This window comes from Prionailurus bengalensis, chromosome B2 (genome assembly GCF_016509475.1).
Source record: "Prionailurus bengalensis isolate Pbe53 chromosome B2, Fcat_Pben_1.1_paternal_pri, whole genome shotgun sequence".
Lineage (NCBI taxonomy): Eukaryota > Metazoa > Chordata > Mammalia > Carnivora > Felidae > Prionailurus > Prionailurus bengalensis.
In genome coordinates, this window is record NC_057349.1 from 56,953,832 (window position 1) to 57,023,422 (window position 69,591).

The window sequence follows — 69,591 nt, forward strand, 5'->3', positions numbered from 1 at the left end:
CAGATAAATATCTAACTTGCTCATCTCTCTAACTTTAGTACTGAGAACAGCGGCTGACATGTAGTAAGTGGTCAAAGAATAGTTAATGAAAGAATAAAGAATGAATGGATTTTAGATCAGGTACCAAGCACCATACCTAAACTTGTGGGTGGTAAAGATATTGTACTTATTTTATATTGAATTTCTATCTTGAGTATAATTTCTCTAAAAATAAAATGTGCAATGCAAATTTTGTTTGCCTTACACTGCTTTATCCTTGCTAACAAAAGCTCAAATTTTTTTATCCTTCAGCACATTATTCAAGGGAGGACAGACCCTTCTTTGGTCCCAGGAAAATCAGTCTTGTTTGATTCAAGCCAATTGTGCTAGTCTCATATCCTTTGCCTATGCCTGGGCATCGGAGACACCTGGAGCCAATGGGGCTGTTGAGTTTGTGCTGAAAAATCAGCTGATAGCCTTATGGGGTTTCCCTTGTGCATAACAGTTGATTTTCTCTTGCTGCTCTTAAGATTCTGTCTTTATCTGGAATCTTTGACATTTTAATTATATGTATCTTGGTGTGGACCTCCTTGGGTTTGGGGTTTTTGGGGGGGTTTCCTTGTTTTTTCTTTTTATAGTATTTCTGCACTACCTGGACCTGGATTTGGTTTACTTCCCCAGGTTAGGGAAGTTTTTAGCTATTATTTCTTCAAATGATTTCTGCTACTTTCTCTCTCTCTTCTCTCTCTCTTCCTTCTGGAACCCCTATAAGGACAATGTTAGTAGACTTGATTTTGTCCCAGAGATCTTTTAATCTATCCTCATTTTCTTAATTCTTTTCTCTTCTTGCTGTTTAGCTTGGTTGCTTTCCAATACCCTGTCTTTCAGATCACTGGTCCATTCTTCTGTATCTTCTAATCTGCTGTTATTTCCCTCTCGTGTATTTTCCATTTGAGTTGTTGTATTCTTCAACCCTGAGTATCTTTATGATCATTATTTTGAAGCTTTTCTCAGGTAGATTGTTTATCTTCATTTTGTTGAGTTCTTTTTCTGGACTTTTGTTTTGTTCTTTCATTTGGAGCACAGTCTTCTTATTTTGATTGACTTTCTATGTTTGTTTCTATGAATTAAATGGAAAAGCACTTTTTCCTGTCTCAAAGGAATGTCTTTGTGTAGGAATTTCCTTGGGTAGACTGCATATTCCTGGCTTTGGCTGGCTAGCTCGAGCTATAGCAGGCACAGGCTAAGGACCACAGGGCACTCTACACAGAGATGCCCTGGCAAGACAGATGAAGCTGAAGCAGGTACAGGCTAGAGCAAGGGGAGATATCAGGGTATTCCATGCAGAGGGCTCCCTGGCAGGATGACTGAAACTGAAATAGGTGCAGACTGGATGGTCCTGGGGTGCTCCAAAGAGGGTTATCCTAGCAGGACACCTGGAGCTGAGATATAGGGTCATGGGGGTATGAGATACAGAGGGTATAGGGAGACTGGTAGGATAGCTAGAGCTGCAGTGTGTGGGTGATAGGAGGTTGCAGGGCACTCCATACAGAGGGTGCCCTGGTGGAGCTGAAGCAGACGTGGGCTAGATATGTCTCAGGGTGCTTTGCACCTGTTGCCTTGGCCAGACAACTGGAGCTCCAGGGGTACTGTCCAGGGGTGTTCTGGTATGCACCATGCTAGGACCACCTTAGTGTTATGGATGGAGCTTGGGCAGGTGTGTGGCCTTGGGGGGCCAGCTGGGGTGATATGGGCTAGGGGCCCAGGACTCACTGAAGTGGCAGGCGGGCTAGGATGCCCAGGCCCAGGTTCTGTCTATGCCATCAAGGTGGAGAAGTAGCATAAACAATGGTGCTCACCAGTCCCTCTGACTCTCAAGAGCAGTCCCCTGCCATTTTAGACACTCAAGGGCTGGTGAGACCTTTGAATCATGGCTCTTTTTCTGTGCCCCAAGGAAGATGAATCTGCAAAGAGTTTCCTCCACTACCATCTTGAACCCAAATTTTGTTTCTTCATACTGAAATGTCTTTTCTGCAAATTGTCACAGCAGTGGAAATGTCACTTTACTTCTAGGTAAACCACTGAATCATTAATCTTGTCCTAAGTCACTCAGTATCCCTAGTATTGTTGTAACTAATTAAGTGAAGAACTTCGGTTGAATAATACATATAATATAATATAATATAATATAATATAATATAATATAATATAATATATATAATTTATTTTAATAGTATTCTTGAGAAGATTGATCTTAGACACTTGATCTTAGACAAAAGGCCGAGGAGCGATGAGAGAAGTATTGATAAATGTGTAGAGATTCTGTAAAATGTTGAAAAGTTTAAGCAACAAAGTAACGTTAAGTTGTGACATTTATAAAACATGGTATTTACTTGTTTGTTGATGTATTCATTCACATGCAGATGCTCTCCCTAGAAAAGCAGAGGGATAGGCAGACATAAGAAAGATTAAAAACCCTCACAAACTAGGCAGAGACAAGAAGCTGAATAAAACTGGAGCCAAAAAACAAAACAAAACAAAACAAAAAACTATGAAATTGAAAGAAGGAAGAGAGCCTTAGTTCATAATATGTTGTATGATTTAGATTTTTACTCAAGTGAGATATTAGAGAATCACAGGTTAACCACCTAAATGTGATAATTTTCAAATAACTTAGAAAAAGTATGGTTTGATTTATTCTAAGAATTGCTATCATTAACTTAAAATTTTATCTTTGAAGAATAAATCATAATAATACTGTTTTTTCCATACAGTAAATATTCCTTCTATTTATTCTTATTGATCCTATTGGAAACCTTGTTTTTTATTGCCTTGTTTAAAATCTAAACCATCAATAAGATAGCAAAGCATATTTTAATGACACTTAAACCTTTTGCAACCTTGAACAAGTAGAAGACTGGCAATAAGACTTTAATCTGTCAGCTCGGCAATTTTCTAAACCTGTCACTAAATTCTGTGAATCCACTTACCCAAAAGGTCAGCAGAAGTAAAGTCTTCATTGCACAAGTTGATACCAGTACTATGTCGTTTGCCAAGAACACTTAGTAAAATAAAGAATTCCATTGTTTCAATAGGTTGACCTAGCAACTTAGTCAGAAAGGTGGGTTTTTTTGGTTTTTGGTTTTAAGTCTATTTATTTATTTAGAGAGAGAGAGAGAGAGAGAGAGAGAGAATCCCAAGCAGGCTCCACGCTACCAGCACAGAGCCTCACATGGGACTCAAAACCATGAACTGTGAGATCATGACCTGAGCCAAAATCAAGAGATGAATGCTTAACCGACAGAGCCACAGGTGTCCCAGAAAGGTTTTCTTTATACTAATTTAGATGAAGAGACAGAATAAAGTCAAATAACTGTTTTAAGGTAGAGGTACTCCAAAGTAGTGCTTAAGGGCTCTGAAGTTTGATAGATCTGGGTTTGAATCTTGGCTGTACCAGCTGTGAGATCTTAGTTTACTTTATGATTCAGTGTCTCCATTTGTGAGATGGGGATAATAATAGTTCAAATACAACAGATACTGCTGTCTCTCAATACCCATTCTCCCCTTCTTCCTCAGCAATAGAATCTTAATTTTTTAGCTAGACACATACATGATTGAAAAAAAAAAATCTTTTACAACTAGGTGTGGTCTAAGTTCTGGGATATATGTGGAAATGGTATGTGCTACTTCTGGGAAGTGTCTTTAAAGAAAGAGGGTGTGACCTCTTGCACCCTTCCTTTTTCCAACAGCTGGAAAATGACGTGGTGGCAGGGCTATAACAGCCTGCTTTGTCCTTGAGGTAGCCTTGTGAATGAAAGCTACGTATGCCAGAAGTATAAAACAAAGATTGAATCCCTGCCACTACGTCATATCATCCCTGGACTGTTTCTGGAATACTGGAACAGGAAAGAGAAATAAACCATCTACTTAAGCCATTGTTTAGTGGTATATAATTCTTCTCTCTCTGTCAACCTTAATCCTAATTGATAATACTACCACAAAGAAAGGTTTTGAGAATTAAATGAGATCATGTGTGAGCTATATAGTAGGTGCACAATAAATGATGCCTATTATCATTATCATTACTAGTAATATTCAAAGATAATATTATGGACTAAAAACACATAAGAACAAAATATATCTATAAAAACATACCTTTCAGACCAGTGGCATTAAGGAATTATAAAGACACTTATCAAAGAGTAAACTCTATCCTGGGAAGCAACTTTTGATGTGATAAAATAAATTACCTGCAGTAAAGAAAAGAGGTCAAATATCTAGAATAGCTCCAAATCTCCATGGTAACCATATGATTTCTTATACCGAGTGTCATCCAATGTTCCCAGTCTGAAAGACCTTGAATATTAATGAGTAATTGAAAATGGAGTATGTACATGTGGTTTGCTGTAAAGCAAAACCTTCTGACTGGTGATGGATCTCCTAATGGTAGCCTCAACTGTCAACAAAAGCACTATGTAAGAAAAGAAACAATTTTCAAAAGATAAACATTAAAAACTCAAAACAAGGACCATTAGTAGGAAATATATATATATAATAAATAAATAATTTAAATACATATTTGATTTCTGCACCATAATTTGTCATGAATCCTTTGAAGCTACATACTATGCATCAGAGATATTGATGGAAAATTTGAAGATTCCAGAGCAGCCTCCCTCCACCCCTAATCAGAAATTATGTCCAAAATAATGTCATAAAAGATTTTTTATTAATGCAACCCAATAATTTTTCAAAGTATCTGTTGTCATGATTTTTACCTCTTTCCCATAATTCTGCTGCCAGAGCACACCTTAGATGACTAGTTTGTTTTCCCTAATAATTCCAATGTCAATTCTGTTTATTTACTTTTCTAGTTTTTATACCTAAACTAGGTTTCTTGAAGCCCCAGCAGAAAAGACAGGAGTAAATTTTACAGCTGCTATGCATGCATACAATTAGCATTTTTAGGCATCCTCATTGCCAAGAACTAGCAATGGAATCTAACTGTGGTAAAGGCTAAGGACCGTACTCCACCTCACCAGGATTCATATTTTGAGACTGAGACCAAAAAAAAAGAGGGTGGGAGGGGATGTAGGTATCCGCATCAAAATTTTGCAAGTAAACAAAGGTAATGCTCAGAGGTATTAGATAACTTGACCAAGATCCCACACCTTGTTTGTGTATAGCCCAAACAAGATCTGATTTTAAATCTCTTTAACGCTATAGCTTGGGCTTTTTTCAGCAAGCCATTTGGCCTCCACCACAGAGAGGATAAAAGCAAGATTTTGCCTTTAACACTTGGAATAGTAATGCAATAATCATGAACGTACTTGGGAAGTTGCAGAAAAGATTTTTTGCAAAAGGGTGACTCAACATTGAGAAATAGTCATTAAGAGATTTCAGATCAAAGAAAAGATATTCTTGAGGCCCCATATGTTTTGGAATTCAGATTTTAGAAAGAAAAAAAGGGTACATATGTCATATATTATGACACATTCCAGCAGGATCTAGATAGCACTCCTTTATCAAACACATTAATATTTCTGTAGTAAACCATATGAGAAGCTATACAAGTCACATGTCAGTTCAGTAGTTTTTACTGCTAAATGAGTTCAGGTCAGATCAGGTTTTGCATTTCTAAAATACTTCCTCTTTTCAGAGCCTTTTGGTTCTCATAATTACAGGTAAAGGACATGGACCTATACTATGTCCTGTCTCACCAGGTGAGGGAAATGTTTATGATAAACTGACTGATTATCAGAACTGACTTTCCACTAACAGAGTGAAGACATCACATATGCCAAGTCTGTCCCATATAGTTGGCACAAGCTTGTTTCCTGTTTTGTGACTCAATTACAGTCCATTATGTGACTCAATTGAATTTAAAAGTAGGCCATGAAAATGAAATACAGGTCAGTATACTAAAATCCAGGTAAGCTATTAAGTAATTCATGTGTGACTGTTCTAATTCAATGTTAAAGCTATACTTAACTTCCAAGTTTTACATTTAACTTGCAAATAAACAATTGAGAAAATTAGGAACTACTGTAAATAGATTATTAGTCCCTGAAATTCAATCATTAATGTCTCATTAAGATCCATCCTGTTCAGATTAAAGGCATTTGTTACCATTCTTTACTTTGACAAATAGATTTGAAATAAACATTCAGCACATTAAAATCCAACAAACGGGTGCCTGACTGGCTCAGTTGGTAGAGCATGCAACACTTGATCTGGGGGTTGTAAATTTAAGCCCCATGTTAGGGTGTAGAGATTACTTAAAAATAAAATCTCAAAAAAGTAAAAATAAAGTAGCTGATATAATAAAATAAAATAACATTTAGCAAATAATCTTGTCTACCCTGTAACTGTATAAACCTGTGGAGTGATTTAATGTGTTATCATTTGTCATTTGTTGAGGAGCCTCTATATCTGGATCCAACAAATTCTAAAACTACAGATAAATTTGCAAGTAAGCATATACTCATCAAAAAAATTAACCGCTAAATCTCTCTCATCATTTTACTCTAGTATTGCATTGATATTTTTCTCTCTTCTTCTGTGTCTCCTTCTGTGTTCAGTCTTCCTAGATTCTACAACTGAAACTATTTTCCCATTATTTTCAAATGTTGAAATATGTTGGCCTTGATCTTCAGGAGATTTATCAATCAATATTGATAAGAACTAGGAAAAATAGTAAAACAATGAAAATGTACATAGACATCTGAACAGCGATTTTGGCATAATTATTTTTCTTAATAAACTTGTGACCTGTGCTAATGGCAGCATTGTCAATGTGACAATGGCTACTGCTGTTTTTGATTTTTTGCCTTGTAAATAGATAGTAAAGAGACCACTTAATTAGACCATGTGCTGTAGAGAACATGCTGCATGAACAACCCATTTTGAAACAAAATAAGAAAATAAAATAATAAAATAAAAAATAACTGAGCAAGAAAAGAAAAAACCAAAGTAATTTTTAATTATTGCTTAGAAAATAATTTCTGGCTTTGTCATATCCTAGCATAAAATCATTTTTTTTAATCAGCTCTCAATTCAATTTTTTCCCCTAATCTTATTCTACCAGAAGCTCATGTAGTATGACAAAGAGACAGCCACCCTCCTGTGTAGAAATGCACAAAAGTAGCTAATTACATCAAAACCAGAAAAGATACAAACACCACCCATAAAAAGGCTAAATGACAGATGGCTAAATGCCATAACTAAGTTTTATAAATATTATCATTAATCACATTAATCACCAAAATTATTTCTTTCCTAAGGGAACAAAGTTCGGAAACAAGTAGCATATATTTTAGAAAGTGCCCCTTGACCTGTACAAATTGAAAGATAAGCAGTGAAATAAGTGCCTACTATTTCACTGCCTCCCCTGAAGTAACTCATTAACAGTTTCAATCATGTCCTCCCACTTTCTAGCTCCACCAAGCACTTTGTTGCTTTTTCCAGTATCCATATGCAGAACAAATTCCAAATAATCTTCACCAAATAAGTAACTCTAAAATTTTCCTACATGGGTCTTACGTGGAGTACTTAGAGACCAATAGAAATCTTATAATAAAATATATTGACCCAGGGGCCCTGAATGACTCAGTTAAGCATCCGACTCTTGATTTCAGCTCAGGTTATGATCTCAAGGGTCATGAGATCGAGGCTCACCTCAGACTCTGCACTGACAGCATGGAGCCTGCTTGGGATTCTCTCTCTCCCTCTCTCTCTCTGCCCCTCTTCTGCTCGTGCTCTCTCTCTCTCTCTCTCTCTCTCTCTTTTTCAAATTAAAGCAAAATGTGCTAATCTAATTCTCTGATTATTTAGATAAAATAAGTGGTGGCTGAAGAGTATTAATTTGTTCAAGGGCACATACTCATTGACCAGCAGAGCCCAGACTAGAACTCAAGTCATCCAACTCCCTCTCCAGCGGTCTTTCCCACAGTCTCCCTCAGATCATGTTTCACATACTGGATCACAACATTTGGGTAGAACCTTTTGTTAAAGAAGTAGTGAAGTCTGTCTTCCACACTGGGCTCTTCAATTTCTTCATCTCAATGCAACATTTTTGCTTTTTTGATGTTATGGGGTTTTATATCATATTTTCTCCAAAGCATTTCAAGAGCTGTACTGCAAATTTAAACTATTGTTTCTGTTATTTATTTGAACTTAGCTGAATAATTTGCATAATTATGAGGAGGATAAGAAGTCCAGAAACCATATTCATGATATAAGTGGAATCATCACAGGATTCCAGTTATTTCCCTGATTGTAAAGGGATATGTGCTCTTTGAAAAAAAAAAAAGTCATACCCTACAAGCTATACAAAGTAAAATGTGAGCTCCCATAAAAAAAAAAAATTTTTTTTAATGGAATCATCACCACCTATCTGCTAAAAAAAATTTTTCATTGAAGAACAGTTGACACGTATAGTAGTTTCAGGTGTATAGATTACTGAGTCAACATTTATATGCATTATTAAATGACCACTACAATAAGTCTAGTTATCATCTGTAACCATACAAACTTGTTACAATATTATTGGCTATATTCCCTATGCTGTATTTTACATCTCCATGACTTATTTATTTTAAAACTGGAAGTTGTACCTCTTAATCCCATTCACCTATTTTGCCCATTCCCCCCTCCTCTCTTCCCTCTGGAAACCACCAGTTTGTTCTCTGTATTTATAAGTCTGTTTCTGTTTTGTTTGTTCATTTATTTTGTTGTCTTTTGTTTGTTTTGTTTTGTTTTTTACAATCCACATGTAAGCAAAATCATACAGTATTTGTCTTTCTCTGTCTGACTTATTTCACCCAGCATAATACCTTCTAGGTCTATGCATACTGTTGTAAGTGGCAAGATTTCCTTCCTTTTTATGACTGAGTAATAATATGTCATTGTGTTTATACATCACATCTTCCTTACCCATTCATCTTTTGATGGGTACTTAGGTTGCTACCATATCTTAGCAATCATAAATAGTCCTGCCAGTGAGAGGAAAAAATGATAAACAACAAATAAATAATCCTTAGAGTGGATCATTCTCACTAGAGATCCTAGTTACAACTCATATGAAATAGGCTGAGGTGTTGTCAAATGCCAGAGTTCTTTGTCACTCTCACCAAGACTGTTTCCATGACAAGCTTTTGATAAGCAAAGAGAACAGTGGGAAGTGCTTTCTCTTTGAGATAGAAAAAGACTCTGTAAGTTGAATATACCCCCAAATTATATCATTTGTATTAGTTAAAAGAACACAATAGTACTATAAAGTAAAATAGTGTAATAGCCAAAAACAAGCATTTGTTCATACATATATTCAGAGTTGCTATTCCTTGGACAGTGGGGGCGATATCGTAATACCGTTTGCTATAGTAGAAAATGCAGTGCAATGGGTCTGCTTGAGTTGCCACAGAAGGGGGTTTAGACATAACGGTAGTTACATGATCTCCTTTAGGAGAGAATCAACTTTGAGAACCATCAAGAAACAACCATAATATAAGTGTCCAGGGTATTTACTTTATCTCACTGTTGATTATATGCTTTCTCAGATATTAGACACAACATGTTTATAAATGAAATCCCATATCAATCAGCAGTAAGCCCCCTGAAAACAAGGCCAAGATATCTTATTTACCTGGAGTATTCTTTGTCTGAATTTTTAGGGATCGTCTATATCTAGCATAAAAGTATTTTGTTGTCATTCCCAAGTTGCCAAGTTAGATTATAAAAATAGTAAAAATAAATTAAATGTAGAAAAGGTAGAATTTTGCTAAATATGTTTTAAATTTGGTTTATAGAGTGCACAGAGGCCTGGGGGACATATTTACATTCATGTGAAAAATTATTTCTTATTCAAGCCTGGTACCTTCTCAAAACTGCCACAGATGTTGCATTTCCTCTAAAAGGACATCAATTTTGGCTTTTGTTTCACCTTGAATTAATCAAGGGGGAACTTTAAATTTTCACTTTTAATAAGTAAAAGTATTTGGAAGAAAACATAACAGGTATAATTTTTATTACACTTATTTATTTGTGTCCAACCCATCTCAAGAAAAAAAATAGGTGAGGTAACTCATAACTTTAAAAAGTATAAAAACAAGGTGATCAAGCAGAAGCCTTGGAAACAATTACACTAAATGACTCTGAGATTCCTGGCAGCCAAAGCAAAAGAGAAATTCAAAGTGTTATTTTCTTTCTTTCTTTCCTTTTGCCTGATAAGAGAATGTATACAAATTCATATGAAAAGATATATTTATCTTTTCCTGGTATTAAATCAAGGGAAGAATTATATATAAATGCCAAAATAATAGATGTCAAATATTATAATGCACAAAACTCTCAAATGCAGTTGTTACTTACAGATGCTACAGAGGCACTTTCCATATTAACATTTCTTCAAGTGGAAACAGATAAGAAAGCAAAACTCATTTATGAGTGTAATCGTCTCAGAGAACTAAATTAGTGGAATTTAACATTTCACAATCTCTTGTCCTAACTTGATTCAAGGATTTAGCTCAGAAAAAGTAGAGCAGCACTTCTAAAAGTGTGACTTGAAGATTCCCTGAGCCAGATTATCCCAGGTTCTTCTTCAAACGTGGAGATTTCTGGCCCACACTCTCAAGCTACAGAATCAAAATTTCAGGTGTGGACCTTAGGAATCTCAACTGTAAGTAAGTATTCCTTTTGAATTGTGTGCTTGTAGTGTTTGGTTATTAAACACCATCAGGATCAAACCCACTCGTCTATATTTGGCTTTGTGATGCTGAAGCGGAGTCTCCATAACCAAATCTCTTCTTTGCCACCTGGCTCATTGTTCACTTCTGCCAATAGGGGGCACTTAGAGGGAGCATGGAAACTAGGTGCAAGGAGGTGGACCATGCTCCTGGTTTGCTTGCTGTTCCTGTCAGTGTCACCCAGTATAGCCTTCACCTTGGTAGGTCTCACTGTTTCCAGTAGCACTTGGTTCCACTTTCCATTTCATTTCCATCTTACAAAAGCAAGGCCCATGGTGCTCATTTGGAGCACCAGCATCTTCTGAAGTCTGGGTTCCAGCTCTACCAGGCTCTCCTCTGAGTTCCTGAGACACCAGCACCATCCAGGCAGCTTCCTCACCTCAGAAGTCTGGATTCTTTCTCCAAGCTTCTAGGTTCTAGCAACCCAACTTTTCCCCTTCTCTCCTCCCAGGCCTAGCGGTGGCAACTGCTTCCTGCAATTACTCTGTGTGAGATTGGTTCCTTTTTGCCCTTTCAGTCCTCCAGTACCTATATAACCAATTCCCTATATAAATTCTCTCTTAAAATAAGTGGCAGGGTTTGTTTTTCCTGAGTTGCCCCTGATGATACAAATGTTAAGATTTGAGTTCTACCTGCCACCCCATAATTGCACTACCAGCTATTTACCCAAAGGTTAAAAAGTACTGATTCAAAGGAACAAATGCACCCCAATGTTTATAGCAGCACTATCAACAATAGCCAAATTATGAAAATAGCTCAAACGTCCATCAACAGATGAATGCACAAAGAAGATACATATATATGTACGTACTTTTATTACTCAGTACTTTATATTACTCAGCCATCAAAAGGAATGAAGTCTTGCCATTGGCAATGATGTGAATGGAGCTAAGAGTGTATGATGCTGAGTGAAATAAGCCAGTCAGAGAAAGACAAATACCATATGATTTCACTCGTATGTGGAATTTAAGAAACAAAACAGATGAACATAGGGAAAGGAAAAAAAGAGAGAGAGGCAAGCCTTAAGAGACTCTTAACTATAGAGAACAAACTGAGAGTTGCTGGAGGGGAGGTGGGTTGGAAGATGTGTTAGATGGGTGATGGGCATTAAAGAGGGCACTTGTTGTGATGAGCACTGGGTGTTGTATGTAAATAATGAATCACTAAATTCTACTCCTGAAACCAATATTACATTATATGTTAAGTAACTAGAATTCAAATTAAAATTTGAAACAAAATAAAAATTGAGTTCTAATGACTTGAAGGATTAAGGAGGTGACAACATATCTCTTAGCCAAGGACCCTCTCACTTATCAATTATTTAAACTCCTATTTTGGTAGCAGTATATAAAAGCCTGGTACTGAGAGCTTCAACTACGACATATTATTGCCTTAAGAAACTTCCAAAAGCTTTGAGTTCCAGATAAGCACATAAGAAAGTTGAAATTCTGTTATTGAAAATGAAAATTTCTCACATAGTCTTTCCCAGACTCAGAGCTAACCAGTTTTATATAGGAGTAGCCCACTTATCAGTCTGGGAGCAGAACAAAAATTTTTATCAAAAAAGATATTTATTCTTCCTAAGGGCTTTCATAGGAAGCATTACTTGCATTATCTGCAAGACAAAGTCCAAACCTTGGCCTTATATTTAAAAGCCACCCATGAAGTTATACCTACAAAATTTTTCAAACTCATTTCAATCATCTTTATTAGGATGCTGCTTCCTCCTGGGCTAGTTGTTCCCTGACACATCTTATATATGGATTCCTGGCTCCCCACGTTGGCTCAGGCAGTTTTCTCTGCCTAGGAGTCCTCACTGAATATATATATATATATATATATATATATATATATATATATATATATAAAGTAGTGCACATAATGGGAACTCAACACATGTTAGAACTGGTTTTCATTGCCTTCTTTCTACATTAAGCCTTCCTCAGGGTTATTCTGTTTTGAACTGCCATGCAGCAAAGGTTATCTTCCGAATTGCTTGTAGACACTTCCAATCTATAAATTCTTTAAGAACAAGCCATAGATCATACATCTGTGTATTCTCACAGTGCCCCCACAGACCTCGCATAGAATAGTGACTGCTAAAATTTGTTGAGTGAATAAATGACCTATGAAGAGTCATCTACTTTTTTTAGGAGTCCATCATTTCTCCTGTACTCTATTGCAGATATCTCAAATTCTTCTACAAATGTAGAAGATATGAATAATATCCAATATGTCTTATACTATGTCCACAGTGTTATAAAATAAATTTTTTCATTTGTCTAAATCTACAGAATTCTTTCCATACACTAACTGTTTAAACTTTGGTGCCAAGCCTGTGGAACTATTTCCCACTTTGATCAAGGAAACTAAGGCTCTGAGAACTTAAGTGACCTTGTCCGAGGTCACATAATGAGACAGTGATGTTCTTGGAACTTGGCAAGGGTTCTTTTCACACACATTACATGGTCTCTCGGGAAGTTGGTGCTTAGACAATCATCATGACAGTGATGAGCTCACCTGACAGATTGCTTGCTCTTCTTCCTCTGCAGAGACTCGCTTCAACACCAGGAACAACTCGAAAGGAATGACTCACAATTCCCAGCAGCAGTGCCAGTTCATGTGCTAGGATTCTGACCACAAGTGTAATGATCAGGCCAGGGAGTCAGATTTCTGCTGGATTTAGAAAAGCATCTATGTGTTTATGAAAGGAACCCAATGAGCTGGTGATAGTACAGCGGCCCTTGGAGGATCCCCATCCACCTCTTCACCCCAGCCAGGAGCATGGCTATGGGAGGAGGAAGGCAGGCAGCAGAGAGGTAAGTGCGGCTTCCCATGTCCTCCTCCTTCCCATCTTAAGTTAGAGTGGTCGCTGGGTAACCCAGTCCTATGTACTGTTTCATAAAGTCTAGTGAGCCACTGGAATTCTTGTCCACAAAATTTCAAACACACTAACAACATAGAGGGACATAGTGCATATAGTGCACACAGAATATTTTCCTCTCCTGTTGAACTGTCTGAAAAATAGGGTTAGTATACACCTTTGGGGCTATTCTCAACAGACTTGTAGTAAAGAACATGTTTTAGAAAAATATCTGTTAATAATTTCACAGAGCTTTCAGATAATTTCAAAAGGTAGCCAGCTTCTTTTGAGTCTTAAGAAAAACATTATAATTAGTGTCTACTTTTCTTCTATAATATATTTGATACATAAGATGGCCTTATTGCAAGGCAAATGTTAGATTGGAACAAACATCAAACCTGGTAAAACTTAACTTCCTGCATCATCAGATCAAGTAGATAATGTCTCTCAAAATTGTCAGTGTAAATTGCCCAGATGGCCTCACCTTTCTCACTCCTGCCCCTCCTTCAGCCACTCTTGCCTCTCCTACCTCTTTTCCTAACCTCCTGGTCTTTCCCTTCTACTTCTCACCCTTCTGATTCTCCCCACTTCCTTTCATTTTCAGAGTAGAGACTTAACCTTGAGGAAATTGCTTTGTTTGCTGCACTTTCTATAAAGCCTGGTCTAAGCAGCCAATCTTGTTTGCAGAAAATAAAAGTTAGAAAGCTAGGTTTTGTGAACCAAGGGTGGAGGGTAGAGTTTTGAATGTTAGCACACAGTCCATCGTCCCTGAGTTCATGCCATCAGCAGAGAACTAGGTACGGTTTTTCTGAGTAATCCCTCATCCACACATATCCTCTGTTGGTGAAATATGTGCTTGAGAGGAGCAAGCAAGAACTATCAGAGGACTAAAAATTATAAGTTAGGTGTAAAAATATGTTTGCGATTACCAACAAGTTAGTATTTCCATTACTAGAGAAATATTATATTTTGCCATTATAAATAATTATGTACTTTGGCTTTTCACCATTATTTAGATGCCTTTATAAGATTATGAGCAATATTTCATTTCTGACAAAAAGAAAATTAGAATCATGAAGATTAACTGTTGCCAGAGATTGGGCAAGGATAATAACAGTATAGATTCCTGAAAATGAGTAGACAGAAAATCAATCCAAACAAACTGGCAGAAGGAAGTCAAATTGGAACCATGCGAAATGAGGAACGATGAAATGCAATCATTAAAATAGCCGTGAGGTTAATTTACTTAACACTCCTTTTCATCCATGGGAGTCAGCAGATTATCCCAAGGTGAAGAAAAGATATAGGTGTAACCTTGTAAGAGGAGAGCTGTGGGACACAGCTACAGACAAAGCCAGCCTGAGGAAAAGGGCACAAAGGCTAAATATTGAATTTATATAGTGTTACTGGAAGGCAGCCAGGAAAGGTTTGCCCTGACTTTTATTACCAAGCCTATGGTTTAAATGGATGGCCCAAGAAGATACTATAGGTTACCTTGAAGACAGGCACCCAGACATAGGATTGCTTCATATGGGTACACGGGCTATTCACTGTACAAGGACAGGGAGTGCCATTCACATGGACTACAGTGTGAAAGGAGACCCCTATATCTGTGGAGGGCCTTCTGTGGTAACTTGCTGGAGTCATATAGAAAAAGAGAAAAAGCAGGATATCAAATCATATATAAAATCTGATAGTGATTTTTTTTTTCAAATAAAACATATACATAGAAAAATGACCAGAAGCTATGTCAAAATAATAAAATTTCTGGAAGTATGCATGAATTCACTTTTTATTTTTCCTAATTTTCTGTATTTTTACATTGACTAAATTAGCTTTTTAATCAATTAACAGCATTTAATAAATTAGTAGCTTAAAATACCCAAACTGATACTATTTATAGCTTCAATGTTATAAAGTGTCAAAGATGTAAGGATTAGAATGGTTTCTACCACAGATGTAAAATCCTTTAGAAAAGTTGGGCACTATTTTTCTACATGTGTTCACATTTTAACTAGCTTGGCATTTTAAACTATTCAATAAAATTTAAGGATTAGCTTTGCTTTTGAAAGTTCTGATTTTAAATACTAAAGAGCTGGAATACTGCACATCCAAAAGTAGAAGATTTCAACTGCAGTTTCCTCAACTCCAGTGTTCTCTCAATGCTGCTTACCTCTTGGGTTGGCTTCAGTTTAGACCTCAGACCTCCCCCAGCAACTGGGACGACATGATTCCTGGTTCACAGCCAATGGAAAGAAAGCCTGTCCATAAACCAATGACAACCAAGAGGAAGGGATTGGCTTAGATTAATCAGGATTTATCCTGGACCAGAGATGGTTACATCACTGCTACAGAGGGAAACAGGTGGAATCAAGGACAAATACAGGTTTTGTGAGGGCTGGAATTTATACAATCCAGGTGTTCTCTTTTAGTAAAACAATTTTTAAAAATACAAATTCATTATGAAAATGAACTTTTAGAATAAAAAAATGTATATTTTTGAAAATGCAAGGTGCTGTGGGCATCATGAAATCTAGAAAAGAGAATATAATATTTTCATTAACTTCCTGACACACTTCCATCACATCCCTTTTACAATTTTTTTGGCCCCATACTCTTTGCCTCTTCCTATGAAAATTGTGTAATCGTTCATAAAGAAAAAATATAAATAGATTTTAATATTTCCTCTAGCAAAAAATAATTTGATTTTTTTGTATTGATAATTTCAGTAACTTTCTTTTAGCATCACAATTAGTTATCAGTGATGTTGTACACATTTTCAGGAATGTTATCAAATTTGGGTAGGCTTCTATTAAGTTGTCTTTTTTTTTTTTTTAACATGTGGCTATGTGGCTATTGGAAAAATCTTTCTTCACCAATTAGCTTCTGGATCAATAGTTCTCAAATTTTAAATCTCCTCTACTGTCCACACATTCCCAACACCAGGCACTACAGGACCTGCTCATGGTTCCATACATCCCACGCCTTGGTTGGTACAGCACAATGAATGATTTCTGGAAGCCATTTTTACACCAAGGCAGCTGACTATACATGGGAGTAATTGCAAACCAGGTTAAATATGATCCATTAAACCCAAACAAAAATATTCTATATTCACCATTCCCTCAGTTGGATCTCAAAAATTCCCTATACCACTGCACATCACCCAACTGAAGGGCAAGTGTGATGGAGAGGAAGTTGGAGAGTGAATGAAAAATCAGTCCTAACCAATGAGAGTTAACATGACCATGTTAAATCAGTATCTAGGTCCCATGACAATGCAATCTATTTGAGAAGTGATCAAAATTATTGTCTAGAAAGAAAAAAAAAAAGTACACAATATAGTTTTTGTTATAATGATTAATTTACATGTGTTTCTTCGTTAACTAGTTAATAAGTGGTTAATGTATCACATTCCTGGTGTGATCCCACATCCAATGGCATGAGGCAGGAGGGGATAGATATAGAAATATATCACCAGACCTTAATTTTGAAGAACTAATGACCTGTTATGGGCATCAAAATTTATAGGCATTCATTTTCTGCTTTAAAATACTTGGCAGATTAAAAAGTAAACAATAAAGTAAATATAGGTTGGCATTGTGAACATCTTAATTTTGTATTATACATGTTAATTGCATGAAAAAATAAAGGCTACTCTAAAACGATTTGAAAATGAGTTTGGTTGGTTGCATACTGATGTTGTGCAAGGAATAGTGCCTACCCAACTTTAGTGTGCATTGTTTCATCTTGGATTCAAAGCTATTTAACATTTTCATCACTTGTGTGGTTGATGGACTAGAGCGCACGATGATTAAATTTACAGATAATAGCAAATTGGAATAAGTGGTTATTACTTTGGAGGACAGGATTAGAATTCTAAATGACCTTGCAAAGCTGGAAAAAGAGTCATATAAATAGACTGATGAGCAATTGTGTTGAGAAATGTGTGAGGAAGTACACTTAGGATTTTTTTTTAACTACACAAACAAAATGCACCAATTTCTTGAACAAACATTTTTTAAACGCAGAAACCACCATCCATCACAAATTGAATACATATCAGTAAGTATAGCCATTACATTTTTAAAATGCTTCATTTTGGAGGTGGTTTAACAACAGTGTAATTGGAAGGAAACAGAAAATAATATATTTTCTCACTATGTCTGGTTCCATGCCATCTCTCATGGATCAGGTTTACTTTAACTCAGGAGAAAATGATTTTCTCAAGGCATTTGACTACAGAGCTTCTGCATCTGTTAGATTTCTGGAAGGAATGTCAGAGTAGTGTCAAAGGGGACTAAAATTGGGGTCTGTTCAACCAGTACTTGTAAAACATTTATATATAACTTTGTATCAAGTACTACAGCAAATAAGCTACAAAGGGCATGCTCTCTGTGGGCAAAAGAGGTTTTGAAAGGATTAAAAACACAGTAATAGGGGCACCAGGGTAGCTCAGTCGGTTAAGTGTCTGACTCTTGATTTCACCTCAGGTCATGATCTCACAGTTCGTGAGATGGATCCCTGCCTTGGGCTCTGTGCTGACAGCATGGAGCCTGCTTGGGATTTTCTCTCTCCTCTCTCTGTCCATCCCCACCTCACCCTCTCTTTCTCTCAAAATAAATAAATAAACTTTAAAAACCCAGTAATAATATGCATTTTCTTCCTTATTAAATAGAAAATAAATTTCACTTATTCCATAACTAAAACTGGTGACATTTGTCAATTATACCTGTCAATACGATTTTCTCCAAGGTTAATATTATGAGATGAGTTGAATGTTAATACAAATAAATACAGAAATATTTATAAAAATAAGTGTGATACCCAGAGCAATATTACAAACACACTGAGAGTAACTTTGATGAATTAGTTACAAGGACTATGCCCCACACATATCAAAGGATCAGAAAGCTGACAGCCTTCCAAAACATTGGGCTAGTTAAAAATCAATACATGTTTATTTTTGGCACAAGTCATTTTATTACTATGCTTTGCTGGTATTTGAAAGCCAGGCACAAAAGTTTAAAGATGTCTCATTAGCTTTGCTGAGAAAGTAAAATACACAAAAAATTTTGGTTTAAAATAGAGGAATTAGAAAACATCTGAACCCAGAAACCCCATAGGAAACAAATCATTGTTTATATTTTATCCACATCATTTTATCCATTTTTAAACTATGAATGATTTACAACGTCTCCCCAATGTAACATACATGTTTACTGTGTTTATTCTTACATATAATAAATGCTCTAAAGAAATTTTCTGCTCTATACAAAATAAGTATCAAGAAAACCAACTACAAAAAAAAAAAGCAACTGTGGGGTGCTTAGGTAGCTCAGTGAGTTAAGCACCAACTCTTGATTTTGGCTCAGGTCATGATCTCACTGTTCATGAGTTCAAGCCCCGCATCGGTCTTTGCGTTGACAGTGCGTAGTCTGCTTGGGATTCTCTCTTTCCCCCTCTCTCTGCCCCACCTACTCACGCTTTCTCATCTCTCAAAATAAATAAATTAACCTAAAGGAAAAAAAAGAAACTGTAATTTTTATTATATTATTTATATACCTTTTTAAATTAATAATAATGAATTTAAACTTTGGGGGTGTACAGTTTTTACCAGTCAGCAAATAGTACACTTCTCTAACTTGAAGTGCCCCCTAAAGCACTCTAGATTTTAAATTCTCCTCTGAGCAAATTCTGTGACTGTAACTCTCAGGATTGGTGTTACTACTTCAAGTGGGATTTTTAAAGATTGTATTTCTACATTATTACAAAAGGGCACATATCAGTGACAGAGAGGGAATGTCTTTGGTAGAGGAGGAAGGAATGGGAGTAAGAATTGCAAATTAAGGTAAAAAGTTTTCTAAAAAACTAAAATGAGAAGAGCTTTCATGGACTGATGATAAATGGAAGGAAGTAAGGAGAATAATGTTCTTAATTATTCTTAAGTTTAAAAAGTATCTTTTAAAGGGAGGGTGGTAACATTTCATGGCGGGGGGACAAAAGTCACCTGACAGTGGTATTCAAGTTTTCACTAGAACAGTGGTTCCTAAAATGTAGTCCTTGGACCGGCAGAATCAGCATCCCCTGGAAACTTGTTAGAATTGCAAATTATCGAGGCGCTTGTGTGGCTCAGTTGGTTAAGCGTCAGACTTTGGGTCAGGTCATGATCTCAAAGTTGGTGAGTTGCAGTCCAGCGTTGGGCTCTGTGCTGACAGCTCAGAGCTTAAAGCCTGTTTCAGATTCTGTCCCCCTCTTTCTCTCTGCACCTCCCCTGCTAGTGCTCTGTCTCTCTATCTCTCAAAACTAAACATTAAAAAAAAATTTAGAATTGCAAATTACAGAGCCCCATCCCAGACCTACTGAACCAGCCACTAAGGGGTGGGACCCGGTAATCAAGTTTTAACAAAGCTCTACAGGTAATTAATTCTATGCATGATAAAGGTGGAGAACCATATTAGTAACTCCTGAGAGCTTTTAGAACTACCAATGCTCAGGCCCCATCTCAGACCAATTATATCAGAATTTTTAGGGATGGGGCCTTGCCATCAATACGGTTTTCAACACTCCCCAGGTGCTCCAAATGTTGGGTAGAGAATCACTGTCTTGGGTTTTCTTCACCCCCAGAGAAAGGAGCCAACTGGCTGAGCTCCAAAACTAATCCTCTTAAAACAGGATTAGTTGAATCTTGAACCCGTTTACTTCTTTTTCAATGATAGATGTTCCTAAAAGAGATTTGAAAACCACAGGCTGAGCACAGCCAGGATTGATTCATTCTACATAAATCCATTAACACCTTTATCAGTAGATCCTAACCCTGAGGTAATAAGGACTCTACAGGTTCATTTGATGAAAGGAAGAGGGGAAGATGACCATCCTGACCCAAGGGGCACAGTGAGGACACCTCAACCGAGAATCTGGAGAAAGGGCCACAGCCCTAGTGGAGGGGAATGAGGGAGAGTCCTACCGTAAGAGTACAGGCAGGCCCAGACAGGATTTAAAAGAATAAAAAGCGGATATGGTGTCACAGACAAATCTCTTCTGCATCATGCAGAGTTTACCTGAGGCTAGCCTTGTACAGCCAAATGGAGATTAGTCAGATACAAAGATAAATTATCTCTGAAATTATTTTGCAGATAGTGGGGAAACTTTTAAAAATTTGCTGACATTAGATGTACATGCAAATTCCAGGCACTACCTCTGCAGAACTGTGCCCTATCATCCCCATTAAAGGCTCCTCAGAATAGGAGCTGGGGTGTTTACTAGCAAAATGATAGGTTGTTGAAGAGATAGTGTTTCCTGGGTTTCTGGTTGGAAGCTGGCATCAAGGGAAAGAAACAGAAACTCCCAGAGCTGATCTATTAGTTTCTCTATCACCCAGATTTCAAGAAATTGTACTGAAAGTTTAACAAGCATTGTTGGATCTCCGTTCTTCATAAAAAAGAAAAGACATACAAACACTGAGACAATCAATAACTTACCGATTCGATTATAAAAGATGTGTGTCGACTATTCTGAGTTAAAAGAGATTAGATAGAAATTAAATTGGTTTAACGTTCAGTTGAGGACACTTGGTGATGAAGTTACATGTCCCAGTCTTTAAGCTGTGGCATTACAGAAGCAATAAATGATTTAAAAGTTTTGAAATATGGACCAGGCATATAAAATCCTGCAGGTACCAAGATATGGCATTCAAAAATAAAAAAAGAAAAAGAATAGTTGGGGGTTTCAAGAGGAAAATTTCTTATTTTTAAGATAACATCAAAATGTGCTTTAGTTTTTCCCTACAACAATAATTCAAAAACTTTAACTGCTGAAGAATCATCTGGGAGCCTTGATAAAACAGAATGCTGGGCCTCACCTCCAAGAGTTTCTGAGTCCAGAGTTCGGCAGTGCAGGTCAATTTTGCATTTCTGAGTTCTCTGGTGATGCTGTACTGCTGTCGGGACCACACTTTGAGAATTACTGATTTAAAATACTAATTAAATTCTAGCATGTATGATTTGTTTAAAATGGCATAACACATAAGATTTACAAGGACATAAAGAATAAGTCAATACATATCCTTGAACCACCACCTACTCTAAGAAATTAAACATTACAATGCCATTGAGTTTCCCCTATATATCTTTTCTGGATTCTATTCCTCTTCCAACTTACCTAGGGATAATCATTATCCTCCATGTTTAATTGTGATTTTTTTTTCATTTTTGAGGGGGAGGGAAGAGAAGGGCAGAGGGAGAGAGAAAGAGACAGATAATTTTAAGTAGGCTCCATGCTCAGCACAGAGCCCAACGTGGGGCTTGATTCCATGACCCTGGGATCATGGAATCAAGAGTCAAACGCACAACCAACTGAGCCACCCAGGCACCCTAATCGTGATTCTTTATGGTTTGCAAAGAACTACAAATTGACAAGAAACAGGAAAGTTTTTTTTAAAGGCAAAGAATCTAAATAGTCTATTTTCAGAAGAAATTCAAAAGATGATCCACAAACATATAATGTTCAAACTTATTAATAATTAGAGGAATACAGAATTTTTTAAAACTATGAAATAACACTTTACATCCATTTAATGGTCAAGAATTAGGAAGCTGGGGGTGCCTGGGTGGCTCAGTTGGTTGAGCATCTGACCTCAGCTCGGGTCATGGTCTCATGGTTTGTGGGTTCGAGCCCCACGTCAGGCTCTGTGCTGGCAGCTCAGAGCCTGGAGCCTTCTTCAGATTCTGTGTCTCCGTCTCCCTCTGTCCCTCCCCCTGCTCACACTCTGTCTGTCTGTCTCTCTCTCTTCTCCTCTCTCTCTCTCAAAAATAAATAAGTAAATAAATAATTTTTTAAAAAAAGAATTAGGAAGCTGGCTAGTGCCAAGTGCTGGAGGGTTTGAGATACAGAGGGAGACAGGAATGTCTGTGTCTACTGGTGGAAGAGTATATTGATGTAACCTTCTAGAAAACAATCCAGTTTCTTGGTCAAATCAATATAGGTATACATTGTGCCCCCTGCAATTTAGCTTCTGAGTATCATTCCCTAAGAAAAAAGGAGACCTGTTTAAAGATTGCGATGAAAGTCAGAGGCAATCTAGTATCCATGACTGGGGAGTGGATAAACACAATGTAGTAGAAGCAATTACTCCTTGAAATACCATCCTGCGTTCAGAAGAAACAGAAGACTAGATGTACACATAGAAACATAGATAGTTCTTAAAATCTAGTCTTGGTTTTGAAAAAAGTTAGACACAAAATGAGATTTCTATCACAATACTATATGTATGTATACATATCATTTTAGTCTCTAAACTACAAGTAAACTGCAAACATGATGCCCTTAACCCCTTATTGTACTAAAACCCCAGAGTCCTGAAAACGAGAATGAGAACATTCTCTTACTTGCAGTGCAATTATCAAGATCAGGAAACTAGCCCTGATACAATAATATTAGCTAACTCACAGACATTCATATTTTTCCAATAGTTCCAATAACATTTATAGCAAAAGAAGATCCTGGATCGTAGACTGTATTCAGTTATCATGTCATGTTTGCTTTAATCTTGACAGTGCTTCAGTTATTCCTAATCTTTCATGACCTCGGTTTTTCTAATAGGTACTATCTCTAGTTCCCACTTACCCACAATTTCACTTGCTGCATTTTCAGTGTCCCACGTTCAACTGAGTTCCAGAAGAAGATGATCCTCCTTCTGATGTATTGTCAGAAGGACCATCATAGCCTAATACCACATCACAATGCCTACATCATTCACTTCAGTTCATCTCATCACATAGGCATTTTATCATCTCACATTATCACAAGAAGAGTGCGTGCAGTATAATAAGATATTTTGACAGACCATATTCACATAACTTTTATTACATGATGGTATTATAATTCTTCTATTTTATTATTAATTATTGTTGCTAATTTCTTACTGTGCCTAATTTATAAAGGAAAAGCATTGTATACAAGGTTGAGTACTATCTGCAGTTTCATGCATCAACTAAGGGGCTTGGATGATATACCCCACAGATAAGTGGGGACTACTATATAAGCAGTTGTTTTTAGGACATGCCTCAGTTTGGGTTTGTCTAATGTTTTCCTAGGATTAGATTTGGGTTATGCATATTTTGCAAGAATACCCCTGAAGTGGCATTGTTTTTTTCTCTGTGCACCCTATCGGGAGGCACTTGTGAGATTTTCCCATTATTTATGATACTAATCTTGCTCATTTTGTCAAGGGAAACTATCAGGTTTCCCTCGCTAAACCAACTACTTTTTCCTTTGGAATTAATAAGTGTCTCCAGCGGGATACTTTGAGACTATATACCCTATACACATCAAACATTCACTCACTAGATTTAGCATTGGTGATTATTTTCTGAATTATTACCATGATAGTTGCCAAATGATGATTTGCTAATTCCACTTCTTCCACATATACTAATGGGCGTTGTACAATAAGGAAGATCTTTCTCTTCTCCCTCAAATGTGTATTTCAATATGGACACATGGATTCTCATTTTATTCAATGGTTTATAATAGATTATTATCCTTACTTATTTTGATACCAAATTATCCCAGATTTGGCCAGTAGGAGCCCATTCAAGCTGGTTTCTAACTCCTTTACATAGGTTTCCTTTAATCTCTGAGCACTTTTTAAATTTCTAGCTCAACTTGTTCTAGACTCGTTTTGTATTTTCCCAGACTCAGCCCAGGAACCATTCATTTCTCCAAAGAGGCTTGTTTTCCTTTAGAGAAGAATGCTTTTCGGAAACCAAAATCTGGACATTAGGTGTGTTCAAAACCCAGTCCAATGTCCCAGCCTTCCCATGTTCCACATTTGTAACTCCCCTTTTCTGGCAGTGAAAACCCTGATTCCATTATGCAAAATACATTTACTTATTTTCTTAATTCAAGAAATTCAGAAAGTAGTTTCAGAGTTCTGAGATAATCAAGGCTTCAGTATTTTAGAGGGTTTTTTTTTTGTCTTTGAGAAGCGTTCTTGAATAAGGAGTGACGCAAAGATAGTAGGCTCCCTGAACCAGAAGGTGGTCTCATATCACCCTATTTCCCCTTCTTTCACAAGATCCATACACCTAATTGACTCTTGATAATGATTTATTTAATGAGCAAGTAAGTGATCTCAATAGGTTTTTAAGACTCATAAGCATTATGGATTGAAATAAAGAGTTATTAAAGAAAGATTATTCAAAAAGATGTTGCCAGAAATAAGGGGTTTTTTTGTTTTGTTTTTTAAATGTTTATTTTTGAGAGAGAGCAAGTGACCCGGGGAGGGGCAGAGAGAGAAGAGGACAGAGGATCCAAAGCGGGCTCTGCGCTGACAGCAGTGAGCTGGATGCGGGGTTCTAATTCATGAACCATGAGATCATGACCTGAGCCAAAGTCAGACGCTCAACCAACTGAGCCAGCCAGGTGCCCTGCCAGAAACAAGGGCTTTTAGAAGATTTGGTTTAAAATGGTAATTGTTGACCTTCACTTATTTTCTGTCAAAAATTTTTATTTGAGGGACCTGCTTGGTATTCTTTCCCTCTCCCTCTGCCCCACCCCTACTCAACACTTGTGCTCTCTCTCTCTCTCAACAAATAAATAAACTTAAAAAAAAAACCTTTTATTTGAGAACTGTCCTTTCATATACATCATTGAGTATAGTTGACACACAATGACATTAGTTTCAGGTGTACAACACAGTGATTCAACTTCTCTATACATTCTACTATGCTCACCACAAGTACATCACAAGTATAACTACATATCTTCATACAATGCTATTATAATATCATTTTCTATACTGTATCTTTTAGTCCCGTGACTTATTTCTGGGCCAGTTATGAAACTGGTAACCTGTATGTCCCATTCCCTTTCACCCATTTTGCCCATACCTTGACACACACACCCCCTTCCCTCGGGCAACCAGAGACAAATGTTGACAAGATTTGAAGGATTAAAAAAGCTTATTGGGAAGTAGGAACCACACAGCAAGCATATAACCCACAGTGTTTGCTTTTTGAATCTATATAATAAATTCAAAACAAAGAGCTCTGTGTGCCTCTTGAAGCAGAGCTATCAACAGAGGTGTGAAAATAAGTTCCTTTAGAGATAATTTAATCAACTGAGGAGGAAAAGTTTGCCCACTCCTTCAGGACTATAAAAGGAGTTGGATGAGGCTTGGGTGATCCACCTGGAGAGCTGAGAGAAAAGCCACAAAGTGTGGAACTTTCTCCTGATAACCGACTGAACCAACCCCAAGAGAACACTTTAGAGACAAGGTGAGTGGACCCACACCAACAGGTGTGTTAAGAGGGCCCCAAAGTCAAGCTCCTCAGCCTTTAGAACAGCGGTTCTCTCTAAGAAGTAGATCTGTGGGTTGGGGAGTTTGTTTCTAAGCATCTCTATCGTGTTTGATTTGTAGAACTGTGTACATGATTACTTTTTCTATCAAAAAAAGTTTCAATTTATAAAGAAGTAATCTAATCTCCAGATTACACGTGTGTTCAATCATACTTTACGGCCCAAATATAAGGTCAGTCAGTAAGACAAATATGTGACATCAGACCTATCCCAGAAAATTGGAGAAACTATGGTCACAAAATTTATATTTTGATTAACCTAAGATTATCAAACTTTGAAACCAGGTCCAGTAAGAGCTGTGCTATGTAATAATGTAATATCTCATCACTGGAAGTTTAAAAATCAGTATTTTTTATAATTTAAAAAAAGCAATCAATCTGATAACTGAAAAGTGAACCACAATTTATTTTTTATAACCTGAAATTAATTTTTCTTTGGGAATCTAATTGAACATACTTGACCATAATTACCTAGACCTTTAAAAAAATGTTGATAGTGTTCTTGTTATATATAAAAACAATATAAGCCACTGTAGGTAATTTGAAAGATAAAGAAAAATAGAAAATAGAAAATAAAATGTCCATAATTTATTCAACTTCAGAAATAGTCACTATATACATTTTCATGTATCTCTTTCCAGACGCTTTTTTTTTCTATATTTATACAAATATTTTGTTTCAAAAGCAGGATTATGTGACATAAATAGTTGTATAGAACTTTTCATACAAATTTACCAGATTGTATTTAACTGGTCTGCAAAGTTTAAAGTAGTAAAGAAAAGATGTATATCTTAGAATATTGACTAAACTCAAACTATCTTTTCCTTAAAGTATTCTATTCAACTTTAAACTACATATTTTGCCTAATCAAATAGGTCCCCAATAATCGTGAGCTATAACTTTACTGAATGCAACCTCTTGATATCAAAGTTCCATTTTAAAAGGTAGTTTGTTATTCAAATTTGAATAGAGCCTGCTGTAATAACTGAATGGTTTGCACACACAGTTTTGGTCTCCATGCTCCATAGTGAAAACCAAATGTCAATGTGCTTCCTCCTTATAAATAACCAATTACATGGGTAACCTAAAAATAGAGTTCTTGTTGGCTAAGATGGGTTAATGACAGCCAGCTTGGAATCCTGTCATGTAGTACAGCTATTTTAGTGTCACAGTGTAGCTAGATTTGTCAATCTTCTCTGGCCTTTAGTACATATTTTAGATCTAGATGCCCCAATGAGGAGTCACAGCTAAGGAATGTATAGTTTACTGGTGAAGAATTGATTGCATTATTTCTAATTAGATCAGAAGGGAATCTGAATTCAGTGCTTTTGTGTAAAGGAGCAAGAAAAGGCAAAGCATGATCTAAAATTCACAAAGGGCGGGGCACCTAGGTGGCTCTGTTGGTTGTCTGACTCTTGATTTCAACTCAGGTCATGATCTCACAGTTTGTGGGTCTGAGTTCCATGTCCAGGCTCTGCCCTGACAGCACAGAGCCTGCTGGGGATTCTCTCTCTCCCTTGCACTCTGCCCCCACCCCTCAAAAATAAATAAATAAATATTTTTTAAAAGTAAAATAAAAATCACGAGGGATAGTAGGACAAGGGAAAGGAAGAAGAAATTATGGTGTGAACAGTTAAACAAAACTATTGTCCAGTTTGGGAGTGTAATTGCAATGGGATAAAAGTAACTTATTTGATTCAAGATATTTAGAAGATAATGGTTATAATTGTTTGAAGCAGAAAATAAGAAAGAATAATAGCAAGCTATCGAAGTTAATGATGTCATATTCCTTGGCCTTATTTTAAGAAACTTATAAGCACAGCTGGAAATTTCTAGTTATCAATCTAGAAACTTCCACAGACAATCCTTTTTTGGCAGGAGGGATAATTTAGTGATTTAATTTTTTTAAGATTTTATTTTTAAGTAATCTCTACACCCAATGTGGGGTTCAAACTTACAACCCTGAAATTAAGAGTCACATGCTCTACCAACTGAGCCAGACAGGCACCTCTAATTTTTTTTTTTTTAAACAGAATACTGGAAGCACAAATTTTCAGATTAACAGATGGCAGACTTCTCACAGCAGAGGCAATAAAAAGACTACAATTCTTCTCACCAGAAATGTATTTAGTTATAATTCAGTCTTGCAGTCTTTTTTTTAATCCAAGTACATTTCATTATAGTAGAATTTTTCTCTATCCTTGTCAAGTTTCTGATCCCTGTGGAAAATCTCAACACATATGAAAACCATTTATGTTCTTTTTATCCAATTACCATAATACTGGGAGTATGTGGTTCAAAACCTGGGACCAGAAATTCTCATACTCTTTCTTCTACACTCCAGTCCCTCTTTAGGAATACTGTCCTGACTTCACTTCTACTCCCCATTCCAACTCTCCAGGCAGAACTAGGCATAACTCTGCAGAGTTCCCATAGCACATGACAGAAAACATCCATTATACCTTTTATTGCACAGTATTGTAGCTGTTTACATAACGGGTAGCTTTTGAGGACAGCATCCTTATCATGGTTGCACACTCACCTCTTAGACCAGTGCGTAGAAAATGTCAACAGAAATTATTGTCAGGATCTTATAAGGAGAAAAATGTTTTTAGGGGCAGTCTGGGCAGTTCTGTAACACACAGTATGGTTTCCGCTAAAGATGTTAACTTGTGGTTGATATTGGAGCAGAGCTAAGCAAGGCAACAATGATTCCATGTATTCCTAGGAAACTCGTACCTCCATTTCTTTTCGTCTCTTCACTCCCAGAACAACTGCTGTTTATTTCTAGTAATAGACATAGTGCTGACTGTTCCTCCCTTCTTCCAAGGAGAACATAGTTGGCTCAGCAAAGGAAACAGGCTCGAAAGAAACTTTAGAGGCTGTCAAAATAGGTGGAGGTACGGGTATGACTCACCATGGCAACCTTCTCCATCACTAAAGGATTGAGTCAGATTTTTCAGAGTACAGACAAGGACCTTGAAAGAGTTCCCTGGAAATCAGAGTATTTAAGAATTGGGTTTTCTTGGGGCCCCTGGGTGACTCAGTAGGGTAAGTGTTGGGACTTCCGCTCAGGTCATGATCTTGCAGGTCGTGAGTTCAAGCCCCACATCAGGCTCTGTGCTGACAGCTCTGAGCTGGAGCTTGCTTCAGATTCTATGTTTCCCTCTCTCTCTCTGCCCCTCCCCCACTTGTGCTCTGTCTGTCTGTCTCTCTCTCTCAAAAATAAACATTAAAAAAAAAAAGAATTGGGTTTTCTTGTCAACACTCATTTGATATAGACCTAAAGGAGGTAAAATCCTTGAAATCACTGTCAGCTCCTCTCCTGTGTCTTCAGATACACATTTGTAGAAATAGCATGGGGTCTGGGATATCAGAATTATTACTGTTACTGCTGTAGCTGCTAATGCGATCATAATTCTTAGAACCACAAGGAAGCTTCTGTGCCCCACTGTACTAGAAATGGATGATTTTGTCTTCCTGAGTAACATACCTACCTTGTATGACCAAAGGTGTGCTTGGACTCTGCCAAGTAATGATGAGCTTACAGCAGCCAGCACCCTCAGCTTTTAAGATTCAGACTTCGGGGCGCCTGGGTGCCTCAGTCGGTTGAGTGTCTGACTTCCGCTCGGGTCGTGATCTCGCGGTTCCTGGGTTCCGGCCCCACATCGGGCCCCACATGGGCTCCATGCAGACAGCTAGGGGCCTGGACCTTTCTTCGGATTCTGTGTTTCCCTCTCTCTCTCTGCCCCTCCCCCACACGCGCTCTGTCTCTCTCTGCCAATCAAAAATAAAAACAAAACTAATAAAAAAAATTTGTCAGCGATTCACAGACCTCATCTTGTAAATAATCAGAATCAGCCGCAGTACCTCTAAAGGGTTAAGGAGCCAGGGCATCAGAGAAGATTTGAGCATTATTTAAGGGACACGTGGATCCTGAAATTATGGAAAGAGTAATGAGTCTGGGAGCAGTTTTCAATTTTGACTGGTTCCTTTATTTACTAAGTGTGTTGTTTTAATCTCTCCTTATATAAGGTGGGATAGCCAATTCTCCTCCCAATGCCTTGCTAGAGTAGGTAAGAGATGTGATCAGGTAATACAAAGGGAATTGTTTGAGGAGTCAAATTGCATGGAAATGCAAAGTACATTCCTATTAGGAGGACTTCCCCTTGGCTCTGAGATGACTGCCACTTTCGGTGAGCACTTGGATGAGTCACTTATCCTCTCCAGAGGTCTGTTCTCTGAGGCACAATTGGATTAACTTCCGGGCCTTTCCAGTTCTATCTTTACATGGCTCAAAATTGGTTTCATCCTCTTATATTTGGAAAAACTCCATCCTCCAACCCCTTGCTGCATTTCCTGCCTTTCAGCATTCCAACAGCTCAGAATCTCAGTGCCTCCAACACAGCATGCAGATATAAACACTTCAAATTTCCCCTTACAGTGACCATGGCAGGCAGAGAGAGAGGCTGAACCATGTGGTTAGAGTGCTTTGAAAAGATAAAAGCCCCTTAAAAATGAAAGATTATTGGGGCGTCTGGGTGGCTCATTCAGTTAAGCATCTGACTTCAGCTCGGGTCATGATCTCACAGTTTGTGGGTTTGAGCCCCGCATCTGAACTGTCAGCTCAGAGCCTAGAGCCTGCTTTGGACTCTGTGTCTCCCTCTCTCTCTGCTGCTCTGTCTCTCTCTGTCTCTGTCTCTCTCTCTGTCTCTCTCTCTCTCTCTCTCTCTCTCTCGCTCTCTCAAATATAAGTAAACATTAAAAAAATGTTTTAAATGAAAGATTGTTATGTAGAAGCCAAGGGTCCAAGAATAAAAAGCAACTAAGAGCCATGAAAGGCCATTTTTAATGATTTCCATAATATAAATTTTGTACATGGTTGCAGGATAAAATTCTAGATAGAATGCAAATACCCCAAGATATCTGCCATTTTAAATTAATCCCTCTATGTACAGTAGTCACCAGCCAGGATTTTCCCTTCTCAAAATAAATTGAAGGAAAACTATTAAAAATGTTGTGAAATCTGGGGATGCCTGGCTGCCTCAGTCAGTAGAGCATGTGACTCTTGATCTCAGGGTTGTGAGTTTGAGCCCCGTGTTGGGTGTAGGGATTAGAAAAATAAAACAAAATAGAGTGGCTGAGATTTTTTTTTAATTTTTAAAAATTAAAAAATAAAAACATTGTAAAATGTGTTCTTAAATAGCCATCCATATCATTTATTGGTCAGCAATTTCAGTGTATGTAAAGATTACCCAACAGCCAAATGAACATGTGCCACATTCTGCCCAATTAAATTTTAATGTTAATTAGCATTTCTTTAGTACAACAAACAAAATAAAGACAAAGGAAATGTTTCCCTTAAATTTCCAAAAGTTGGTCCACTCATCCATTTCACATTTTTTCTAATCTAAAAGTTTAATCACATTAAAACAATATGACACTTTAAAAAAATATTACAATAAACTTGCTTTAGGTTTGCCATGTTAAACAATTTCTCAAGGCATGGTTTCTGTCTGCCTTATAGTGCACAAATTGGAGGATGATACTAAAGGGGAAGTTAAGTCTAGAATTCTCTGTTCAAAGCCTCTGCCAAAGAGATCAGCATGTCACTATCACTTTGGGTGAATCTGTACAAGATCAATAATTTATTCCTGAGCCACTGATACTATTTGTCAGTTCTTTTGTCTTGTTATTCATTTCAAGGAGTAAAAAGTAAGACTATCCTAAACATTAATGTAAAAGTGAATTATAGTCTTTTAGGAGAAGTTCTCAAACACAGAAGAAATAAAAATAAAAAGCTAGTAAACAATCTGTCCTCTTGGATGATACCATCCAAGATAAGCCAGCCTGTTATCATCATCACTTTCTTGATTTCACCTTCTAATCTCATTGCCTGCTGCCAGATCCTATTTCTCAGGGTTTCTCTGCCTACCAAACACTAGTACTGTCATCCAAACATCAAGCGCAAAACAATAATAGCACAAAATACACTAGCTGCTCATTAAATACCTCCCATGTCCCAAGTACCATGTTAGGCACAGGCACTCCTCTGCCTTGGAGAGTTTCATAATATATAAAGGAGACAGATGGAGTTTACAAAAATGATTACCATAATGCCATAAATACTACAATAGAGGTATGTACAAGTTACTATGAAAGCACAGGGAATGGAGTATCCATGTTGATGGAAAGGTCAAGAAGACTTCACAAAAGAATTAATTTTGAGGTTTTAGGGGAAGTAGAAACAGAATTTTCCAGGTAAAAGGAGTTGCAGACATGAAGGTGTGAGAAAGTACAGCATACATTTTGGAAATCACAATGGGTTTCAAAGGCTAGAAGAGTAACAGCAGAGCAGAAGGTAGGGCAGGTAAGGCAAAGACATGATTTTGGCATCTCAAATGTCTTGCTAAAATGTTTAGAAATTCTCCAAAACTTAATTGAAGGCCACTGGAGGATTTTTAAGATCAGGACCTGAGCCGAACTCAGACACTTAACCGACTGAGCCACCGAGGCACCCCTTGGCTCTAGTTTTTAACTGTGAAGTTTAATAATTCCTAGACTTCTTGGAGCCATTTTTCTTGAGTTGCTCCCTTTTTAAAAGGACACTGGAGATTTTTCTGGTCAGTGATGTCTATCTATTCTGGAGAAATCTGTAGAAGTTCTTAGAAGCATTCACAAGGTGACACCTGGCTCAAGCTTCATATTTCAGAATGCTGTTACAGAAAATGTTATAAGGATCCTCAAAGTATTTTTCTGTTTTTTTTTTTATTTCTACATTTTTATTTAAATTCAGCTAGTTAACATATCCATCGCATCTTTTAAAATAGTGAGTTTAGTTTACACAATGAATATTAAATAAAAGGAAAATAGCTTAAATAGCAACAAAAAGTAATATAATCATTGGTCTGTAAGATTGTTATAGACATAATTTTCCTCACTGTCACCTGTTGTCAATAATATGTTCAGTTCCCTTTTGAACTCTATGGAAGTGTGCTACGGTAACTCTAAATTGTCCTGACAGATGCACACTAATGTAGCAACACAAATATGTTCATATATTTGTAAAACCACAACCATAGTTCTTATTTAAAGCTTACTAAAGGAAGCTGAGAAACAGTATAGTTTCTTTCTTCCTGATGACAGCAACCCAGGATGGACAGACCAAGAATAAATAATATTGTAAAAGATCATGGAGTAGGCTCATTCACAAAAGACTAAAGAAAGTACTCACAGTAATGCTTTTTATAATTAATTTCTTCTTTTTTTTAAGTTTATTTATTTTTGAGAGAGAGAGTCTGCAAATAGGAGAGGGGCAGGGAGAGAGGGAGGGAGAGAGAATCCTAAGCAGGCTCAGCACTGTCAGCATGGAGCCCAATGCCGGGCTCAAACCCACAAACCATGAGATCATGACCTGAGCCAAAGTTGGGCACTTAACCAACTGAGCCACCCAGGTGCCCCTATAACTAATTAATTTCCATAGTATTCTTTTGTTACAGCAGTGTTCCTTAATAAAACAATGACTAGAAAATAAAAATTTTTAAATACTTAAAAATACAAATCTAATTTTAAAAATTAAATTTGATAGGCATAAAATTACCCTATCAATTGCTATAAAAGTTTCTAAATGCTTGCTCTCAACTTCTATACTTGTCTCTTCGATACCTGGCACCAGTTCACAAACTACACTTTGAGTAGCACTACCTACAAGGCAATTTCTCTTGAAATATTCATGAGAACAAGAGATGGGTTTTCAGTAATTTACTACATAATCATATTTTATGATTCACTCTTAATCAACTCATCAAAAGATGACATATAAACCCAGAATGCAAGTTCATTTGGAATGGGATAATTCCTTCTAGAATTAGAATATGTGGGAATCCAAATGACAGTTAAAAGTTTGTTGAGGGGCACCTGGCTGGCTCAGTTGGAAGAACATGCAACTCTTGATCTTGGCGTCACGAGTTCGAGCCCCACATTGGATATAGAAATTACTAAAAATAAATAAATAAAAATAAAAGTTGGTTGAGCAAAGAACCAGAGCATAAAAAAGTAAATAACCTTAAAGGGATATTTCAAGACAAGGAGAGCAGCTTGGCAGAGTGGCGGAGGCAGGGACTCTTGCACTCAAGCCACTGGGATTTAAATCCCAATTGCATCATATGATACTTGCGTCACCTTAAACTTTGTGAGGCTCTATGTCCTGATTTTTATAATGGCGATAATATCAATGTAGACAGATTTACAAAAGGATTGAAACAGTGCTTAATGCAGTACCCAGTGCATAGTAAGCATTCAATAAATGTCAGTTGATGTTATTAATACCATCCTATAATAATACATATTTCTGCAACAACCAGCATGCTTATGGTGTACAGATTCAGTGTGTGTTCCCTAGACAGAGATGGATAAACACTGACAACCTTCAAGTCATTAGACTTTACTCTTCTGAGTACATAGTTATCCTCTTCCTTCTGCTCTCACAATCTTCCTCTGGACAGATACAAAAATTGATTCTGTTTCAGCTTACACATTCCAGTACAACTTCCCTAAGATTACATTCAAGTCACCTTGACTCAAGTTTTAGATGTTTCCAAATGTTAGACATACATTTATAGGCCATCGTTTGGTTTATAACCACAATATGGCATATAATCACCTTCATTATGGCAGTGTTTCTGTTTTAATTGTCTGAAGGCAACCATATTTCCTTTTATTTCAAGTTCCCAGAGAGCTTCTCACTGGTTGGGCATTACATTCCCACATCTGATGGCAAATAAATCTACATTAAAAACAAATTATAATGAGATTAATTCCCTGGGAGCTCAAAACAAGAATGGATGTGATGTTTTGACGGCTGGAGTCAGCTTAGCATAACCAGCATAACCTGGTGCCTCCATTTCTGCTGCAGGGATAACAAGGCTACAGACCTATGAGAACAACATTTTCTTGGACAATACCATTTCTTCTTCTGAATAGTCATCGTACAGTTATGTTTCAAATTGCTTCTATGTAAATAACATTCTAGACACTCATTTTCTGAAAATATTCCATGAAATTCTGAAAATATTAAGAATATTGGATGTGATTAAATTCCTTTAGTCCTTCATTTTCTATCTCTCCCCTTTATAAGAGTAGCATTTTGGGAAAGAAATTAGAAAATACACAAATTTATGAAGAACAAAAACTGTTCATCACATCTCTCTGCAAAACACTTAAATGTCAGCTATAACATGGTGAACATTTTAGTTTGTATTTTTTTCTATTTTTAACTTGTATTTTTACATAGTTGTAATCATACAAATTATATAACATGTATTCTGTTTCTTTTCATTTAACATTACAAAGTAAGCATTTTCTCCAAGCTAAAATCATTAAAGGATACTTCTAATATCTGAAGAATATGCCATTATGCAGATGTTTCATTACATAGACATCTCAAACTCTGTCACGTATTATGGGTTGGTTCCTTTAAGAAATTTCTATCTCAGAGTCCGATTTTTCTAACAAGTTTAATTAAATGCAAATGTGTATTGAGCGCTGCTTGGAAAGCAATAGGGCACAATAAGTTTTAGCTTTTCTTACTATCATAGTTATATATCAGGAGTTTGATTGTTCTCTGAAAACCTAAATATACAATTTTTAGGATTTCCCACTCTTATGTTTCTTAAAATCCTCACAAATAGTGCCCTTCTCCAAGCATACTTTGAGTACCTTTATTTCTTTTAAGCTTCTAGTGTGTCCTCAAAAACATAGTGCTAATGAAAACGATCATGTGAATTTTGGAACTTTATGTCAGTGTGCCTCCACAATTCAGTATCATAGCATAAAATAGGCTTACAATAATGGACTTACATCCTTGTTGGGATATTAACAAAAATTTTTGGAAGCCATGGGGCACGTTGTGATTCTAGCCTTCTCAATTGTATTTCCGTATCTCTGATCTAGCCACTTTTGTCCATTTCTGCTGTCCTATGATAGTCAACACCATCATTTCCCCCCATTTAGCAAGATAGGAAACCTCAAGTCTTTGACCACATGACACTAATTCCACTCTAGGACTCCCTCCAATCCACACTCCACAGAATAAGAAAAATTATGTTCTTAAAACATATATTTCCTGTTCTACAGCTGTTGCTCATTGTCCTTAAAATAAAAATCCAAATTCTTACCAAGGTTGGCATGATTTGGTCTCTGCCAGATCTCCAGGCCAACACCTGTCTTTCTTCCCTTATTGTGCTGAAGTTCCTCAGGTCTTTCATCTTTTTGAGCACCACCAACCTTTTCCCACCTCAGTTATTTGTTTTGTCATTTTTCTCTACCAAGAATATCTCTACTCCTCTCCCTCTTACTGTGACTCATTCTTGTCATTTAGGTCTGGGTCTCCTGGGAGACACCGCCCCTGACTTCCCTGCCTAAAGTAAGTCACCCCACCAGCTATTCTGCTTACCTCCTTCGCAACACATATTACAACTTATACTTCTATTCTTTGCTTAGTCGCTTGCTATTTTCTCTTTCCTCGTCTGTATATAAGTTATATTGGAGGCAAAAACAACATTTACATTGTTCTTCATAAGAGAGCAGAGTGCCGGAAGTGTTGAGGAGGGAGGGAAGATCAAGAACCAAAGCTATGGTAAGTGAAAACCCCAGGGAGCATACAGAATGGGGCCTAGAGACCAAAGGACAAAACGCCAGCAAACACCATTGTTAAAGGCGCCTGCAAAGAAAATTTAGGACTGGGAAAACTAGGACTGGGATGCCCCAAAAGGATTTTAAGTGAAAAAGTAACCTGATCGTATCCAAAAAAATATTAGTTGAGTGTCTACTATGTATATTAATATGTGTGAGGATTCAAGGGCTATATAATATGACAACTGTCCTTAAATAGAAAAAAATCTCAAAATGCTACTATACTAATTTTCCTCCTTTTTTAAAATTGAAGTACAGTTGACACACAATGTTACATTAGTTTCAGGTGAACAACAAAATTATTATACAACTCTATATACATTGTGCTGTGCTCACCGAACACTGCTATCACAATACCACTGACTATATTACCTATGCTTTAGCTTTTGTTCCCTTGACTTATTCATTCCATAACTGGAAGCCTATAACTCCCATTCCTCGATACCTATTTTGCCCACCCCCCAAGACCCCCTCCCCTCTGGCAACCACTAGTTTGTTCTTTGTATTTATGGGTCTGCTTCTGCTTTTGTTTGTTCATTTGTTTTTTAGATTCCACATATAAGTGAAATTATATGATGCTCATTCTTCTCTGCTGGCTTATTTTACTTACTTCACTCGTACTCAGTATCTTACAATGAGAAATGCACTAAGATAGCAATGTTTGTTCAAAATGCTTGGTTATTAAAAAAAAATTGTGTTAGAGTAGGAAAAAAAAAAGTATGGCTACTGTAGCTTTTAGTTAAATAAAGGTTATTATGTTTGTCAGAAACTGTTCAAGAACATTTCTCCTTATGTAAGGCTTACCCCAGTAATGCTGCTTAGGTCAGTGTCTGTCTGGATTATCTGCAGCCTAAATGCCAACTCTGTAAATTAAACCTGTCAAGTGACAGCTTTGCCATAGCATGCATAACCAACCTTTAAAATTTATTTATACTCCATTCCCTTTCTCTGTCCAGATTAAATTCTCCTTTCCTAAGCAATTTTTTACTCACTCCAGACTGTGGCATAATTCAATATGTTCTAAACCGTTCTATGGAAAGTATGGCCCTCCTGATTTCCAATTCCCAAGGGATTTTCATTCAGACTTTAGAACAGCAAAAGAAATTTTTCAAAGTTCACTAAATAAGAAGAGTTTTCTCAAGCTAAATTCTTCCAGGTAACAGTATGTGAATCAGTCATAATAATGGCATGCTATGAAAATGCTATGAATTATTATAGGTCCATAATAAGTCCTTTATTCACTGTCTCAAGGAAGCAGTTCTTTCCAACATGCAAATGTAAATATTATTTTGACTAATCTGTCCATCACATTGTAATATGCATGCTGAACGTCCACAGAAGTAAATACTATATTAAGTGGCAAGATCTCTAAAGTGAAAACACATTTTCATCTGATTTGAATTTACCTAGGCAATTTCCAGGTTTGTATTTAAGTTGATTAAAATTAGTTATGAAAAGTAGAGGGATGGGGCTCTTGGGTGGCTCAGTCTGTTAACCATCCAACTCTTGATTTTGGCTCAGGTCATGATCTCAAGGTTCATGAGATTGAGCCCCACTTTGGGTTCTGAACTGGCAGCACAGAGCCTGCTTGGGATTCTCTCTCAGTCTCTCTCTCTGCCCCTCCTCCTCCTCCTCTCTCTTAATCTCTCAATTTCTCTCTCAAATAAATAATTTTTTTTTAAAAGGTACAGACGATGGACAAAATAGAGATTAACTGAAGAGAATTATTTCTTAAAGTGGACAATTTTCTTTAAGTTGTTTGAAAATTCCTTAATTTTACTGAGAAAATATTACTTCTAATGATTGGGTTTGATGACTTAATAAAATGTTTATTTCTGATCCAGCAGGACTCACTTACCTAAAGATATTTACATCTTTAGCATCCACCTAGGTCTCTGACAGTTTCTATGTCTGACATATACAAAACACAATAGCCCAAGTACAGTGATTAGCCAATGGACTTTGACCTTGAAAGGTTTGTTGTGACAAGCTTAAGTGCTTGTTTGGAGATTTCTGTGTCTAAAATTCCCACAGAAATGATGTGGTACTATTGTTTGGTTTTATTATTCATCAAACTTATTAAAAAGACTTGATATCCTCCTCATCACACACACACACACAAAAATTGTAACTATGCATGGCCATGGATGTTAGCTAGACTTACTGTGGGGATTATTTCACAATATATATATAAATATTGAGTCATTAGATTGGACACCTAAAACTAATATGATGTATGTCAATTATATCTCAGTAAAATAAATACACAAAAATACATACAAATACATAAAAAAAAGACTTGATAAAACTTTAAATCAGTGTCTTAAGGAAAGAAAACTTTTTAACATAGAGCATGCTTCAGTTTTAAACATTCATGCTGACAATTACATGTTCACAGAAATTTAAATGTACTCTACATTTTTTAACATTTTTGTTACAATCACACAGGAAGATTAATTTTAGATATAAAATATAATGGGCTTTTCTATAACAGCAAAAGGAAACAAAACTTTTACTGTGGTGTAATTATGGTTGTGTCCCTAAATTTTTAGGACACTTCTTAAGTATGGGAATATACTTAAGATTGACCTCTGTACTGGTATCCAGACACCCACTGTAGTATTTGCCTCTACTAAGTATACTCAGCACATTATTATATATTGAAGTCTAGTGTTTGTTTCTGGGTTGGTATTGTCACATTTGATCTTTCTATCATTGCGATGGTAATAAACATACCATATTAAATGTGAAGGTTTTTTGTTTTGTTTTTTGTTTTTATTATTTTTTTTTAATGTTTATTCAGTTTTGAGAGACAGAGAGCAAGCAGGGGAGGGGCAGAGAGAGAGAGACAGACACAGAATCTGAAGCAGGCTCCAGGCTCTGAGCCGTCAGCACAGAGCCTGATATGGGGCTCGAACCCACGAACCGTGAGATCATGACCTGAGCCGAAGTCAGACACCCAACTGACTGAGCCACCCAGGCGCCCCTGTTTTGTTTTTAAAGTAGGCTCCACCCAATGTGGGGCTTGAACTCATGACCCTGAAATTGAGAGTCAAGTGGCTCTACTTCCTGAGCCAGCCAGGTGCCCCTATTAAATGTTTTTAATCAGACTTCCTCACAGCCCCAAATCACCATTCTATTGTCTCAATCGACCTAAGGAGATTGAAAGGGATGAAATCCTCCATTCCTCTTATATGTCTGGTATAACTGAAATCATCCCATGTTTACTATGAGATCTGCCACACTTGTAAGGATTTCTCTGTTCGTCAACATCAGGATTCGCTGATTTGTTGTCTTCTGCGGTATTTCCTCTTCCATAAGGATCTTCCTCATAATGGTCTTAGAGACATTTTTATCTCCCAACTGTCGGATTTTGCATTTTGAATATGTTGATAAAAAGTCCTACCTACCTTGATGAGCTCAAGGACATGTTTTGCTGAGTAAAGTAACTTAGAGCTGGGCGTCTTGTTTAGTGGCAGAAGAAGTCTTCCATTTCAGGGCTTCTTCTGGAGCTTAGCAAAAGCACTGGCTTTCAGCATTGGGTTTTCTTACCTGTAGATGTCTGGACCACTGTTTGCAAGCACGTTGGCTCAGTCTGGAGACCTTTTGCTAATAAGTGCAGGTGCTGATGCTCCAAATGCAAATCAATAGAGGTTAGTGAGTCTTCAGACCACAGGAGTCTCTGACTGATGTGGGGATGGACTACTGCTCTGTGAGAGTCAACACCTTTAAACTATTGGGCTGACTAGAGCAGACACCCTCAGCACAGCAGTGAACCACAATGGCACAGGACACTTGTAAACATGACAGCTGCCAGAGTGACAGGCCCATGACTACCCTGAGCAAGACCATATTTATATCTCGTTTAAAGTGTGTCCTTTCTCTCAACAGCAAAAGCTTTCTCTAGTTTTTCATCCTTGACCTATGTCCTTTTCAAAATAGTAGAAGGTGGTACCTCATCTGAGAGGCTAAGACATCTGGAAGCTGATTAATCCACTTGTGAGTTTGGGCCTGGCTTTTAGAGGTTGATGAACGTAACTGACTGGATATTTCATGTCAGTAGTACTTTCGGCAATTACAAGATGTGTGCCTTACGAGGCTCACAACTTGTATCACAAGTTTTGCAAGAAAACTGGCTAAGGCTGATTTGTCTCTGCTTACTATTTGTTGAATTTATATCTTGTCCAGCACATTCATTTTTTGAAAAGTCATTACATGAAAAACTTTCCACCATTCCAATTAGCATTACTGTGTTGACCACCTTTGGAGTGAGAATAGCTGATTGTTTTTCAACTACACTATTGTACATGTTGGTCAAGTTTTGCATTTATTATGAAGTTAATTCTGCCCATGACATGTTGTTAATATTTTCTCATAGTGTGCATTAATATTTAAACTTTATTAAAAGTTTTTGCCATATAGAAGTTTTTAATTTTTATATAATGAAAATCCTTTTCTGTGTGACTGAGTTCCCTGACCTACTTAGGAAGGTCCCTCACACCCCAAGATTTTTTTTAATACTCCTTTTTTTTAACATAACACTTTAAAATATTTACTTCTGTTACAGTGTAATTTGTAAAAGGACATTATATATTTCTCAGCTCTGTAGTTTTCCTTGATTTAGATGGATTCAAAGTTTCCTAGGAGAGGAATTTCTTTAAAATGAAGATGATTTTATTTTTGCTTCGATAAGAGCCTGGTCCAATTCCTTTTTTCAAAAGTGCTTACTTACTTTGTTTACAGAGTATATGTTTATAAGAATGTTGAATAACTACCCAAGCACGGTCTCTGAATAGAAGTACTAATAAATCCTAAAATGGTGCACTACACTGACCGAGAACACAGTTTGATCCCTAAAGCCGTTTTCAATCTACTGCTCTGTGAAAACAGCAAACAAAAGGCCTCAGTGTTAGTAGAAAACCGAGTTCTTCAAAGCAGGTAAAAGTCCTGTTTAGTCCCTCCATAAAGTAGAGGAGAAAGGGTTTCCAGATTGTGACAAAGTTGCCCTTGTGTAACACAGAACAATTATAAAGCTTTACTTCTTAAGGGCCTAAATTATGAAAACAGTGGAACAGAACTGAAAATGAACAAGAAAGAAAGAAAGAAAGAAAGAAAGAAAGAAAGAAAGAAAGCAAGCAAGCAAGCAAGCTTTAGCTTTGACGCAAAGAATTACAGCAGTCCTTGACATAACCAAAGATTCTTAATTTTTAAAACGCTTCCTTCTAGCAGTGACTAACCTTTCATTATCTGTGACAACACATCAAGTGAGCAGCAGTACAAAGGATGCATGTGATTTCGAAATGCCACAACTGAGCCAACTGCAGTCGCCCGCGTGTGTAGTATGGAGGCGTGACCAAAAAAGACTATAGGAAGCATGGGGCTTTATCTGCCTCACAAGGTACTCTCCCAGTCTCCCCTAGCAGAAGTTTGCGAAGTTTCTCCCCGCTTGAAAGTGCCCCCGGCGACAAGTATCCACCTTGTCCGAGCCTAGGGCCGTGGCATTCAAGGTGTTGAGTCACCGGGTACAGCGGCCGTGCGACATAAATATTATTTGATGACGGAGATCGTAGTGGCGCAGGTGCCAAAGTAAACCGCTGACAAAGATGACTGTGGTTTGACTTATGGCAGAAGAAAGTAGGGTCGGGGCTAAGGCACGGTTCCAGCCCTAAAGGGATTGCATTTTAAGTTTGAGGCAACTTCAAAGCTCCCCATGTGACATCTGCGCACTCCTCGGCGGTTTTAACTATGACAACCAGGGCTTCCGGCGTGATTCCTTACAGTCGATCGAAATCTTCTCCCGCTCCCATTCCTTCCCCACCCCAGTCTTCGTCCACCCCTGAGTCCCTCCACTGCCCCTTCCCTCCCCCGCCCTAGAGATGCTACGACTCCAGCGCTTCGCCATTCATCAACCGGTTCACACCGGCAGCGGCCGCCGAGCGGTGACGTCCGCAAGGGGCGGGTCTCCGCCCCCGCTCGTCGGCGCTCGGCCTGGGGCCCCCGGCGGTGATTGGTGGCCGGGAGTTCACACGTCGTGCCGGCTATAAAAGAGAGGGTTTGTGACGCAAGGGCGCCTCGGCGCGCGTATTGGCTCCCTGTACTGCGGGCCGGCTGGGCTACGCGCTCTCCTCGGAGCCGCTCACTGCATGGTAGAGTCTGGTGCCCCCGCCGCCGCCTGCAAAGCCGCCGCCGCCCCGCGAAGACCACCGCTACCCCCTGCCCTGCAGCCGCCGCCACCGCCTGTGTCGCCGCCGCCTCGGGACCGGCTGTATGATTAGGCCACAATCTTCAATGAGTAAACATATTCCTGTGAGTATCCGTCGCACAGCCGCCTCTGGGGCCGGGGCTCCACGGCCGGCCCCCCCATCCCCACCGTCGCCTTTGTTCGGAGCCCGGCGTCCGCTCCCCACCGCCCCAGCACGCAGTTCCGGTGGGTCCCTGGCAGGAGCGGTCCGGACTACGGGCCTGTGGCCGGCCGGTGGGGCTGGCTGCGGGGAGGCGAACGCTGGGGTCCACGGGGCTGCGGAGTGGCGGTTGGCTGCCAGAGGCACCGGCTTCCTCATCCCCGCCGAGCCGGGGACGGTGGGGGCGGTGCGGCCGGGCCTGCGCGGCGGGCGGGGGCGGTTTCGGCCACCGCAGCAGGCCGGGCGGGGCGGCACAAAAGCCGCTTTGTGACCGCCGCCTCCGCCCTTGGCCCTCGGGTCTGGCGCGCCTGGCCGGGGCCCGGCGGGCTCCGCGGCGTCCCGAGTCCCCTTTGTTTGGCCGAAAGAGAGCGGCCCGCCTGGGAAGCGGGAGACGTGGCCCGGGGTGGGGCAAGGGCTGCGCGTGTCACTGCGGAGCCGGATACGGGGAGGGCGCGGCGGCGGGGTCGCCACCAGACCCGGGCCGGCGTGGAGTAGGCGGGGCAGCGGGCGAGGCTGATAACGGTCTCGACCGGGAGGTCTCCGGGCTCGCGGCCCGGAGCGGGACAGGAGCCTGGTGCCGCCACCCCTGTGCTCCGCGGCCCGACCGGCGCCTCAGACAAAATGGCCTCGGCGTCCGCGCCTGACTGAAGGCGCGGCGCGAACCCGTGATTGCGGCGCGGAGAGGGAGCGCCGCGGGCGGGCCCCGGCGCGCACGGCCGCGTGTGCTGAGCTGCGGCCAGCGGGGGCTTTCCCCGAGCTGCAGCCTTACGGGGACTAGTGCGAGGCTCTGCTAGGTGAGAACACCGACTCCCTGCCCCGCCCTGCTCCCTCAGTCTCCACCTGGTAATTCGAGCTGTTCCGGATTTAACGCCCCACTTCGGGCTCTGGATAATGGGAACAAGTCGAGTCTTGTCCTTTCTCTGGGACAAGTCGGTGGAGAAATGGTCTGGGTCTGAGCGCCTTGGAAACTGCCAGGACTACTGTTGCACTGAAGCGAAGGAGTCCACGGCCGGGCACCAGTATGCACTTTCCCTGCCAATCTTTGGGGCCCTGGATGGCGCCTTTTAATAGGGGACTATTTAGAACTGTTCCTGAAATCCTTGGTGTAATGTGTTGTTGCCTGCTTTTGGCTTGTGGCAACGGCAGGCAACCAGAGCCAGAATTCTGAGGTTTATCTTCTGTCGGTGGAAGCCTTCTGCCATTCCAAGAGTATTAAGTTGTTATTTGCACTGTAGTTGGAACCGTCGACCTGCTTGGGATCCAGATTCTGAGGCAATGCTTCCTGTTATTCTTTTTATATGAATTTTGTTTGATGGCAGTAAATCGGTTGAAAACCAAAAAGCTAGATCATTCCCATGCATTTCACATATGCTCTGTACCAGGTGCGTTACCTAAGATACAAGTAGATCTGAAACAAACTTTCCAACGAACTACTGGACAAAGTGGTCCTGCAGATTAATTGCTTTGACTGCAGTCTGACAGACCAACTTAAGCTTCTGCACAGAAACTGCTTTCTTCCCTCTGTGTATATTGTTGTGATTATATGCACTGCTAGGTGGAAGGGGAAAGACATTCCTTGGTATTTCTGAGCAGCCTATTGTGGATAGTTTCTCCTGTGGAAAGGAAATTGGTAATGAGGAAATGTCTTAGGCAGTAAGGAAAGGTGTTAGGTAGCTGTGGTGACTGCTATTTTGGTGAAGTTCCCCCCCAGCCACTGGATGGCTCCACTAAGTGAATTATTTCTGTTGCATTCTTTGCTCCCTGATGAAAGTTGCTTATATGAAGAGATGTGTCCAGACTCAGCTGTGACGAGAATTTTAGCTGTTAAATGTGGAAATCGTGATGTGAAATACTGTCTTACATATTTGCTTTTAGTTGACAAAAGAGTATCTGGAAATCAGAATACCGAACTACACGGGTCATTGCACTTAACACTTTACAAAGATTCTTAAATTCCTTGTATGTCATGGAAAAGCTGCCAGAATCACTTTTTTTTTTTTTTCAATTCTAAGGAAATAATATTTAGGATTTGAGGAAAACATATAATTGAAATTATTTTCCAGATTACTGCAGTCTGTGTTTGCTGTAGTAGAGCAAAGTCCTTAATGGTAGTCACTAATGTTTTAACCCAGCTAGCAAATAGGTGAAGGAATAACCTCTGAGGGCTCATTTAAACAAATTTGGAATAATGAAAGTCCTCTTTCTTCTGGGACAATCTTGTAAGAAATGACTCCTGAGGCTAGTTCCTTTGTTTTGACAAAAAATGAACTGGGTTTTTGACTTGATGTTTCAATGATTTGCCATATGTGAATTCTTCAAAATGTAGCAAAGTTATTCTGGAGCCTATAACTGGCATGGTGCAAAATGCTATTTAAAGTTGCAAAATGAAAATAGCAGATAGATTGAATTTAATTTTAAGCCTTTTAAATGTTTAAATTTAGGGGAATCTTTTATTCTTAAAAGAATACATTTTATTGGGTAATTTGCTTTTGGAAATACATATAAAGTGTTTGAGGCAGTGCCTGGTACTTGGTGCTTTTATTAACCTATGAATTTTCTTATTCCTGGCTTTACTCCTAAGCACACATGCAAACACAAGTCTTTTTTTTTAATAAATGTATATCCTTATGATACTTCATATAATAAGTTGATTGACTTTCAAAGACTCAGATAAGGAAAATCTGTTGAAAGGGAATTATTAGGTTGCTTAGAATCAAATGAGATAGTGTATCTGGAAGAATTTGAAAACTAGTTTCTGTTTTTCCTCTTAAGAACATACTGGTTGAGGGGAGCCGGGCTGGCTATGTCAGTTGAACATGTGACTCTTGATCCTTAGGATTGTAAGTTTGAGCCCCATGTTGGTTGCAGAGAGTACTTTAAAAATAAAGGTTTAAAAAAAAAAAAAAAAAATATATATATATATACACACACACACACACACACACAGGTTGAGTCTTTAGAGGAGTAAGTAAACTATGCAAGAACTAACAGCTTCCAAACTTTTCATGAAGTTTACAATATGTAAAAATATTTTATTAGTTGGAAAACTCTACATAGAAAGCTGTTCGTAGGTAGAGCTTATAACAGTGTAAAGCCAATAACTATTTAAAATGAATAATTAATTGAAAAATACATGTAAGTGATATTGACCAAAGGTAACAATGGTATATGAGGGTTTTCTGTTTTAGGGCAGTAATTTCAATTTAAAGTAATCTACTTGTGAATGCTTGTTTTATGGTTATTGCTTTAATCTGTAATCACTCTTACATTTTTGTATTTTCAGTAAAAGTTGAAGAGGTGGGTTGGGCCCATATTTGCAGATAGTTGTGCACTTAAATACTACAAAAGTGTGACATATTCCTTTGAATTAGAAAACAATTTTTTTCCCTCTCTCTTTTTTTCTTTTAAACAGCAGTTCTGTGGTGTTCTTGGTCACACATTTATGGAGTTTCTGAAGGGCAGTGGAGATTACTGCCAGGCACAGCACGACCTCTATGCAGACAAGTGAACTGTAGAAATTCATTACTACTCCACCAAGAAGCCCCCATAAGAGTGGTTAACCTGGACACAGAGTGTTGAATTGAAATCCACAGAGCATTTTACAAGAGTTCTGACCTGGATGGGGTAAACCTCAGTGCACTTCCTTTCTATTGCCTCAGTATTACTGGATTGAAGAATTGCTGCTTCTTGTTAGGAGGTTCATTTCATTTCCCATTACTCCCAACTTCATACTCAAAGCACTGAGAATTTCAAGTGGAGTATATCGAAGTAGACTCAGTTTCTTTGCATCATTTCTGTTTCAATTTTTAAAATTCTTTCATAACCTTATTGAGTGTTTTTAACAAAATTAACATGGCTCGAATGAACCGCCCAGCTCCTGTGGAAGTCACATACAAGAACATGAGATTTCTCATTACACACAATCCAACCAATGCGACCTTAAACAAATTTATAGAGGTAAGGTTTGATACTCTTATATTGATTATCAGTTTGGTGATACAGTTTTTATCTAACAAAATAGTAGTTTAGAAAATTTTTGTTTGGAGCGGGGCGCCTGGGTGACTCAATCAGTTAAGTGTCCGACTTCCACTTAGGTCATGATCTCACAATTTGTGAGTTCGAGGCCCCTGTCAGGCTCTGTGCTGACAGCTCAGAGCCTGGAACCTACTTCGGATTCTGTGCCTCCCTCTCTCTGTGCCCCTCCCCCACTTGCCCTCTCTCTCTCTCTCTCTCTCTCTCTCTCTCTTTTAAAAATAAATAAATGTTAAAAAGAAAGAAAATTTCTGTTGGTATAACTGCAGTTCAATTCCCAGAAATGAAATATCAGGTTTTTCCCTTTAGGTTATTTGTTACATCTAAAGAAGGACATGTACTTGAATTAGTTTGGATTTATAATAAGATAATTTAGTTGTTCATGCCTCACAGTTTGCTTATTTAAATTTCTGTGAGGGCGGTATAACAGTATGGTTTTCACAAGAAATTTATAGGAGGAAGGCTACCACGTAGACATTTTTTATGTATCTGCTTAGCCTAATGACTAATATCATAACCAAAGTTAGCTTATGTTTTGGACCCTATTTGATGCTTAGAAGCCAATTTTTAGCTACCAATTATAATTAGTAATAACGGATTATGAGTCTTATACCCTGTAGTTTTAAATGATATTGGTTTTTTTACACTGTAGTTTCGGGATTTTAGAGTCTTTGAATTTACTTCTAAGGTTCTAAATTACAGTATGTACTGCAAATGAGCAAAAGTTTAAGGAACTAATGTAATCATGTCAGGTCAGATTACTTACAGTCATGAGTGATTCCTTTGGGTTCTATTTTATTTATCTTTGTCCATGAATTGCTTCTAATCCTCTTTTGGTAGTACTTGATCTCCATCCAGCTTGTGTTACCATGACTATAAACAACTTCCATGTATGAAGGGCCATAGGATTTTTTTTAACGTCTCATTTGTTAAAAATATGTGATGTTTAGTATTTCCCCTTTTTTATGCTGCTCTGGTATTGTCACTTAAAACAAGATTTCACTTCCCAGAGTTTAGTCATGAAAGTGGATGGGTATGAAAAAATGATATATTGATTTATTTAACGTCCCTATTAAACATACCTAGGTTATATCAGTGATTCCATGAATGAATTTCTGTTAACTAGCAATACCTGTTGGACAGTTGGTGAGCAATAGTAACATTGTTGTAAAGACTTATTAAGTGTGTTTTATGTATGTTTTATCCAGGAACTTAAGAAGTATGGTGTTACCACAATAGTAAGAGTATGTGAAGCAACTTATGACACTACTCTTGTAGAGAAAGAAGGCATCCATGTTCTCGTAAGTATATAATAGTTCCTATGTGTTTATGATACTGTGCTACAAAAAAAATGACCGACTTCAAAATGCCTAATTTTTTTAAGTTATTACAAGAGAATGCATTATCTTAATTTCTAAGTAAAGGTGAAAGCTAAGTAAAGCTTTGAAGTAATGAGATCTTTATAAAGATTCAGCATTTATTTGCATTTCGTTGACAGTAGGGTTTCATAAAACACATGTTTAGACATATTAAAATGCTTCTGAAGACATTGGAGTGTTAGAAACTTAGAATTACTAGTTTGGTATTTTATTAAAAAATCTAAACTGTTTAAATATTCTTTTGACTTAGGATTGGCCTTTTGATGATGGTGCACCACCATCCAACCAGATTGTTGATGACTGGTTAAGTCTTGTAAAAATTAAGTTTCGTGAAGAACCTGGTTGTTGTATTGCTGTTCATTGTGTTGCAGGTCTTGGGAGGTAAGAGAATTTCTTAAATCCGTTTGATGGTATTGGTCTTAATTCTAGTAAAAACTTGATTTTGATTCCAGTAAAGACTCCGTTATCATTTTTTGAGTCATTTTGCTTTGTTACGTTACATATTAAAACTAAAAAGTAGGTGGGGGTGTCTGGGTGACTTAGTTGGTTAACCACCCAACGTCAGCTCAAGTTTGTGGGTTCAAGTCCCACATTGGGCTCTGTACTGACAGCTCGGAGCCTAGAGCCTGCTTCGGATTCTGTGTCTCCCTCTTTTCTCTGCCCCTCCCCTGCTCATGCTCTGTCCCTCTCTGTCTTAAATAAATAAACATTTTTTAAAAAATTTTTTTAAAAAGATAGATGAATGTAACTATAATGTATTCCAGTACATTATTCCAGTCTGGAACTAACAGACACTATAGTTGTAATTTACACTTGTCTCTGTGGGCACAATTATTTACAGAGTTAATCGTGTGTGCTAGGTTATATCAATGGTATTAGAGTCATGGTCCAAACTCATTGCGAAAAAGAACTATGAATCATTTCTAAGGTAATTTGCATTGCATATGGTGTGCTTTTGATAGAGTGCTTGATCCTGAATTCTGATTCAATGAGAACTCCTTACCCAGTAATACCAAAATATTCATGTCCAGATTTGTGCATCACTACCACTGCCCTCCATGCCCTCCACCAAAAAAAAAGTTCTATTCTAGTGGAGGGAAGTAAAATGAACACTGATGGCCCAGTGATTGGGGGGCAGGGGGGTTAAAGCAAACATTTGCAGAAGATCTTTAGGAGAGGAGTTCGTGACCTTTAAAAACAATTTTTTTTTTTTTTTAATGGAATATACTTTTCACTGCTTGGAATTCAGGAAAAAATTGTCTGCATTTATCAAGATTTACCCTCCTAAATTTTTTCAAAATTGCCCTCCAATAATATAAATCTTAATTTCTAGACTTATTTGCAACAGTTCAAGGTATATTTCATTTTTGGTTCCAGGTAAAAATCTGGGTTTGGTAGGAAAATGCTGATACTTTATTAATTTTTTAACATGAAGTCAAGATTTATTATAAGGTATTACATAGGAAGGGTAGTAAATTATAGTACTTTTGGATTGGGGAATGTTTGGAGTATTGAATTTCCTAGGATTTGATTTTTTTTTTTAAGTGATTTACCAAAATTCTTACCTTACCAGAGCTCCAGTGCTTGTTGCCCTAGCATTAATTGAAGGTGGAATGAAATATGAAGATGCAGTACAGTTCATAAGACAGTAAGTGTGTAATGAATTTTTTTTCATCATTGTTAGTGAGTTTAATTATATTACAATTTTTCCCCCACAGTCCACCTAACCATTAAGTTCATTTTTAAGACAGTATTAAAGCCAGGGAATAAAGATCTTACCTTTTGAATTTCATATAATTGTTCATATTACAGAGGTTCTAATCCAATAAATTTGTCTTTTCTTACACCTCATGTAAATGGATATATAAATTTTGACTGTTGTAACTAAACACCCAAGATTTTGAACTTTTTACTACCCTTTTTTCATTTACACATGTATGCCTATCCATATTTCTGCATTAAGTCACAGCGTACTAATCAAAAGATTAATTGCCACAGAGAGACAATAATTGCCTATAACATGGTAAATGGAAATACAGAGGGATTTTGCTTTAGTTGCTTCATCTTTTGTTTTTCTCCATCCAGAAAGCGGCGTGGAGCTTTTAACAGCAAGCAACTTTTGTATTTGGAGAAATATCGTCCTAAAATGCGGCTGCGCTTCAAAGACTCCAATGGTCATAGAAACAACTGTTGCATTCAATAAAATGGGGTGCCTGATGTCATTGCCTTGGAAGTGGAACTTGAAACAGGACCTAATTTGTCATACATAGTAGCCAACATGTTGGCTTAGTGAATAAGTCTAATGAAGCTTCCATAGGAGTATTGGAAAGCAGTTTTATCAGGCCACAAGTTTGATGGAATTGCAACCTCTATGCTTGGGTTACGATCAACCTGTTTTGGACACTTAGCAAAAGATTCTTGCTGTTCAACATTTAAAATGTGCTTATCACTTGTACCAATTGACCTTTCCTGAAATCATGCAGTATTGAGTTATGTCGTTAAATCTATTCCCATGCCAGAATCTTATCAATATATATGAAATTTAGAAAGATTAGGTGCCAAAATACCCAGCACAATACTTGTATATTTTTAGTGTTATACAGAACTAAAATCCCAGGAACTATGAACACTCTGGACCTTATGTGGTTTATTCCTTCAGTCATTTCAAACATAGAAATTAGGGCCTATATGGTTATTTGCCTGCTCACTTTATGTTTACATCTCCCACATTTGTACCAGTATACATCAGGTTTGCTCAACCTTTTTTTTTTTTGGATTTTTACCAAGTCTTAACAATGATTGTTTCATGTCTTTCTACAAATTTTATTTTGTGCTGTTAAGGAAAACCTCCATTTTGAAAATCTACATTGTACAGAAGCACATGTCTTTAATGTCTCCAGACAAAAAAAGCCTTACAGTTAATTTTAATGTTTGCACTTTGGGGTGCAACTTACAGGGAGGGCCTGAAAAAAAGAATGGGAGGGGGCTATTAAGTATTTTTAGTAAAATGTTGCCTTTGTCTTGTGCAGAACATGTAGAATATGCTCTTTAATTTAGTAAATATTTTTTTAAAAGGTAGAGATGCTTTGTTATTGTAGCTAAAACAATTCTTAATCATAAAATTTCTGAAATTCTTGTATTTTTTTTCTTATCTGAAGTTGTTTACCAACTTATTTTTGTTTGAAGTGTGATTTTTTTTTTCCTTCTCTTCCCAACCTCTCTTGCAAAAAAAAAAAAAAAAAGTGGGTTTCTGCTAATGAATTGAGCAGACATCTAATATTTTATATGCCTTTTGAGCTGTGTAACTTAATATTTGGATACTTGATAATTTGTTTTATTATGTAATTGATAAAATGGTGATGTGTATTAATGTTAGTTCAACCATATATTTATACTGTCTGGGAATGTGTGGTTATAGTTCTGTGGGAGAAATAATTTGTCAGTGTTCACCAGCTTGTAAAAATCTAGTGCGAGAGCTTAAACATCTAAATAAATAATGAAATGCATTTATCATCATTGAAATTGTTTGGCTTAAAGTTAACTTATTTTGTAGAAAATGATATAAATGAAGTATGCTTCACTTAGTGCCATTTGAAGTATGTCCTCTTTTTTTTTTCCTTTAACAAATGAAGGATTAAATGAAGTTGACATTTATAAGCTCTTTATAGATACAATTTGTTAAGGTCGTGAGAACTGCTTAATATTAAAAAATACTTTCCATTATAGACTTTCTTTTTTACAGGCTTAGTACACTGCCAACCAGTGTGCTATCCTGAATTAAACTAGAGGAAGGCCTTAATTTGAAGCTCAGTTCCAACAATTAATAACTGGTTTTGAGCAACTTCTGAGCCGGTTTATCATTTACAAATAATAGATCCCTTTGTAGGTTTTGATATTTGAACATGAGTATCTGGCACATGAGGGATTAATAAATGTTAAATTTCTTTCAATAATCTAAAATGCTTCTTTTGTATAGCTCATGTTAATCTAAAAAAGGACAGATGTCCTTATCTGAACTTTTTTTTTAAATAGTTACAACTGAGTAAGATTCAAAAAGGTACTCCACATTGTGTTTTAAAGATTTTGCTTCCATCTCTTCATGCCAGTTCAGCACCATTCTTGAAACTTAGAGCCAAGGCAAAAGGAATGAGGGCGTCTCTGGGGACCCTTAGTTCTTTATATCTTTGATCTTTTGTAATTGGGGCTAGTTATTTAGCCTGGCTTTTTTGGTTGGTTTGTTCTTTTTTAAATACAGTCTACCCTTCAAGATAATTTTGTGTAATTGATAACTAAATGATGATTGCTTTCTCACATAGCCCATAAAACAGCGTTTGTTTATTGAGACGAGGTGGCATCATGGTTAATGAAACATCTTGAGTTTGAAACATTGTTGGTTTGTAGTATTGGATTGTATATATATATGGTGCTTAAAATCAATTTATAAACCTCATCTGTAAGTATACAAATGATGAAATTTGCTTTTTACCCAAATACTTTGTGTCTTGTAAATATGACTAATTATAGGAATACCCACAATACATTCTGGAAGATTCCTTCTATCTAATAAATAAAATAGAAATAATGAGGTCTTGAATATAAAAAGTCTTCAGATGGTGTTCAAGAATTGGGTTACTTGGTTTTGGATAACAATTTCCCTCAATAGGATGATGTAAATCATAACATTGACTAGGCCTGTCTAGGAACCATAATGCTGAGGAGTAATATGATTACTGAATCATAGGAGACCGTGCAATCTTCTAGTTGAAAGCAAAACCTAGAAAATGAGCTTGGTCATTTTGCAGTATACTGTAACCTTCATTTGTTATTGCTCCTAATGCCCCCCTTTTTCTAGAACAGTGCACTTATTCCCACGCCTTCACACAGCTCTGTGCCTAGAAGTATCCAGCCCAGGCATGTGATTACATTTGGTCACATCCCCTCTTTAGCCAGAGCACTTCAAAATGATATTGTGGTCCCCCAACTAGGCTTCAGAACCTTTATCTCTGGGATTTGTTTTTAAATGTCATTCTATTTATCTGACAAATACCTACTGTTTCTAGGCATTTGAGAGTACAGCAGAGAACATAAAAGATGGTATCACCAGATTTTGGTCTGCAGTGAATATCCCAGCCCTTTCCATAGTTAAGAACACTTTCTATTAGAATTTAAGACAATGGAATTTCAAAGGGAAGTAGCAGAATAAGTAATTTCTTTCTACGTTTTCTAATTCTTTTAAAAGAACTTCATTTTAAAAGTATGTTTTAAAAAGAATGCATGAAGGTAGGATATGCTATACATGTTTATACTGTATATTCCCTGACTTTCTTGAGAGTGTGTGTGTGTGTGTGTGTGTGTGTGTGTGTGATAATACCTGAATTGGAAATTAAAGACTGGTTTAAAAATGTCCAACACAATGTTTCTGCATTATGTTTGGTGTAACTAGCCTAAACAGAATCTTGGAAAGAAAAGGAAAATAAATGTTTGCCTTCAATGAATTAAGCCAGTTATGTGCATTAAGTTATGAATGGAAGGATTAACAGTAACTCTACAATTAGATCTATATTGCCAGACTAACCGATTAATATAGCTGTTATAATAACTACCTTTTATTAAAGATCTTACTGTCAGGTAATTTTCATAATTCAATTATTTTAAAATCCTGTTTTCCCAATATTATACATAAGGGATATAAGCCTCCAGTTAGGTAACTGATAAATAGAATGCAGAGATTCAAACGTGACTGTACAACACCACACAGCTATGGCTACGTATGCCTGACTACAAAAGGTTTTATGAGTTCTTCAACTGCCTATGGAACTCATTTTCCTTAACAAAGTGTTCTCTGTGAAAGCCATGTGATTTTTGTAAAGTTCTTCATTTAGATTGAATGTTTTACTTTTTTTGCACTTTTTTTGAAGTAAGTCAAGATAGGCTAAAATAATGCTGCAGAAACAACCCTGAAAATAATTTAGATTTATTCCTTGAACTTCATATGCATCACAGGGACCCAAACTGATAGAGCATCTTCTCTCTAGAACAATGCTAGTGGTGACAAAAGGGCTTTGATAATTAAATTCTTGACTAAGAAATCCTACATAACACTTCTATCAAATTCACTGCACAGAACTGGTCACATAGCCACCCAGCAACCAAATGTAATTCTATTGTGCTGAAAAGGCAGAAATACACAGCAGCAACCACTACCTCTCAAAGTTTAAAAAGTAGAAAAAATTAAGCCCAGTGCCCAATGAGGGGCTTTAGTCAACGTCCTTGAGATCAAGATTCTCATGCTCTACAGGCTGAGCCAGCCAGGCTCCCCTAAAGAGTATATCCACAGTACTGTCTCACATAGCTGAAATATCAAGCATAGGAGATAAAGTTCCAAGCAACCAAAATAGATGTCAGGAAGTTTAGGCATTAAAGTGTGTGCTCATTGAATCAAAGGTGCTTAAATAAAGCCTATTTAATCTTACTATCAAGTAACTAGCCAGCATTGATAATTTGGCTTCCTGCCAGACTAGATATAATAGATAAGATGCAGAGCATGGGGAGAGAAGCACACGGATAAAATCTACTTGTCAAGCTGATGTTGACAGACTTGGACTGTAAAAACTAAGCTGAATTCAGGGCGCCTGGGTGGCTCAGTCGGTTGGGCATCCGACTTTAGCTCAGGTCATGATCTCAGAGTCCGTGGGTTCGAGCCCCGCTTCAGGCTCTGCTGACAGCTCAGAGCCTGGAGCCTGCTTCGGATTCTGTGTCTCCCTCTCTGCCCCTCCCCTGCTCATGCTCTGTCTCAAAAAAAATAAAAAAAATTAAATAAAAAAAAAAAACTAAGCTGAATTCAAAGAGTAGCCATTTAGGACACATCAGTGCTACAGAACACAGAACAAGTACATGTATTTATAATTACCCTTAATCATCAAAACTACGAACCATTACATTTGGCTTTGTATATTTCAAGGCCAGAAATTTCATAGTCCAGATGAGTTGGCCAAGATGGCAGAGTAGCATGGAAGTTCTCTGTTTCTCTAGTCCCTGAAATACAGCTAGATCAACCCCAAACCATTTTTGCACACCTAGAAAATTGATCTGAGGGTTAACATAACAATCTGCATAACGAGCCACAGAATTCAGCAGGTACAGGGCATGGAGAGGTGAACTGGAGGTGAGAGAAACCACGGAGAGTAGGGAGCTGTTTTGGTGGAGAGAGGACAGAGAATGGAGAGAGTACAGGAAAGGCACCTCCCCCCCCCCCCCCCCCCCCCCCCGTAAAAGTAGCTGAGAGAGAAAGAATGGAAACACCCACAAGTGACTGAACAAGAAGGGGAGAAAGGAGAGGGTTTCATTACCACTAGGACTCTATATACAGGGGAAACCAGACTCGCAAATTCCACAGCTCAGTATCTAGTGGTGCTCTGATGGGAAGGTCAAATCCCCAGGAACAGGCAGTGAGGTCCAAGGTGTTTGTGGGCCACACAGGGAGAAGCTGTTCCCCTGCTAGGAGGTCATTTGGTAGAGGCTGTATAACCTCCCTACAGGCAAAGCCTCAGCAGACCCTGGAGAAAAGCCACAATTGCTGGTATTGGAACAAAGACACCAGCCTGCTCTGAAACCTGGCACTGGTTGTGTGTTGTCATTTACCATAATTTCTGAACCGCTGCCGCTACATGATCACATGAACTCTTTCTGGGGCAAGCTGGCACCTGGCCACAATCTCTAAGCCTCTGTAGCAGTGTGATCGCAGGAACGTTCCTGGGGGCAAGCTGGCACCAGGCCATTGCTCAGCGAGATTCTCCCCCAGAGGGTCAGAGCAGATCTAAGCTGCAGGGACCTCAGAAGTGAGGGGTTTGGAAACAGCCCCATCTGAGATAAAATTTTGGAAGGAGGTGCTGCCTGGCAGGCTGAAGGCTTGGACACAGACAATGTAGAAGCAGGAAGTGGATGGAAGCTGGAGACAAAGGAGGGGTGCTTGATTGCCCGGGCGTGAGAGCACAGAGTTCTGGAGCTAGAGACTGGGAAGGCAAGTGATGCCATTTTCACCTCTCCTGTGCATACGCATACACACCACCAACACCACACTGATTCACCCCAGTAAGCTAAGTAGCACCACCTAGTGTGGGACGGAGCCATTACACCAAGCCCCATCCAACTGTGCTAACCACGCCCTAGAGACCACCACAAGTCTCTGCCTGCTTAGTGTACAGACTATAAAGTGCTTCATAGTGTGATTTCTAGGGGAAACTGGATGTAATTTCATTCTGTTCACTGGTCCATCTATTCAGGGTTTTTTTTGTTTGTTTTCTTGCATACAGAAAGAGAAAAAAATTATTTTTATTTTCCATTTTATCAAAAAGTTTTAATCTTTTTACTACATTTTTTATTTTTTTGTAAATTTTTAAATTCTATTTTACTCTCTTCATTTCATTTTATTCTATTTTATTGTATACATTTTTTTAAATTTTTAAATGTTTTCTTACTTTTCTTTTCTATTCTTTCCCTTTTTTCTTTATTCCATCAAGCTTCTTTCAACAACCAGACCACAACACACCTAGGATCTAGCTTCCTTTATTTGATTTTTTGTGTTTTTTTTATTTTTTTAATTATAGCTTTTTATCTTATTAATTCTTTTTTTTAATTTCTTTTAACATTTATTTATTTTTGAGAGACAGAGATAGAGCGTGAGCGGAGGAGGGGCAGAGAGAGAGGAAGACACAGAATCTGAAGCAGGCTCCAGGCTCTGAGCTGTCAGCACAGAGCCCCATGTGGGGCTTGAACTCACAAACTGTGAGATCATGAACTGAGCTGAAGTCAGTTACTTAACCAACTGAGCCATCAAGGCACCGCAATCTTATTAGTTCTTTTATTTCCTCCAAAACCACAAAATGAAGGAATTGACTCCAAAAGAAAGAACAGGAAGAAATGACAACCAGGGACTTAATCAACACAGATATAAGCAAGATGTCTGAACTAGAATTTAGAATCCCAATAATAAGAATACTAGCTGGAGTTGAAAAAAGCATAGAATTCCTTTCTGTGGAGATTAAAGAAGTGAAATCTAGTCAGGATGAAATAAAAAATGCTATACCTGAGATGCAATATCAAATGAATGCCACAGTGGCAAGGATGGATGAAACAGAGCAGCGAATCAGTGATATAGAACACAAAATTATGGAGAATAATGAAGCAAAAAAAAAAAAAAACAAGGGAAACTAAGGCAAAAGAGCACAACATAAGAATTTGAGAGCTCAATGGCTCATTAAAAAGGAATAACATCTGAAATATAGGAGTCCCAGAAGATAAAGAGAGAGAGAAAAGGGTAGAAGGCTTATGTGAGCAAATCATAGCAGAAAACTTTCCTAACCTGTGGGAAAGACAGACATAAAAATCCAAGAAACACAGAGAACTCCCATTAGATTCAACAAAAACCGACCATCAACAAAGCATATCATAGTCAAATTCACAAAATACACAAAGAAATAATTATGAAAGCAGTAAGGGAAAAAAAGTTCCATAACTTATAAGGGAAGACAGATCAGGTTCACAGCAGACCTATCCACAGAAATTTGGCAGGCCAGAAAGAAGTGGCAGGCTATATTCAATGTGCTGAATTGGAAAAATATGCCAAGCCAAGAATTCTTTATCCAGCAAGGCTATCATTGATAATACAAGAAGAGATAGTTTCCCAGACAAATAAAAACTAAAGGAGTTCATGACCACTAAACCAGTCCTGCAAGAAATTTTAAGGGGGACTCTCTGAGGGGAGAAAAGATGAAAGAAAACAAAAAAAGACCAAAAGTAACAAAGACTAGAAAGGACCAGAGAACACCAGCAGAAACTCCAACTCTATAGGCAACACAATGGCAATAAATCCATAACTTTCAGTACTCACTCTAAATGTCAATAGACTAAATTCTCCAATCAAAAGACATAGGGTAACAGAATGGATAGGAAAACAAGATCTGTCTATATGCTGTTTACAAGAGACCCATTATAGACCTAAAGACACCTTCAGATGGAAAGTAAAGGGATGGAGAACCATCCCTTTATTCCATTAGATGGAGTACTCTCCATTAGATGGAGAATCATCTAATGTTGCTAATGGTTACAAACAAAACCTGCAATAGCCATACTTATATCAGGCAAGCTAAATTTTGAAATAAAGACTGTAACAAGAGATGAAGAAGGGCATATCATAATTAAGGGGTCTATCCACTAAGATCTAACAATTGTAAACATTTATGCCCCCAATGTGATGAACCCAAATATATAAACCAGTCAATCACAAACATAAGGAAACTCATTGATAATAATACCATAACAGTAGGATAGTTTAAAACCCACTTACAGAAATGGACAGATTATTTAAACAGAAAATCAACAAGGAAACAATGGCTTTGAATGATACACTGGACCAGATGGACTTAACAGATATATTTAGAACATTTCATCCTAAAGCAGTGGAATACACATTCTTCTCGAGTGCATATGGACCATTCTCCAGAATAGATTACATATTGGGACACAAATCACCCCTCAACAAGTACAAAAAGCTCGAGATCATATTGTGCGTATTTTCAGACCACAATACTATGAAACTTGAAATCAACCACAAGAAAAAATTTGGAAAGACAATGAATACTTGGACATTAAAGAACATCCTACTAAAGAATGAATGGGTTAACCAAGAAGTTAAAGAGGAAACTAAAAAGTACATGGAAGCCAATGAAAATGATAACATGACAGCCCCAAACCTCTGGTATGCAGCAAAGGTGCTCATAAAAGGGTAGTATATAGCAATCCTAAAGAAGGAAGAAAGGTCTCAGATACACAATGTAACCTTACACCTTAAAGATCTGGAAAAAGAACAGCAAATGAAACCCACACCAGCAGAAGACAGGAAATAATAAAGATTAGAGCCGAAATCAATGCTATTGAAATAAAAAAACAAACAGTAGAGCAGATCAATGAAACCAGGAGATGGTTCTTTGAAAGAATTAACAAAATTGATAAACCCCTGGCCAGTTTGATCAAAAAGAAAAAGGAAAGGACCCAAATAAATAAAATCAAGAATGAAAGAGGAGAGATCACAACCAACACTGCAGAAATACAAACAATAACAAGAGAATATTATAAGCAGTTTTACACCAATAAAATGGGCAATCTGGAAGAAATGGATAAATTCCTAGAAATATATACACTACCAAAACTTACACAGGAAGAAACAGAAAATTTGAACAGACCCATAACCAGTAAAGAAATCAAGTTAGTAATCAAAAATCTGCCAAAAAACAAGAGTCCAGGGCCAGATGGCTTTACAGGGGAATTTTACCAAACATTTAAAGGAGAGTTAACACCTATTCTCTTGAAGCTGTTCCAAAAATTGAAATAGAAGGAAAACTTCCAAACTCATTTTATGAGGCCAGCATTACCTCCATACCAAAACCAGACAAAGACCCCACTAAAAAGGAGAACTATAGACCAATTTCACTGATGAACATGTATGCAAAAATTCTCAACAAGATACTAGCCAACCGGTTCCAACAATACATTAAAAGGATTATTCACCACGACCAAGTGGGATTTATACCTGGGATGCAGGGCTGGTTCAATATCTGCAAATCAATCAATGTGTGCATCACATCAATAAAAGAAGGGACAAGAACCACGATTCTCTCAACAGATGCAGAAAAAGAATTTGACAAAATATAGCATCCTTTTTTGATAAAAACCCTCAAGAAAGTAGGGATAGAAGGATCATACCTCAAGATCATAAAAGCCATATACAAAAGACCCAATGCTAATATCATCCTCAATGGGGAAAAATTGAGAGCTTTCCCCCAAAGGTCAGGAACACGACAAGGATGTCCACTCTCACCACTATTATTCATATTGTATTGGAAGTCCTAGCCTCAGCAATCACAAAGAAATAAAAGGCAACCAAATAGGCAAAGAGGAAGTTAAACTTTCACTCTTCGAAGACAACATGATACTCTGTATGGAAAACCCAAAACAGAAATCGGTTGCATTTCAATACACCAATAATGAAGGAGCAGAAAGAGAAATCAAGGAATCAATCCCATTTACAGTTGCACCAAAACTATAAAATAAACCTAACCAAAGAGATGAAAATTCTATACACTGAAAACTATGGAAAGCTTATGAAAGAAATTGAAGAAGACACAAAACAATGGAAAAATATTCTATGCTCATGGATTAGAAGAACAAATAATGTTAAAATGTCGATACTACCCAAAGCAATCTACATTTTCAATCCAATCCTTATCAAAATAACACTAGCATTCTTCACAGAGGCAGAACAAGCAATCCTAAAATTTGTATGGAACCAGAAAAGACCCTTAATAACCAAAGCAATCCTGAAAAAGAAAACAGAAGCTGGAGGCATCACAATTCCGAACTCCAAGATATATTACAAAGCTGTAATCATCAAGACAGTATGGTACTGACACAAAAACAGACACTTAGATCAATGGAACAGAATAGAGAACCCAGAAATGGACCCACAGACATATGGCCAACTAACCTTTGACAAAGCAGGAAAGAATATCCAATGGAATAAAGACAGTCTCTTCAGCAAATGGTACTGAGAAAACTGGACATAGAATGCAGAAGAATGAGCCTGGACCACTTTCTTACACCATACACAAAAATAAACTCAAAATGGATGAAAGACCTAAACATAAGACAGGAAGCCATCAAAATCCTAGAGGAGAAAGCAAGCAAAACCTCTTTGACCTCAGCTGCAGCAACTTCTTACTCAACATGTCTCCAGGGGCAAGGGAAACATAAGCAAAAATGAACTATTGGTACCTCATCAATATGAAAAGCTTCTGCACGGCTAAGGAAACAATCAGCAAAACTAAAAGGTAACTGATGTAATGGGATATGTCATTTGCAAATGACATTTGTCTATATTACTGATTTGAACCATTAAATTTAGACTTTCCAGAAGGATTACAGCTTGTTTATCCCATTTCTTGGCTAAGACTGGGAAGTGTATTTCCCAGAATCCCTTTTCCCACATGGTTCCAGGTTAGAATTGGACAAAAGCAGAGTTTGTATCAAAGTGCATGGAATTGAAACCATTAAGCTCAGAAGGTCATTGCTGTCAGAATCGGTGATGGTAGAGGTACCTAGTGAGTCTTACCTTGTCTTTTTTTTTTTTTTTTTTTTTTTTTTTTAATCCCCAATCAGTGTCTTGCCTCTTTTGCCACCTACTGGTCCTACTAACCAATAGCAGCCCCTGACCCACCACTGGACACAGCTGCAGACCCAGAGGTGATAGTTACACAAACGCTACTATTTCCTCTAGGGTGACAAGTTGAAGAGACTTCTCTGTGAGTTCTCCCTGGGCAGTCTCACCTTGGCAAGCAATTGAACTTGCTTTGTTGGATTTCTCTCCAATCTGTCCACTCACACCTTATCTCTTTTTCTGATTCTCTGACTCCCTTACCAAACCTTTACTTTTGAAACTCTTCTATTTGTGTAAGGTCGGGTTTATTATAATTAATACCCAATCCTCATTATATTCACACTGCGTCTGTTTTCCTACTGATACACTTGGAATCTTTTGATCTTTCTGCTCTGTTGTCTTTATTGTTTCAATAATATCTTTCCTCATGGCTGCAAATGGCCACCAACCAACCATTATGCTCTCACATGACATTGCCACAAGCAAGTAGCAGGAGTATTGGCACGTAAAAATCTTTCTTTTTATATTCTTATCCTATTTCAGGGAAAAATTTTACCAGAAGCCCTTAGCAGAATCTTCCTTAAGTCTCTTCAGACAAAACAGCGTTTACACATCTTCCTCTGGCCACTGAAAAAGAGACTGGATTGCCATAATTGGTTTGGCCCTGTGGCCCTACTTTCTGTCTGCATATAAGGATAACCTGGGAAGCTTTTAGAACATATCTTCACCTGTGCCCAACTTGCACAGATTTTGATTTAATTGCTCTGGGTTTGTGCCCTGGTATTTGTAAAATTCTCCCATGGCTTAGATCAAACATGATTCATTCTCTGGAGCTGTTGCACAACAAACAAAAAAAGAGTTCTGTACAAGGAAGTTCACAGAAGTGGCTGTAGGATAGGCAATCAAGAGTGTCTTAGGATTTTTAAAAATATTATTTATTGTAAGTAATCTTTACACCCACATGGAGCTTGAACTCACAACCCCAAGTTCAAGAGTTGTATGCTCAGCCAGGCACTCCAGATTTTGTTTTTTGTTTTTTGTGAGGTTTTTTTTTTGTATTTTTTTTACTATCTAAATTATTTCACTTAACGATATCTATAGAATAGACAGAAATATGACTAAAATCTCTATCATTTGCATCACATAAAATTTTTAAGCACTACCATATTTTATATGTTATTTAATGCATATGTTCCATTTTGATTAACTCTAGGAGAGACAATAAATAGGGCAGCTATTCTTCCATTCCTTAGTTACTTGAGGTAAATCCATCTTGAATTCACTACCAAACTATATTTCACAGGGCTCAAGAAATAACTGTTCCTTTGAGGGGCACATAACATTTTAAAAAATCTAAATAAACATACACATCCCTTATCAGGAAAAATATTAAGTGATTTCTAGAAATTTCATTTAGTCTTGTCAAAGATTTGACAAGATATTCCAGTTAAATAAACCATAGAATGCTAAAGGCGTTCTGAGGTTGATATTGATCTCAGACCAGCTATATCTTTGCCACATATACTTTTGTTAAGACTCACAGAAAGAAAAGAAAAAAGTATAACTTTGTAAGAAATTGTGTGTTCTGATATGCAGGTGACTTGAAGAAAAGAAAACACATAGGGCCTTTCATTTTAGGATCAAATCCAGCTACTAAGAATATTAGTTCCTGAGGAGCGCCTGGGTGGCTCAGTCGGTTGAACATCTGACTTCAGCTCAGATCATGATCTCACAGTTTGTGGGTTCAAGCTCTGAGTTGGGTTTGCTGCTGTCAGGGGAGCCCACTTCGGAACCTCTGTTCCCCTCTTTCTCTGCCCCTCTCCCACTTACCCTCTTTCTTTTACAAATCTATAAACACTTATAAAAAATAAAAAAAGGGGGGGAGAGGAAGCATATTTGTCCTGAAAGGTTCACTCCAGAAATCTATCAAATCTAAAGTATTGGCTTATTTACCGTATCACTCATTAGCATCATAGCTTTCTTTTTTTTCAAGTTTCTTTCCTTTTTTTAGTAACCTCTACACTCAACATGGGCCCCAAACTCACAACCCTAAGATCTAGAGTTACATGCCTTCCCAACTGAGCCAACCAGGCACCCCTAGCATCATAACTTTCAATAGACCAGCTCTCTAAGGATTGGCAAGCAAATCTCACCTTTTTTAAATGAAATCATGCTTAATCAGTGTCTGCAAATAAATTGGAGAAGTTTCAGGCTATGCTTTACTTGAGCAACGTGATTGCTTTTCTTTCTTAAGGATTTAAAAAAAATTTTTTTTAAGTTTTATTTATTTATTTTTTAGAAAGAGCACGTGTCCACGAACAAGCCAGGGTCATGGGGTGGAGAAAGAGATAGAGAGGGAATTTTAAGCAGGTTCTATGCTCAGCGAGGAACCCGACACAGGGCTCAATCCCAGCACCTTGGGATCGTGACCTGAGCTGAAATCAAGAGTCAGACACTCAACCGACTGAGCCATCCAGGTGCCCCGAGCACCATGATTGTTTTTTTTCACAGAAAGAAAACTGGTTTTAAAATTGTATATATTTATTTTTAAATATATTGAAATGGTTCAGAATTTAAAAGGAGTACCTATGATGACATCTTACCAAAGTAAATAAATGAATTAACAAATCTTGATCTGAACAAATCTTTATCACTAACACTTTACACAAAACACAAAACACAAAAAACAAAACAGATAAGCATGTTAAATGATACCATGTGAATGCAGTAGGCAGCATTCAGAATAAGGAAAATTCAAATAAGGACAAATAATTCAATTTCTTCGACAGATAAATTACAAAGGAAAAGAAAGTAATTGAGAGAGAATCTATAAATTAAAAAAAAAAAAGCCAACCAATTGCAATGCATGGAATTTATGTGAATCTTTAACAATTTAAAAAAAATACTCATGAGATTGGGATCCCTGAGTGGCTCAGTTGGTTGAGCGTCTTGATTTCTGTGCAGGTCATGATCCCAGGGGCGTGGGATCAAGCCTTGAGGTGGGATCCATGCTGGGCTTGGAACCTGCTTAAAATAATTCTCTTCCTTGGCCTCTCTCCCTGACCCTCTCTCTAAAGTACTAAAGAAAAAATTCAGGAGACAATCAGCAAAATTTGAACAGTGATTCAATGGATAACATCAGGCAATTATTGCCAATTTTTAGGTATGGTAATAATATTGTGGTACGTTTCAAAAAGATAAATTATCATTTAGCAATGCACGTCAAAATATATTTGGATATAATGACGTTTTATCAGGCAGTTGCTTCAAATACCCCAGTAGGGTATTGTTGTTTTAAGTATATCTATTGCTGTATAACAAATTACCTCAAAATTTAGCAACTTAAGACAACAAACATTTATCTCACTATTTCTGTGGGTCAGGAATCCAGAAGTAGCTTAGCTACTTGGCTTGGTGGCTCTGGTTCAGGATGTCTATAGTCATCAGAAGACTGGAGGATCTGTTTCCAAGTTTACTCAGTGGTTGTTGGCTGACCTCAATTTCTCTGGCTTTAGCTAAACACCTCATTTTCCTTCCTTTCTATAGGCTGCTTGGGTGTCCTCAAGATGTGGCAGCTGGTTTCCCAAAGAGCAGAGCCCAAGATGGTAGCTGCAGTCTTTTTTTATTATCTAATCTCAAAAGTGATATATCATCACTTCTGGCCAGAAGACCTATATCTATATGTCAGGTGGCACCTTTGTAAGCTGCCCATCCATTTTGTTTCTGGGAATTCCATGATGAATTAGCCACCACCATAGAACCCAGAAACAAAATATTAATTACCATTTCATCCCTGTGGCTTATTGTAGTAATTTCACCTATTTTATCTCTATCTATCCAGCACTGTCACCTGACCTCTAACTCCCCAAGATTTCATTGTTCCCCTGGAGTTGGCCAATCCAATTCCTTTGTGGTATCCCACAATATTATTTCTTTTTTTGGGGGGGGGGTTTATCCTTTAAAAATATTTTTTTTAATGTTTATTTATTTTTGAGAGAGAGAAAGAGACAGAGTGTGAGCCAGGGAGGGGCAGAGAGAGAGGGAGACACAGAATCTGAAGCAAGCTCCAGGCTCTGAGCTGTCAGCACAGAGCTTGACGTGGGGCTTGAACCCAAGAACTGTGGATCATGACTTGAGCCAAAGTAGGATGCTCAACCGACTGATAATATTGTGCCCTCCACAATATTATTTCTTGTATACAGAAGACACCTACCACAGGGCTCATTACAGAAAGTGATGTCATCATCCCCATCCTATTTCTTCATTTTTAAAAAATATTTACTTATTTCCCTGTCCCACGGACAGGGAAAGGGCAGAGAGAAAGGGAGAGAGAGAATGCCAAGCAGGCTCTGTGCTGCCAGTGCAGAGCCCAACAGGGGGCTTAATCCCATGACCCATGAGATCAGCTGAAATCAGCCCCTCCCCAACCTATGTCTTAATGCCTTGGTAAATGGCAGGTCCTCTGGGTTACCATAGAAGCTATGGTTCAGGTTGCATATAATAGATCCATGTCAACATTCCCATTTCCTTACACATTCAAATAGCTTTTCCTAAGGCAGTGGTTCTGAAAGAGATTTCCTAGGATCAGCAGCTGCACCTGAGAACTCCTCAGAAATTCAAATACTCAGACACCACTCTAGATCTACTAAATTAGAAATACTGGAGATAGGGCCTAGCAACCTGTGTTTTTAACAAGCTTTCCAGTGATTCTGATGCAGGCTTGTTTGAGAATCCTCATCTTAGTGAATACAAGTAAGGTAGAAAAGCCACTTGATTACTGTAGTTTCAACATGTCTAAAGATTTCTTGTATCATTATTTGCTTTCAAAAATTATTTGCTTTCACTTATTTTGGGTAAAACCTAAAAACATAAGAAGACTGTACAAAGAGGTGAAAGAAACAAAATGTTGAGAGGGCTAGAAAAATTATTTTACTTTCTTTTTAAAAAATATTTTATTTTGGGTTCCCCTGGGTGACTCAGTCAGTTGAGTGTCTGACTCTTGGTTTTGACTCAGGTCATGATCTCATGGTTTTGTGAGTTTGAGCCCTGCACTGGGCTCCACATGGACAGTGTGGAGCTTGCTTGAGATTCTCTCTCTCCCTCTCTCTCTGCCCCTTCCTCACTTGTGCTATCTCTGTCTCTCTCAAAATAAATAAACTTTTTAAAAAATATTTTATTTTTAAGTAATCCCTACACCCAACATGGGGCTTGAACTCACAACCCTGAGATCAAGATCACACGTGCTACCTACCTAGCCCATCAGACACCCTTATTTTACTTTCTGTTGAGTCTGGGAATTTTTTTTTTTTTGCATATTTCAGATAGGATAATAAGACCACCCCAAGAAGGCCTGATTTCAAAAGAACAGCATATTATTTAGTTTTGTGAATCCTGTTAACTGTACCTTCCATACTATCATGGAAATTAGTTCTCTCAGGTGAGTGCAAAGCAATAAGTGAGGCAAATTGCTTCTCTTTAACTTATCAAAACCTAAAAAGTACTAAGAAGCAACCTGTATGAAAACTGATAATAGTGAGAAGGATTTCAATAAAGTAAGTCACCAAACAAATAATATTTTTCTCTTGTGGTAAATTTGTAATATTCACATCTAATATGTGACAAATGCTTGGGATTGATGATACCACTTATTGTCAACAAATGAAAAGTTACTAGTAATAGCTTTGCCTATGTTGTGCAGGAATAAAGGAAATTTTCAAAGGAAGAAAACATAGTCAGAAAAACGATCTGCGTTGATTACACTGTCAGAATGAATTGTTTTTATCCATCAAGAGGTAGCATTGGTGGGCAGAATCATTTTCCAAATAGAAACCATTGGTAATTTTAGATTCTCCATAAAGCACAACTTGATTTGTATGTGCAACTTGTTAAGCAACTCAATGCCAAGTTGGAAGTTCATCCGATCAAGATCTTGCTGTTTAAGCTGCACTTCTGTGATGGATTTGAGTATTTAGATGCACCAAAAAGTCCTATCAAACAAGCATGGCAGTATTAACTTTCATGCATAGCATATGTATCAGTCATAACTACAACTATCACTAATGTTTAAATATATTGCTTTCTTTGACTCTGTGTTTTAATGACATTCAGCTGATAGCTACCCATGAAAATTATTTGAATATACTTTTGCAACAGAAGCAGTCTAATACACTTCTTTTGCAACACAGAATCTTTAGGGAGGGATTGTTTTTGCTTAGAAACACTTTTTATTATGCTGTACCCAGAAGTTCAGGTTTAAATTTTGATCTGCTAGCCTAAATTCCATGAAGGCAGGGACCAAGTTGGTCCTCACTACTTCATCTTCAGTGCCAAACACATGGTACATAATGCTCACTCCATGAATGTCTATGGAGTTAACACACAATTTCTTGATTCTAGTCAATTGAAAGACTCAGTAGCTCTCTCAAGGCTAGGAGAATTTTGCTTTCTTGCCTCTAGCCCTGCCAACAAACTAGAAGAATCTCTATTTAAAAACAAACAAACAAACAAACAAACAAACAAACCGCTTCTTTCTTAAAAGAATATGTATGTATTAAATTGACAAAAAGCACCTAGTAATCATATTTGGCATTTAATACTTGAATAAATCCCAGCGAACATAATAAGTCATAAAATACTAACTAGTAAAACAGAACAATTTGTCTTACAAGACTGTTTTTCTTAGTGTGCTAGCTTTTTTAATGACTGACTTCAAATTAGGAAAATAGCCTGGCAGATATTGCCCTGAAACACTGTCCTTTGCAAAAGAAATAGGTATTTAAATATGTTAAAAAGGGGGTGGGGGGGAGGATAGGTTTTGCGCTGTCACAATCAGAGAAACCAACTGATGGGTTGTTTCCCTCAGACTGAATTCTTGGCTGACAACAAATGGGAGTTATTGGTGAAGTTCTCTGTCTTATCAACAGTATGGTTGGGCTTCTAGTGTGAACAGAATTATAGTGAGTCACACCTATCCAGATCTCATGAGATCAGATAGAAGCTGAACTCTTCCTCACTCCTTTGGACTAAGGGCTCTAAAGATGTATATTCATTATTTGATCCCCTATATAAATTAAGTTCTAGGGAAGCAAAATGCAGTATTTTCATTAATGAACATCCATTTATAAAATTAGTCTATGAGTATTTCTCCCTAAATAACATTAGCGTTGTGTATTAGAACCAAACCCATTTGTTGGTCATTTTCTTGCCAGTGTAGCCAGTCACACAATGTAAACATATGCAAGTGAAATTTAAGTTTCGGGATTGCCTGAAGTCAGTGAAAGTGCTGTTGAAGAACTGCTCAAATCACCATAAGAGTTATTATCAGATGAGTTTCTGGTAGAGTTAAATCAATTAAAAACTGGAAAAAAGAAAATTTATATGGATGCCATAGTAGATGCTTCAAGACAAATTATCCGAATAACCAGATCTTAATAAAGATCTCTGGGAAAATTAAAGCCCTGGAATATTTCTGCAAAAATGACCAACTCTGTGATCCTAGTTCATAAGTCAAAAGAAAATGGACATTATGTTGTTTATCTTACCATTTTGTTGGAGAAATTATACTCTGCTCCTTCCAAAATCAACACTTGATTCATTAAAGTGAAATTGAATGAATATTTCATATTAGTGTAGATTCTTCCATTGTCACTTTTTCTATACGAGTGTTTTTTAAATGTTTGTTTGCAGCCTTTTGTTTTTTAAGTTCTAGGTCAATATTTTTGAAATTTATTTTTGAAAAAGAAAGAGAATATGTGTGTGTGTACAGGTGCACATGAGTGGGGGAGGGGCAGAGAGAGAGGGAGAGCAAGCTCTGCACTGACAGTGCAAGGCCTGATGCCAGGCTTTGACTTGCGAACTGTGAGATCGCGACCTAAGCCTAAATCAAGACAGTCGGACCCTTAACTGACGGAGCTACAACTGGCAGAGCCACCCAG

General features: G+C 37.7%; 1 protein-coding gene across 4 annotated transcripts; it reads left to right on the plus strand.

Annotated features, from left to right (window-relative positions):
- The first annotated feature begins 42,689 nt into the window (after positions 1 to 42,689).
- PTP4A1 (protein tyrosine phosphatase 4A1) lies at positions 42,690 to 51,953 on the plus strand. Of its 4 annotated transcripts, none has more exons than XM_043591722.1 (6): positions 42,690 to 42,941; positions 46,449 to 46,993; positions 48,277 to 48,369; positions 48,698 to 48,828; positions 50,021 to 50,095; positions 50,537 to 51,953. In XM_043591722.1, the coding sequence occupies exons 2-6, from the start codon at positions 46,889 to 46,891 to the stop codon at positions 50,715 to 50,717; spliced, it is 585 nt and encodes a 194-aa protein (XP_043447657.1). In that variant the 5' UTR covers positions 42,690 to 42,941; positions 46,449 to 46,888; the 3' UTR covers positions 50,718 to 51,953. The 4 variants fall into 4 exon arrangements, with proteins under 4 accessions (XP_043447657.1, XP_043447654.1, XP_043447655.1 ...); XM_043591719.1 differs by having other exon boundaries at positions 42,692 to 42,941; positions 50,533 to 51,953; XM_043591720.1 differs by having other exon boundaries at positions 42,692 to 42,941; positions 46,452 to 46,993; positions 50,533 to 51,953.
- Positions 51,954 to 69,591: the final 17,638 nt, after the last annotated feature.

Coding starts and splice junctions, on each gene's coding strand:
- PTP4A1 (XM_043591722.1), top strand. CDS start 46,889: ATGGCTCGAATGAACCGCCCAGCTCCTGTGGAAGTCACATACAAGAAC. Junction 46,994..48,276: donor CCTTAAACAAATTTATAGAG/GTAAGGTTTGAT, acceptor TGTTTTATCCAG/GAACTTAAGAAGTATGGTGT. Junction 48,370..48,697: donor AAGAAGGCATCCATGTTCTC/GTAAGTATATAA, acceptor CTTTTGACTTAG/GATTGGCCTTTTGATGATGG.